This window comes from Equus quagga, chromosome 12 (assembly GCF_021613505.1).
Source record: "Equus quagga isolate Etosha38 chromosome 12, UCLA_HA_Equagga_1.0, whole genome shotgun sequence".
NCBI classification, from domain to species: Eukaryota; Metazoa; Chordata; class Mammalia; order Perissodactyla; family Equidae; genus Equus; species Equus quagga.
The window spans coordinates 43,945,014-44,017,102 of record NC_060278.1 but is presented as its reverse complement, the minus strand read 5'-3'; the positions used below and the strand labels follow the sequence as shown (position 1 = coordinate 44,017,102).

The 72,089-nt window shown below is 42.9% G+C and overlaps 1 protein-coding gene across 1 annotated transcript; it reads left to right on the top strand.

Annotated features, from left to right (window-relative positions):
* The first annotated feature begins 18,678 nt into the window (after positions 1 to 18,678).
* On the top strand, positions 18,679 to 54,147 carry DUSP10 (dual specificity phosphatase 10). Its single transcript, XM_046679897.1, has 4 exons — positions 18,679 to 18,833; positions 20,997 to 21,850; positions 49,336 to 49,707; positions 52,950 to 54,147. The coding sequence occupies exons 2-4, from the start codon at positions 21,040 to 21,042 to the stop codon at positions 53,213 to 53,215; spliced, it is 1,449 nt and encodes a 482-aa protein (XP_046535853.1). The 5' UTR covers positions 18,679 to 18,833; positions 20,997 to 21,039; the 3' UTR covers positions 53,216 to 54,147.
* Positions 54,148 to 72,089: the final 17,942 nt, after the last annotated feature.

Sequence of the window (72,089 nt, the reverse complement as noted above, 5' to 3'; positions counted from 1 at the left end):
AATACCTGACAAGATTATTGTGAAGACTGAAAGAGGCTACGCAAGGAGAGTGTTTATTTAACACCATGGCTGGCATACTCAAAATGCTCCAAAATTGTTAGCTATTACTAGTCTTTTTATTGTTAGGAGCAAAGCAACACATAGTCCTAGGAGAGAACTGGGAGTTGACAGAGCAAGGACTCAGAGATCAGTGGCTGAAGCCAAAGTCCAGTTATAAGAATGCAGCCTCACAGGGGTGAGAGCTGAAGAGCGAGACCTGGAACCACCTTCTGAGCAGCACAGACAATCCGGAACATGTGCACTGGGGTGCAGTGCCTCCTACCTGAGGTCAGAATTGTGCTGGAAACTGGGTGCACAGCAACACAGCAGATGGCCCAGGAGCTGAGCTGGGGTGGGGCAAGAAGCCAGGCCTCTCAGCCTGCGCTTCGTCTGTCCGGGGAGTCCCCTGATGAGACATCTACCACCTGGCAGACAAAAGAGTGGTTGAGACTTGTAGGACTGGTCAGGGTTTGTCTGGGCCTTCACTGTTTTCTCTCCCTGAGCCAGACCCACAATGGAATGACGAAATGAACAGGAGGCTGACACCCGAAAGGAACTGAAGTTAAGGAGAACCAACATTTAACTTGTATTTCTTTTGTCTTGCTGTGTGTTCATAGCAAGAGCAGCAGTGAAAGGAACTAACTACTCGAACCTCTTCAATAATCATTTTTCATCAATAATTGGAAGCCCAAGCTTGGTGGGAAGAAAGAAAGAGACTCTGGTCTGCCTTGTATGCAGTCAGATATCCAGTCTGGGGGGGATTATGCCAGACATCGGGGTACACCAGGAAGCAAAACAGGCAGAATTGCTACTGTCACAGAGTTTATAGCCCAGTGGTAGAAAATTGTAAAATTACCAAATAAGAGAAAGGCTGTATATTCTCATTGTCCGAGGGCCATACCCTTCTCTGGAGGATGAAGAGAGCTGGTCAGGAAAGTTGCTTAAAACACACAGTCTTCCCCAAAGTTCTCTTTCCTGAGAAGCTTCGAATATACCTTCCTCCTCTTACTCTTTCCTTATCGCCTCTTCTTTCTCCAATTCTTCACTCTCCCTCCCTTCCTCCCTCCAAACCTGTTTAAGCTCCCTCAGTCCTCCCTTAGCAGGCCCCAACCCTAATCTTTCCCCAGAGACTGTTCGCTTCTCCTATGGAGTATCTGACCCTCTTTCAGCTTCCCCCATTTGCATTGCCATCCTCTAAAAATAACTAATCATTTATTTTTTTCCATCTCATACATATAAAAAATTTATTGAGCATTTATAATGTGTACCAGGCATTGAACACATTCTTACGTTTAATTTTTACTTCTACTTTACGAGATAGGTTCTGGTATTTTCCTGATTTTACAAATAAGGAAACTGAGTTGTCGAGAAATTAAGTAACTTGACCAAGTTTACACAGGAAGTAGAAGTTGCCAGACTTGACCTCAGGTCAGTTGATTCCCAAGGCCATGCTGTCAACTATTATGCCATCCCGTCTCCCAGTGATTGCATTACACTCTGTAACCTCTGCGTGACCTTCACAAAGGGAGGGGGCATTTCTGACTTAATGGGGGCCCAGGAAACTAACCTGCATGTGCTCATAAAGAAGGCAGCTCTGTTCCCTGGTGGACAGAGGGCCAGAGGGCCTGCCACCACTGTGCAAGTGGTGCTCATTGGATGGGGATGTTCTCCCCAAGATGAGGGATGGAGAAAACTCCTTCATCCCTTGAGGCAGCCCAAAACAGGGTGGCTTATGGCAGAAAGAACAAAACACACTCTGAGGAGGCCTAAAAGATGGTCCCAGGAGCTGCTATGTAATATAGGAAGCTGAGATCTGACCCACTGGACTGGTGGGCTGGTTGCTCAGTGTCCAGGAGAAGGAGAAGGCAAAGCCAGGCTGATTTGGGTGCCAGGGCAGCAGGGAAGAAACGGTTTGTAGTTGTGAAGCCATACTCCTTACAGGAGGCAGACTCGGGCAGGAGGAGCACCTGTGAAGGTGGACACTGTGACAGAGGTGAGCTGGGCCCGAGATTTCCTTTTTGAAAATCACTTTATTTATTTGGTCATCCAATACTTGCCGTGCACCTCCTGTGTTCCAGGCTGAAGTCTAAGTACTGGGCGTTCAGAACTGAACAAAACAGACTCACACCCCTGCCCTGGGGAGGTTTAATTCATGTACCTCTTGTAACAAAGTGAATTAATCAGTGACGAAAATGCACCAGGTGATGATGGAGATATGGGTATGCCAGCCTTGAAGATAAGCTGTTAGAGCTGTCGAAAGAATTAATCAGGCAGCAAATATTCGCTGTAACAAGCTTCTTTGATTCACAGAAAAAGTTTATTCTGGAGTCCTTTCAAAGATGCACCAGAGAGAGATCCCTGAGTACATGCAAATTGGAATCTAAATCATCAAAAGTGTGTTTATGCCCAACTTTCACAAAATTCACCTCATATAGATGTCCCAGTGAGCAGGTCCTAATAAGGTGGCCTAATTTCTGTGACTGACACATAATACCTGGTGGAGTTACTAGTTCTACAAGTCATCTGATAGTAAGGCTAGTCCAAACATTGAAATTAACAAATGTCTGGTAACAACAGCCAGACATTCTAGTCTCTAATACTAATTTTGTAACTAAGCTTTCTTGTGACCTTGAGCCAGTCTTTCACTTTTGTAAATATCACGTTCCTTTCCTGGAAAAAAAGAAGGTGCGCATTAAGCGATTTCTAAGTTCCCTTCCCATCCAGGCATAGTATTTCTGTGAGGTTCCATGAAGGAAATCATGCCAGGGGATTAGTATGGATGGGACGGGGCTAAAATGATTGCCAGATGCAGAAGAAAAGGCACCAAATCAACCAGCGTCCCAGCTCGGAGACCTGGATCTGGGCATCCTCCTGTATTGGGAACGTTGGACAAGTGATTAGCAGACTCCAGGCATCTCTTGCTCAGCAGTTTTTTGGTATTCCTCCCCGTAGCCTATTGACACGTTGTTCACGACAATGCGTATAAAGGCTTGAGGCACTTTAAGAGCAGCTGCACGTGTACATGGCCCCTTGGAGAATGAGGCATTCTGCATGAGTGAATTCTGGAAAACCCAAGCTTATTTCCGCAGACATCAACACTCCTGTCACTAGTGTCTAACCTATTTTCCTCAGGACCAGTATGAGCAACAAGCACTCTTGTTCTGTGCTGAGCTATGGCGATACGTTGTGGCTTGTTCAAGAGTGTAGGTGCGACCCCCAGATCACTGGATACTTTTTATGTTCAAAGCTTTTATTTGCCTGTTTGCTTGGTTTTGTTCTTCCCTCTGCAATCCACTCTCTCCTCGCCCTTGCTTTTTCATTTTGTTTTACTTTTGTTTGTTTTACACATAACTGCCCAGCTCACACTTTCTCCATGTATATTACCTGAGCTTCGTGATAATCTGTTTCTCAGAATGAGGCTTTTTAAACTATCAGAATGACAGGGCTACCAGGCTGATCTTCACGTGGTTACTTGAATGTGAAAATCTGTGTTTAGAAATCAAGAATCAATTCATGAAATAGACCATTATTTGCTTTAATGACTCTCCTGTTTTAAATAGGGAGGCCACGGGCACCGTGGGTGAGCAGTGAAGGGCAAATCAGATGTTGTCAAGTTAGGACAGGTTCTTGCTCTGTGAAACGTGAAAGCCCGCCGCCCTCCTCGAGCGTCACGCTTTCTTATCTGCAAAATGAGAATAGGAGCTTGCACTGCAGAGCTGCGGTGAAGTTTAAGAGCGATAACGTGTGTGAAAGCACTTTGTAAAGGACGACTTGGGATACAATTGTAATCATTATTATGACACAGCGTTGCGCGGGAGTTATTGGCGGGCCTATCTTACCCTCTAAACTGTAAGCTATTTTAGGACAGAAAGTTTGTCTGATATCCAAGGGTGACATTCAAAATATTTAACAACTGGTAGGGCATCAGCCAATCAGGTGGGACCCAGGCCTAATCAAAGTAGATGCTGGCTATAAACAGCCAGAATGCCTGAGCCAATGCTCAGACCAGTCCTGCTCACACCCGTGGGAATCTCCCAAAGGGACTAGTACACGACCTTGCGCATAAGGGATGCTCCGTGTGTGAATTAAAAACATTATCTGTTTTGTGAAGCTTTATTTTACTCACAAAATTTTTAGAGGAACTTCCAATGTAAAAATGAGCTACATCTCTCCCTCGATTTCCCCCAAGAATCTTAGGGGTGTCTGATCTGTTCCTGCCCTACTTGACTCCCCACCTGAAAGGTTTTTTCCAAGCTCAGTTCCAGGTGTTAATCCCTGAACACCTGAAGCCTCTTTTCTTTCACCTGAGTTACAGATTCATTAACCCAGACTTTTTAGAAATGTTATTATTAGAACTTTAATCACCCATGTCCTCCTTTTCAGTTCTTTCTAAAATTACTTTCAGGCAATAATAATTATGTCAATCAGGGGCCAGCCAAATATAGCTGTGGCCCTTGAGCCAAATCAAGATGGGAGTTTCCAGCCATAATCTATTATTTGGCTCCGAACCATTGTGCTAATTTCCCCTCTACCCCAACCTTCCTTCTCTGTCCTACCTATCCTTCTTGTTGGCGCATGGGGCCCTAAAGACCAGAGTAGAATGTCAGAACTGGGTCTGTCTCGCCATCTATTGCTATATTCGAGTCTGCAAGTCATATCTCAAAGGAATGCAAAGACAAAAATGAGATGGTAAGTAAATAGAGTCTAAGTCAAGGGCAGAAGGCAAAATGGTAGTGGTCTTGGTGGGGATCGGGGGGAATAGTGAGTTTCAGGCTGGAAGAGAGAGAAACCGAGGAAGCCTAGAAATGAAGAGTAGCTGACAACTTGCACAGGTGGTAGGGCTCTCATTCTGAAAGACGCTCTCAGCCATGGCTGCTTTTGATGTGATCCAGGAGAGCTTTCATGAATGTACCAGATGCAGCGAGAGAAGCCACAGCCACTGGAAGACTTTCAGTAATGGCCCGCCTGACTTCCAGCCCCCACAGCCCCTCATCTCTATTGCTTGAGTTCTGTGGCTCTATCCACAGGCCTAGCCCGGTCCAGGCACTGAGACCCACTTGACCATAGTCAGACAACATTTCATGACCACACCTTTATTACCTCTGCTCAGTATGAGGTCAGCTAAGCTGTCCCTTTCTGCCTTTACTTCATATATTCATTTAATAAACATGTACTAAGTGCCCACTATTTTCCAGACACTGTGCTAGGTGTTGGTGTTACAAAGATTCAATTCCTAGGAGTAAGGGAATGAGGTGACAGACATAAACCAAAAATCACACGTGAAGGCAGCAACATGGAGGAATACTTAGAGGTCAAGGAAAACACAAATGCCGGTAGTTGAGAATGCCTGGCTTGTGAGGAGGGCTTTGCAAGCTATTCCAGGCTGTTGACATGGACTATGAGGAGATGTTGAAGGTTGACCAGGCGAGTCAAGTGTTTAGATTTGGACTTTGGACAGCTCACTGGGGCAGCAGTGGGGAGGACGGCTTGCCTGGGGCCTGTGGCAATATCCAAGCAAGACTTTGGTAGGCTAGACTAGATTGGGGATAATGAGGATGGAGAGAAGAGAGTGGACTTGAGAGCTAGGTAAGAGAGAGTATCAATTAGGCTGGTCAAGGAAGGGGAAGGAGGTGTATAGGATGACCTACCTTCCCGCATGTTTCTGGCTCAGAGACCTGGTCAGAGCAGGAACCAACTCACTGAAGAAGACAGTCAAGGAGCAACAGCAGGTTTAGGAGGGAAGGTGATGAGCTCAGTTTGATGAGAGATATCTATGGGGTATTGAGGTTGAACTGTCATGAGATTGCATGTATCAGTGGTACCCCAAAGTACCTGCTCTGTGCACTGTGATGAGAAAGGGGTTCCTTCCAGAAGGCAGATTAGTGCTCTGCTTCTTTCAGAGAGAGGAGAAAATGCAGCTTAACTAAACAGTGTGCTTGTAATGTTTATTTGCATTCTGACACAAACTCCTTCTCTAAATTTAGACCAGCAACAAACAGTGTGTGGTCCCGCACTGGTCCACAGACCACACTTCGAGAAGCCTGGGTCTAGGTTAGGAGTTCAGGAGGGTCTGGGCTGGAAGCAGGGGTGGAACATCAGCATATGATGCCCTCCATACTCTCCCTAGATTGTCCTGCCTCTTTCTTCACTTCTTAAACTCTGCTTCTTGCCCCTCAACATATAATTGAATGTTTATCCACACTTCCTTTCCATTTTGGAAGCAAAGATGACCACTCACTTTCCAAGGCTAATAGTTGCTCCTGTCCCATCCATGCTCCCTCCTCCAGGACCTGGTGCTGACAACTGCCCTCTTCCTCTCTCATACCTTCCATGGCTCGTTTCAACCAGAAACCCAGCTCAGCCTGCAAAGGGACCAAACCCTCCGTTCTAAAACAAAACGAAACAAGCAGAAAGTCCTCTGACACTGGTGGTTCCTCCACATAGTTCTTCAGCTCTCTCCTTTTCTTAATCACAAAACTTCCTGAAAGAGGAGTCCTTGACACTGTCACCTCCACTGACACTTGGCTCCCACCCCCTCCTTGTCTGCAACCTGCTCCCAGCTGTTCTGCCCAAGTCTCTTCTCTGACCTCAACCTGCTAAAATCCACCATCAAATCTGACACTTTGTCACTGTCTCTCCTTGAAACTCGGGGCTTTCTAAGGTCCCCTTTCCCCTCATCCTCCCTCACTCCTCTGACTGATCCGCACATCCTCTCCTTCCACGAGCCCCTAGCAGATAAGACCAGTGTATTCTTTTCTAGAACTATTGTGTAAAGTGTACTCCTGGGGAAGTCACTTCAACTCTGGCTTCTATTTTCTTCTGCAATTGAGGAGGTTGGTACCAGGATACTTGCAATCTCTATTCCAGGTATAGTGTGATTCAAAAAACATTTATTAAATGCTTCTTACTTGCAAAGGATAGGTTTAGGAAATATACTCAAGAAGCTTGAATGACATTGGGAGTCAAAGTTGACCTGCTATCTATAATATGGCAACCACCTAACCAGCTATCACAACAGCCTGTGGAATGAGGCAGTGTGCTAGTCAGGATTCTCCAGAGAAATAGAACCAATGAGATGTATATGGACATATATACAAAAAATATATATCTTATATAGGTGTATATAGATATATATAAGAGGAGATTTACTATATGACTGGCTTATAGAGCTATGGAGGACCAGAAGTCCCATTGTCTGCCATCTGCAAGCTGGAGACAAAGAAGAGCCAATGGTGTAATTCAGTCCAAGTCTAAAGGCCTGAGAACCAGGGGAACTGATGGTGTAACTCTGTTCAAGGCTGAACTTCTAAGGTATAAGTCCTGGAGTCTGAAGGTCAGAGATCCAGGAACTCTGATATCCAAGGGCAGGAGAAGAGAGAGAGAGTTCATCCTTCTTTCACCTTTTTGTTCTCTTTGGCCCCCCAAAGGATTGGATCATGCCCAGCCACATTGAGGAGGGCATCTTTTTGAGTGTCTGCTGATTCAAATGCTAATCTCTCACAGACACACCCAGAAATAATGTTTGACCAGCTCTCTGGGCATCCCTGCGCCCAGTCAAGTTGACACATAAACTTAACCATCACAGGCAGTATATAAACTAGCAAACAAATAAATATGATCAGGGTTGTTCATTGTTATTTAGCCAGCCAAGAACTATCATTTGAGTACCTACTTTATGTCAGACATTATGCTAACAACACAAATATACTCACTATTTCTAATCCTCACAAAACCCTGGGAGGAGGTGTTATTATTCCCATTCCAAACATTAAACTGAGGCTCAGAAAGGGTAAGGAATATTCACAGAAGAAAAAAAGAGTCCAGGATTGTATTTTGTCATCTGTTTATTCCTAGGCTTTCTAGTTTAATATCTACTTTCTCTTCTAAAACTCTAAGTTCTTTAGGGTAGGTAAAACGTTAATTCTGTTCACCACTGAATATCTAGCACCTAAAAGATAGGCACAGAGTAGGTTATTGGATTAACTAATTAATAAATTCATCAAATTAAACTCTAGGGTCTTTTAATTCTAGAGCCCATTCCATTTGCTAGAGACTTGGTCCTTTGTAAATGCTATATATGTGCCACAAACTTTTTAGGGAACACAAAGGAGAGTCCTGGGGCTGGCCCCGTGGCTGAGTGGTTAAGTTTGCACGCTCTGCTGCAGGCGGCCCAGTGTTTCGTTGGTTCGAATCCTGGGCGCAGACATGGCACTGCTCGTCAAACCACGCTGAGGCAGCGTCCCACATGCCACAACTAGAAGGACCCACATGAAGAATATACAACTATGTACCGGGGGGCTTTGGGGAGAAAAAGGGAAAAAAATAAAATCTTAAAAAAAAAAAAGAGAGAGAGTCCTGTTAATGAATTTTTGAGAGAGTTTCCAGGTCATTTTTGGCTAGGCCTTTCTAAAGAGGATACACCCTGACTGACAAGGCCCTAGATGGCCAAGGAGTGCTGGGAGCCACTGTGTAAGGGGTGGGGATAGGGAGGTGGCGGCAAACACTGAAGCATGAGTTCTAAGGAGATGGAGTAAAAGAGGGATTCAGTGCCTGGTGAAAAGTGACTGAAGGAGTAGAGAACTCACTCTCCTTCACAAATACGTCCAGGACCAGCTCTGTTGATCTGGAGCAGCACCGTCCAACAGAAATATAATGCAAGCCACAAATGCCAACAAGATACGTAATTTCCAATTTTCTAGTAACTCCATTTAAAAAAGTAACAAGAAACAGGTGAAAGTAACCATACTAGTATGTTTTCTTTAACCCCATATTTCTAAAATGTTATTCCAACACGAAATCAATATGAAATCATTAATGAGATACTTTGTCCCTTTTTCCTACTGAATCTTCAAAATCTGGTATGCATTTTATACTTAGAGTACACGTTAATTCAGACTAGCCACAGTTCAGGTGCCCAAATAGCCATGTGTGGCTAGTGGCTACTGTATTTGATGCTGTGGGTCTAGATAGCACAGTGTGGTCTGTGGAACAGCTGCATCAAAATCATGGGAAAACACGTTAGGAAATGCAGACTCTCCAGTCCACCTATGACCTTCTGAATCAGAATCAGCATTTTAACAAGATGCCCTGGTGATCTGTGTGTACGTAGAGTTGGAGAAGCTCTGGTCTAGGTAAAAGGCAGGGAGCTTCCTGTCTGCTAGAAATCAGGGAGAATGAAGCGGAGAGTTGTATGTTCATGGTCAAGCACTTCACACATTCCTGATAAAGAGCCAGGAAAACCGAAAACATTAGGCAGCTGCAAAAATAGAGTAGATTTTTGTCTCCAAGGTGGTTTTGTGAACTGTGACCTCTTCATTTTGAGAAATCTACTTCTTAGGCCCTTATTCCGAGAGCTTATAAAAATTGACCCAAATGTTGATGAGCTTGGGAAAGCAAAAGTAACAAGAAATTAATAACTGCAATGAGATGTCAACATTAATTCTGGGATTTAAAATGGTTTTCTGAACACATGATGGAAAATTGAGAAAGCAATCTGTACTTACTATGGAAACTCCTGACAGTGCTCAAAATTCAGGATGTTTAGATAAAGATTAAATATTCATTTTTGAGGAAAGCAAAAATATTCATATCTTTCTTTCTTCAGGCTGAATGGACACAAATCAAAGGCTCAGAAATGTATCTCAGGTTTATTTTTATCTTTCCAATCTCTAGATTGCTTTGTAATCCCAAAGGCAGGATTTTATACTTTCTCCTAATAAATTGTGGTGTGTGTGTGTTGGGGGCAGGGTAGTTGTTTTCCTTCTTTATCAATGATCCTATCTTAATTTTTTCTTTTTTTGAGGAAAACTAGCCCTGAGCTAACATCTGCTGCCAATCCTCCTCTTTTGCTGAGGAAGACTGGACCTGAGCTAACATCTGTGCCCATCTTCCTCTACTTTATATGTGGGACACCTGCCACAGCATGGCTGGACAAGTGGTGCCATGTCCGGACCTTGGATCCCAACTGGCGAACCCTGGGCCACTGAAGCGGAATGTGCGAACTTAACCGCTCTGCCACCGGGGCAGCCCCCTATCTTAGAGTGTTTTTTAAATTAAAGTTTCTCTTTCTTAGATTTATTAAGTGTATCCTCATCACCCTTTCAAGGCAGTTTTAAACTCTTGGAAATTAAGGCACTCAAAGATGCAGATGCCCTCAATTCAGTGTGTCTTTAGTAACACAGGATGGGAACTGAGATGTGTTGATGCTTGATAAATGCTCATCTCCCAGGCTTTGCTCTGCTCTGTCTGCACAGGAAAAGAAGGATGTATTAGTCAAGGTTCTCCAGAGAAAAAGGACCAATAGAATAGAGAGAGAAAGAGAGAAAGAGACAGAGAGACAGAGATTTTAAGGAAATGGCTCATGCGATTATGAAGGCTGACAAGTCCAAAATCTGCAGGATGGGCCAATAAGCTGGAGACCCATGAAGAGCCAATGTTGCAGTTGAAGTCCAAAGGCCATCTGCTGGTAGAATTCCTTCTTGCTCTAGGGAGATTATTCTTTGTTCTATTGAGGCCTTCAACTGATTGGATAAGGCCCATCCACATTGTGGAGAGCAATCTGCTTTACTGAATGTCCACTGATTTAAACAGTGGTCTCATCCAAAAATAAAACACCCTCATGGAAACATCCAGAATAATGTTTGACCCACCATCTGGGTCAAACCAGTTTGATGCAGCCAAGTTGAGACATGAAATTCACCATCACTGATGCTGAAACGCACAAGGGGAGAAGCTCTGTATCCTCACAGGAGAGAGGCACAATCTGCTCTTGTACTATAGGATCAGAGAAATTGGTTTTGGGGGTTCTCCTAGATTTGAATAGAGTGTCTCTGGGCATGCACTTGAACATCTCTAAATGCCGTCTCACTCAGCTTTCCCAGAGGGCTGGTGCTGGCTTCTCGCATTTTGGAGGCCCCCCGGCCTGGCACAGAAGTGCTCAGTTGCTGCCTGAGTGAGAGCTTCTTGTCACAGAGACACACCAGTACTGATAGCCTTGCCACTTCATTCCCATCCCAGTAGTGTGGGCCCAGTGTCTACTGAGGACCACCAGACGGAGCTTCAGGGCTACCACATTTTTTGGCTACAAAGCATTCAACAACCCCTTTCTGTGGCCAGACTCTGCTCTAGCCTATTTAGCTCGTGAAAAACAAAAAGATCTGGAACGGGCAACACTTCCTCTATTTGTCTACTCCTTGTCCTTCTCTGCTCAAACATACCCTTCCCAACCCATAGTCAAAAATACAAGCAAAAAGTTGATAAACAAAGCAAAAAAATCCTAATAACCATCTCAGTCTTCCTTTTGCCTGCCTTCCTTCCTTCTTTCCATACTCCCTTCTTCCTTCCACAAACAATTTCTATTCTGTGAAAAATATAGATAAATCACTTCATTGGAATACTTGCTGTCCTTAATCCAATTTAAAGTTCAGAATAGCAGTTTTATCAAGTAGCATCAGTTTTCCTGGTTCCTAGGAATAGAAATTGCAAACTGAAGCATGACAGTGGCTAAGAATTCCCTGTGCATCTTAGTGTGTTCCTTTAGAAGGGTGAAACAGTTGCTCAGTCACTCACACCTGGCACGTCCTAGGCTCTGCATCAGCAGATGAATGAAAAGCAGGTCCAGCACTCCATTTGGCCACTTTCTGATCCAATCTATTTATCCTCATTAAATTCTAAATTTTTGTGAGCTGGAAGTTTATAGCATCAATATCATTTCTTCCTTCTCTAAGATTTCTACTTGAACTAACAGTTTAGCCAGTTCCAACAGGGTTTTTTTTATTACCTGTTGTATAACTGGATTCAACCTGACTTGGCTTGAATTCATTTGAGCACCTACTATGTGCCACCGGTGGTACTGTGGGCTCAGTACCCATCACACAGTGGACACTTCAATTCACCTGGAACGGGACTCATCCACCACATTTGTGCACTTGTGGCCCTTACAGGTCAAGAGTGTAATTTTAAAGTAGTTGCTTTATTCACCACATAAATCAGGGGTCAAAACTGAACACTCTGCCTGGTGGGGAGTCTATGGGACGTGGACCACCTCCACAGAACACTAGAAACAGTAATTCTCAGGTCTCTGCTCCCTGTCTAGGCCAGAATGGGGAGCGGCATTGCCTTTCAGAGCACAAGATCCACCTCCCAGGAACAAGAAGAACTTCCTGACTTCCAGGCACAGGTCCTTGATGAAATGCCTCTTTCTAAAAAAGCCGTTTATCAGCATCAGTCACATGATAGACCACGAACACTGGCCAGGCCCTCCGTCAGGGAGATAAACACAAGGAAATGGCTGCTTTTGACTGCTATAAAAGGGAAGATGTTGAAAGAGAAAAGGAAGAAAATTTTATTCTGCTGAAACTCCGTGAACAAGAAGGGGGAAATATCCTAAGCATGGAAGATGATGAAGCATGGAAGAGCAATGACACAAACGAAAGTACAAATATTGTATGGATTATAATGAGAAAGATATTGATATCTCCACAGATACTAGGGGAAAAAAAAGAAATTGGAGTTAAACTATAAATGGGAGAATATAGTAAAAAAAAACAAATAAGTGATGTGTAAACAAAGGGGTTCCCCAAAGATAGACATTTGGCTAATATCTGCACAAATAATTCAGAAGAGCATTGAATTTAGGGACTTCAGAGGTCCCAAAATTTCCAGCTATTGCAGAAGGCCAAATAAGTAGGTAGAAAGGTGTCAGATGAGCCAATGTATGCGTCTAAAGAAAAAGCACTTCAGGGATGTATATAAGAAAAATGCTATTCATTCATTCATTCCCTCATTCATTCATTCCACAGAAACTTATTGAGCTCACACCATATGCTGGCTCCTGTGCCAGGTCTTAGGGAGTAGATGGCAAACAAGACGTGGTCTGGGTAACAGAGGTGACACAAGCTCTTCCTTGAATATGTCCGTCCAGCTTGCAGCAGAATGCAAACACTGACAAAGTTTAGAGCACTATTTTGGAGGATTCTGGAAACAAAGTGGAGGTTTGATCCAGTCCCAAACATGGAGGAGGCAGCAGTGAGAGAAACCTCACAAAAACATAATGGACTCAGAGAAGTTCAAGAGAAAGCAGAGGCAAAAACAGCAAAGTCTTATGGAGAGGCAATTAAAAATATCCTGGGAGTCTGAAGGCTCAGGGGAATATGATAGAAGTTTATAAAATCGCAAAGAGAATGAATTAAATAACACGTAATGGTTAAAAGCAGATGCTGTGGCACCACACTGTCTGATTACAGATGTTGCCTCTGCTGCTTTCTAGCTGTGTGACCTGGGGCAGATTACTTAACACGTTCGTATTTCTGTGTCCTCATCTTTAAATTAAGGCTAATAAAAGCAACTCCTTATAGCATCAATGTGGATGTGGAGATTTAAATGAGTGGATGTTTGTAGATTACTTACAGCAGTACTCCGCAGAAAGCAAAACAGTCAATCGATGTTACCTATTATTATTACTTTCCCAAATGCTAGATCTTTAGAATCAGCTCAATGTTTAATTGTAAAGATAAACAAAGCCCATTATGGCACACTTGGTCATTTAAGGACCTCATTATATCCAGAAGCGGTGCAGTCTTAACCTACTAGGAGATGCTGGGAAGATGGATTAATTCCTTCGTGTTAGACCTGAAGCAAGTCCTAACGGGGTTTAGGAACACCTAGGGTGCATGTTTCCCTTTTGTCTTTGCATTCTCCAACATTGCTCCACAGCACCATCAGACACAGCCTCCTGGGGTTGACGGGCTGTGGGCCTGATGGCATTTCCTAATGAGAAACTGATCGCTCAGCTTGGCAAAGGGGAAAATATTACCAGTCTTTGATGTAGCAACACATAATAACAAGAGGTCATCCACTGCAGAGCAAGGCGTTACTGGAGACCTGTGGCTAGTGATTTAGTTTTTTGTTATTTTTATAAAGAAAATAAGTTTGTGTCAATGCTCAGGCCCAGACAGAATTCTCTTTGGATAAAGAGCAGTAGGCGTCCGTGAGGTCACAAGTGTAGGGTGAGCGGAAGGAGAGGAAAAGCTCACTGGCTTGAAGGGGGATCTGCTTGCCTTGGTTGAGACTGCGAGTTTATTAATTCCTCCAACCAGTCAGTCACCTCCTCTCCTGCCAGGCTAGACTTGGAAATGAGGTCTGAGGTTAAGTCCTGAGGCCAAGCATGACATTGGCCATGCCATCTCCATTCTCTGGGACTCAAATTGCCTTACAAATAAAATGATGGGCCAGAATTCAAAAACAAAACAGAACGAAAAATGAACCAGAATCCTTTCTTCAAATGAAATCTCTCTTCGGAGTCTCAGGAGTCAACTGCTTCTATCTCGAGTGTGGAAGGGTGGGGATGAGACTGTGGTCTGAGAGCTCCACCAGCTCAAGGCTGCTCCCACCTCAATCACCCCCACTTGCACTGGCGTCCCTTCTCCCTGTGACTCATCCTAACACAGTTTGAAAACCACTGGCCTAGATAAGCTCTAAATTCCCTCCCAGGTCTAACATTCTGTGGTTCTGGTGCCTTTGGCACCAAAGTGATCTCAAACCAAAGGAGCCATTACAGGGTTAGAACAGCACTGTCCAACAGAAAGATGCAAGCTGCTCATGTCATTTAAAACTTTCTAATAGTCATATTCTGAGAAGTAAAAAGAAACAGGCAAAATTAATTCTCCTAACATATTTTATTTAACTCTACATCTCCAAAATAGAAATAATTCAATACGTAATTGATATAAAAGTAGTTCAGACATTCTACACTTTTATATGAAGTTTTCAAAATCCAGAGTGTATTTTAACCTCACAGCACATCTCAATTCAGATTTGCCACCTTGCAAGTTGAATAGTTTAATAGTCACATGTGGCAAGTGGCTACCACACTGGGAAACAGAGATAGAGAACCTTCCATGGCTCAGAGCCTTTCCCTGACTCACAAGTGCATCCTTTCCATGAATCCAAAAGGAAAAAGATCTGCTGTCCTCCTGCGTCCAAACTCACGGATGGCAAGATAAGCCGGTGGGCCTGCTTCTATTTCCATCACCCCACCAAACATGGCAGCTGCCAGCTCTTTCAGGAGATCTTCCCGTCAGCACTTCTCTAGGCTTAGAAGTTGTCCCAGGATGTTTCAGGCTGGTCTCGATGACCTCTGCTGCTCACCACCTCACTTTCCCATCCCTCAGCTCATTCCCCATTTCTTCTTCATTTAATACCACCTCTATCCTGGGATTTATTATTTCTGTTTTCTTTAAGCCTTTCTCTGCCTTAATTCCTGTACCTCCAGGAATCCACCTTGACCGTGCTTGAGGATTGTCTTGAAAACCTGCCTCTTACCTGGTCCCCACCTTCTGCCACCATCCCACACACTTAACCACCTGAGTGCACATAAAGGAAGTCATTTAATTCATACATTTGTTCAACATTATCCATATTATATCTTACATGTTGGCCTAAGTTCTCTTCATCTTTTGGCTTTAATATACAGCACTTTGCACTGAAAGAAATAATATTTTTCTTACGATGTTTGCTCATAGGAACAAAGATATGGCTCAGTACAATCATGTTAGAACACTCAAACACAGTGAAGACGCTTTGCCATTTCTTTGGGACTAAAATTGAACATTAAAGCTTTGCTGAGTTATTTGTATACAGATCAGGTTCATAGCCATTGGCTGGCCAGTATTATAAATTTAAATCTAAGGACAGTACTTCTGACAGTATTTTCACATTTATGACTCAAAAAATAGAAACAACATCATCTCTTTTTGTACAAAAGCAGCTTAGAAGAGTAGTGTTTTGAAACAAATATCCATCTGGAATCTGATTTTTTTCTACCACTCTATAATTTGAATTAAACTATACACTTAGAGATGCTTAATTTAGAAAATAATTACATCTTTGTATATGTTAATGACATGTTTATTCCATGTTTCAGGTTTGATAAATGATGAGGCATTTTGCCATCTTTCCCAATTTTTCAGCTTCGATGGTTCAGATTCTTAGTCAACTAAATTACAGCAATTCACTAGTTTGAAACTATAATAAAATAATCATCTCATTAAATGAGTTACATTTCTTTTAGAGTTACTTTCCCCTTCTGGGCCATGTAGGAAAAGCTGTTAAGAACTCTTCTACAATTGTATAAATCCCTACTTTGTTTGGGCTTAGAAATTGAGGTATTAACAATGAATTCATAATTTATGGATCATAAGTACCTTTAAATAAAGACACCTCATTTCCTGAAGCAAGGACAATGTTTTCTTTACTGAATGTCTTGTATCAGCAGGGAATCTTTTTTCCCCTGAGCACTTGTACCAGAACTTTCCCCTTTTTCTTCTGTAAAATAACCATTTGACGGATAAGTAAATGAACACAGTGCCTCTGGATGAACAGACACAACAGATGAGAGTCAGAATCAGGATCTATATCCAGAACTCTCCAACCCTGAGTTAACGAATATTTTTCCAGTAATTATCTATGGTTAAGGAAAGGCAAGCTTGCAACCTTTCAGCTCCAAATAGATCCAGGGTAGACCCTCTGGGAAGTTCTTTCCTGATTTTTATGGAAATTACCCAGAGCCCATCTTTCTTGGCTAGGACCTGGGGATCCACAAGGGTGTAAAGATCAAATGGTGTGCCCTAATCACTCATTAGTTATCATTAAAGGGATGCACGTGTATGTGTGTTGGTGTGTGAGCGCAGAGGAGGCTACACAAAGCCCTGTTCTGTTTAAGATGATTGTATGTATTTACCGCATGTTGAAACACTGACGTGAAAGTTGGACTGTGTATGTGTATGCACATATGTGAAAATTATTTTAAAAAATTATATGTATATATTTCTTTTTCCTGAGAGGTACCCAAGGGGGTTTCTCCTAATAGCGTATTGAGCATAGCGGGCCTGTCGGCCATGGTTTGGCATCTTCTGATTTCAGATCAGCACTTAGAGCAATTACACGAATATGTCGCTGTCGCTTAGCTGACTTATTAGGCCTGGAGCCTGAAGTGTGTCTCTAAACACCTTCAATCTGGTAAGAGAGAAAAATCATAGCCAAATATTCTATAGTGCTCGTTATGTATTACCCCACTGGAATGATTGCCCTCTTTCGCCCCTGTCTCTCTGAGACAGGAGAGGGGGAAAAGGGAAAAGCTCTACTGTGTTTCCTTAGGGTTCTTGGATGCGCACTGTCCGAAGTTCATCTCGGCTTCTCCACTCCCTTTCGTACCCCAAGACAACTTTCCCGCAGTCCCGAAGTTTTCCTGACCAAGCGCAGGCCGGCTGGCCTCGCCCCGCACTCTCCTCGATGCGCGCCCCGCCAGCGACTCGGCAGACAGCGCGAGGCTGGAGAACCCAGAGGGGCGGGGCCGCCCCCTCCACGCTCCGCCGGCCACACTCCTGGTTATTTACGCTCAGCTCGGCTCCTTCCTGCAGCCGCGGCTGTTCCAGAAGCGCGGGGCTGACCGTCCTCGCTCGCCGGGGGCCCTGCGGGGTGGCGGGCCACTGCCCGGGCGCGCAGCTCTACGTGGAACAGCGGATGCGGCGCCGGGACCCTGCGCGCCAGATGGGAGCTGGGGCGCGGGCTGGCAGAGGCCGGGCCCCGGGGCGTGGCGAGCGCGCAGCAAACCCCAGGACGTCCCGCCCCGTGGGCTGGAGCCCTTGCGGCCGCTCGGGGTGCGCCCCCTGTAGCTTCAGGCCTGGGCCCCGACCGCCGCCTCCGAGCAGCCCTCCGCGGCAGCGCTGCCTTCGTGCTCCAGGTCGAGCCCCGGGAAGCCGGCGGGGAAAGCGGGGGCGTGACCGGGGCGCAGATGTAGGAGAGCCAGAGGGCGCCGCGCCGGGTAGCAGCAAGGCAGCCAGAGGGGCAGCGACATCTGCGGGCGGGCGGCCGCCGCTTCCCGGCGGCGCGGGGCCGAGCAGGGCGGTCCCGAGGACGCGGGCCGCGGCGGGGCTGGGAGAGCCTCCCCGCCCAGGGACCGCCAGCGCGCTCGCCAGCTGCGCCGGAGCCCGGACCCCCTGCGCGTGGCCCGGGGCCGCGGGCCGGAGAAGAAGCGACGCCCCTGGCTGTGCGCTCACGTCTGTCCCAGCGCAGGCGGCTCACCGACGTCCGCGAATCTTGGGTTACAGTTTGTCACCTCGAGCGACTCGGAGAACCCAGTTTTCCTACTGGGGACAATGATTATTCTCGTCGTGTCCTGCCTTTAGAAAGTTACCCCGACACTTTTGATCATCCGTCCAGAGTAAGAAGGAAAAATAAAGAGTAGCGTGGTCTGTCCCCGGGGGAGGGAAGGTAGGAGGGTCCCGTCAAGTGGGCAAAGCCATTTTCAGCCAGAGCGGCGAGTCCAGCCCATTGACAATTCAGCCCCGGAAAGGGTTAACTGCATCCTGCCGGTTCGGTTTACATGTAAATAGAGAGCAGCTGCTCCGCGCGGGCCCCGGCTGGCCCTTTTAAGTTTTTGATTGGTTGCCAATGACATCACCTCCCGTGTTATAACACTGAGGATCCAAAGCGGCGTCGGATAAACCCTCCTTAAAGAGACGAGGCCACGCCCCCGGCTCCTCCCCCTCCTGCTGCCCATTGGCCGTGGGCTGCTGTGAGGTAGCGGTCAGCTTTCTCCGGATTCCCATTGGTCCAGCGCACCGTCGGTCGGCAGCCGGCCCGCCCCCTCAGAACCTTACATTTACAGTGTAGCAAAAGAGAAAGTAACTATGTTGCTGCTGGAGATCAATGAAGCCAAGTGAATGGGGGCTGAATGCGCGAATCCATAGCTGAAGCGGAGCGCCAAATGGTGGAGGGCTACACTTATTTATGAAGTAAGTAGAAGTCACTGCGACTACTTTTGAGAGTCGGAGAGTGTAAGGCGGAGTGACTGTGAGTGTGTGTGTGTGTGTGTGTGTTGCGATGCTTACGGGGGAGCCACAGCAGGTGAGGTTACAGGGTTCAGACTGTTGGCTCACGCTGCCCTGTGCGTGTACTTTCTCTGCAGTCTATTTGGATTTGGGACGAAGAAAAATGAGGTTCGTTGGGATCCTTTGCGGCAGTTTTAAATGCCTGGGGCTTGTTAGTGCGCTATGTTGCGAAGGGGGATGTTAAGTGCCCCAGGAGTGGGGAAGGAGCATTCTCTAACCACTTAATTTTCTTTCCAGCCCCTGTCTGGAGGTGGAAGGAGGACTACTGAGGGGTGGGATAGCTCAGTATTTCTCTGAAAGGTTTCCTGGGCCAGTCTGGATGGTTTCACGGGCAATATATACGCCCGACCCTCTACTGCAGGGATGCAGATCTCGTTACACACTCCGTGCGTGTGTGTGTGTCTGTGTGTGAGCCGCGCACGCCGTGTGGAAGTGGGGGTCCCAGCTTGTGTCTCCGTGAACACGCTTTTGCGTCCCTCTCCAAGGAAAACGACTGTTGATCCTGGGACGTACCCTACCAGGTAACACAATAGCAAAGACTTCACCGCTTGGTCCAGCTGGGAAACAGTTATAGCTTCTGGAATAGTACTTGCTCTTCAAAAAATACTACGCAAGGGAAGGAGGAAAGGAGGAAGGGAAGGAGGGAAGGGATTGGACCCTTCGCTCCCATCTAAAGGTGGGTGAGAGAAACCTGAGTCGGTGGGGATCTGGGGACGCGATGGGTGCGTGCCCCTCTGGGTGTGCGTGTGTGCGCGCGCCTGTGTGTGGATTCTGCCCGTGACACTTTGGCTCTATGTCAGACAATGGTGACGGTCGCGTGTAGACGGGTGATAGATGACATTTTTCCAGACATCTCTTAAAGTTCTTTTAGGTGAGCGACTCTTGCATGGGGTTTGGTTTCTTTTCTGTGTGCATGTCTAATAGGACAGGAGCCAGGGGGCGGGTTGTAGAGTGCCCCTGTGCCTACAGGGAGGAAGGAATTGTCTCTTTGCAGGCGCTCTCTCATGAGGCAGGAGGTAGACCCTGTGGGCAACGCTTCCCTGCCCCCTTTAACAGGGACGGGCTAATTGAGAAGTCTTCTTTATGGAACCCATCCGCTTGTAAGAGGGGGGATATCTGTGTGGGATTGAAATATTATGCACGGTGGCTGCTTCCCGTTGTGAGAAGCTCTAGGCTGCATAGTCTATGCCACTAGAGAAATGGAGAAGGGGGGAGAGTCGAAGTGGTCCTTTCCTTAAAGGCAGGAGGTGGGGGGGGGGGGGGGGGGGGGGGGGCGAGAAGAGCCAGGGAACTAAGGGTGATGGATCTGCCAGGGTTGGGGTTTCCAGACCTGGCTCCTTGACTTGAGGCTTTGTTTTAGGACACCAGTTTGTAATGAAAGGGGAACTGTAGATTAATTTATAAGAGCCTAATAGGAAACATGGGAGGTTTTAATATGACTATGCTTTTCAAAGGAGTCGGTAGAATGGAAAACAAGAATAGCTCCTAGTTAAAGAGATTCGCTTAGGGGATACTTTCATTCTGATTTGCAGAAAGTTGACATCCACCCCTGATGTATATTTAGCTGCTGTGTATTTCTGTGAGCCATGCCAGCACTCTTGGTCATTCCTCTGCCTTTGCAGTGGGTGAAGGAGTTAAACGGAGAGTATGCAAGGGTGGACAAATGGGTCTTTCTCAGATGGTTGCAGTATACTTCTGCCCAGGAGATGAGGCCCAGAACAGATGCCTCTTAAGAGCCTTCCGTATTGTCTTCAGCTTTTCTAATTCTTTGTGTTTTTAGCTTCTCTAAGGCTGAACTTTGATGTAGGTCCATGAAACGTTGTTCGTCAATATTTGCATAGACTATGCATTTAACCTTGGACTTAGCAACCACATAGATGGGTGGCCTCAGGTTTACATCCTCTTTGAATCTGGAAAAATGAGCTTCAGGCTTTGCACACGTCATGAGAAAGGGCACTTAGGACGACTTTGCTCAGAGGGATGCAAAGGCCTTTCCTAGGGATTGGATTAGACTGCCTTTTGTGTCACGTGACTTTATTCTTTCTTTCCCCCTCCCCTTCTTTACAGACTGTCTTGAGTTCTTCTTGAATTGCCAGTTTTCAGCCTCCTCATGCCTCCGTCTCCCTTAGACGACAGGGTAGTAGTGGCACTGTCTAGGCCCGTCCGACCTCAGGATCTCAACCTTTGTTTAGACTCTAGCTACCTTGGCTCTGCCGCCCCAGGCAGTAACAGCCACTCTCCTGTCATCGCCACCACCGTTGTGTCCCTAAAGGCTGCGAATCTGACGTATATGCCCTCATCCAGCGGCTCTGCCCGCTCCCTGAATTGTGGATGCAGCAGTGCCAGCTGCTGCACTGTGGCAACCTACGACAAGGACAATCAGACCCAAACCCAAGCCATTGCCGCTGGCACCGCCACCACCGCCATCGGAACCTCTACCACCTGCCCTGCCAACCAGATGGTCAACAACAATGAGAATGCAGGCTCTTTAAGTCCATCAGGTGGGGTGGGCAGCCCTGTGTCAGGAACCCCCAAGCAGCTAGCCAGCATCAAAATAATCTACCCCAATGACTTGGCGAAGAAGATGACCAAATGCAGCAAGAGTCACCTGCCAAGCCAGGGCCCTGTCATCATTGACTGCAGGCCCTTCATGGAGTACAACAAGAGTCACATCCAAGGAGCTGTCCACATTAACTGTGCAGATAAGATCAGCCGGCGGAGACTGCAACAGGGCAAGATCACTGTCTTAGACTTGATTTCCTGTAGGGAAGGCAAGGACTCTTTCAAGAGGATCTTTTCCAAAGAAATTATAGTTTATGATGAGAATACCAATGAGCCGAGCCGAGTGATGCCCTCCCAGCCACTTCACATAGTCCTCGAGTCCCTGAAGAGAGAAGGCAAAGAACCTCTGGTGTTGAAAGGTAATGCCCCTGCTCCCTTCCCAAGCACAGTCCTGACTAGCCTGGGGTCGCTTTGGGTTTTCTCTTAGAAGTACCAGCATTCTCCTTATCCTGGCTACAAAAGACTAAAGTAGACTTTCCTCTTTTTGTCTTTCCTTCCATGCCCTTACTTAATTATTTTGGTATAGTGAGAGAAACCCAGCAACCTTGAACTGGAAGCCAGAAGATTTGGGTTCTAGTCTTGATGCACCTTCTAATTTGCATTGTGCAAGTCATTTCACCTCTCTGAAACTATTTTCTCATCTTTCTAAAAAGGGGCTTTATAACACCAGCTGGTATCTCATGTCATGCTTGGTCTAGTAGCTCTACTCCATTCAATAGCTAGTTGGAAAGTTACTGTCTCTCAGACTTAACCAAAGTTGATGGAACAGAGGAAGCGGCAACTGTGGTGAACTACGAGTAAGCCTCCAGGTACCAGTTCTTTTTGTGGGAAATTCTTCCTCTTTCTCACTTCTCTCATCAGCTTGGATTTTAAATGGTTTATAAAGTGAACTTCACGAAGGTCAGAGATCCATATTGTAAGGCCCCACAGAAAGTGTAAATTCACCAAAAACATCCATCCTTTGCCAAAGCTCCAAGGGGACAGAGTCATTTTTATGAAATACTTCCCAATGCATTGTTCCTTCTGGCCTCACCTGACAACCTTTGGCAACGTAGATCCCCCCAAGATAGGGTGGTGGGTCACTTACCCCAGAATATTGGGTACAGAATGACTCTTAGATAAGTGTTGCTGAGCCCTGGGAGGAAGAATTAATTACCCACACGTTGTTGCCTAACCTAGCAGGGGGGCCCTCATCTCATGTCCATCAGTTGTACCTCTTTGCTCTCAGATACTGCTCTCTGGGGGCACGGTACATCACTCTTCTTCTTTGGTGTCTTCTGTCCGGTGGTGGTGGCAGTGAGAGATTGTCATCTTCTTTCTTCTTTTGCATTTTGAGCCAAGGTACACATTCTGGGCCACATCACCAGCCATTCTCCTGAAGTGTGTTGACCAAAGGTGTCGCTGGGTTCCTTTGAACACCTTGCACATTTAAATTGCAACAGGCCATTGGGGTGAGCAGACATCTCTGCCATTCTCCTTCTTGTCTTCCCAGTGATGCATTCTGCCTTTTGTTAGGTTGTATTCTTGGAAATGTGGTTCTAAATTCCTTTAATATAATTCCCCTTCCCATCCTCCACGTCTCTTCTCAAGCCTGTTTTCACTGGACTTAACTACCACAAAGGCACCACTTTCCCTAAGGTCACTGGGCTCCGTTGGGAAGGAGGACATCATGGAGGTCGTATTCAGAGAGTTCTAGCAGCTCCCAGGCATTTTTTGTTGTTGTTGATGGGTTTTCTTGGGGTTACAGATATGTTCAGAGTTCTGTGTAGCTCTGTATTTGATTGCTTTATATTCTTGTGTGGTTGACTTTGAGTGATTCCCAGTAGGTTTACCTAGCTAGTGTTCTCTCACTGTGATCTTGGCTTATCTCATCTTTTTTGGCTGAGACAATACAATCTACAAATTTCCCATTTGTAGTATTTGTCTTAGGAGCAAACAGAGGCAGCAGCCAGTGGTCTTGATGGTTATCTCTTTGCTCATATAGAGATATTGTTGAGAAAAAGGGGGCCTTTTGTGTCTGCATGATATGAGGACAGGCATCAAACAATGCAAATTAAGATGACCCTGGACTTGAACATGAGGGTGGTTAGGAAGAGCAGTAGATCCTACCCTCTATTTTGCAGTGGGCATTGTTGTGTATGGGAGCGGCCTGTCAATCACTGAGAAATGAATCTCCTGGATCCTACTGAAGAAAGTGGGGTTCCTCTCCCCCTTTCCTGTGGATGCAGCTGAGAGTCTGGGCAGCCTGGGCTTGTTCCTCAGTGTCAGTGAGTAAGATTGCCTCAATGGGGCGGGGCTGGACATGCTGCTGACCTCACCACTGGGCGCCCTGGGAGGCCACCGTGAGGGCTCGTCATTTTCGTGTTGGTGAGACACAGCGGCGGTCGACCTGGAAGACGCGCTCGTGGTAGAGGTTGGATTGTTTGTAGCTTTTGGGGCTTTTTCTTCAAATATCTGGGAATTTGGTTGAAAATATGTAGTTGAGGAGCAAAAGGGTCTGTAATCTACCTTCTTGATTATTATCGTGCTTATTATTTTGGTCCTTTTGGGGAAATGGCCTAAAATTGGGACCAAGATGGGAAAGAGATCGGTATTAGAATGCCCCTAGCTACCCTTTCATCTGCGTAAACTATTATTCACCAAAGAGGTGAATAATGGGGTGGGGATCTCTCAGAAGGCATGACCAGAAACTTCTCCCAGGTTCTTGAGTGGGTCAAGCAGACCATTTTGGTCTGGCTTCTCTGCTGGGGTTTATTTTAGTAAATCCCTCCCTTGGTGATGTAAGGTTTTATTTTAGCAAGAGTGGTAGTGGTACCATTTTGGAGTGAATGATTTTTGCAGGGAAGATATGGTGGTGGGGATAGTTAGAATTGAAGGCAGAAACTTCTAAGGCCTCATTAATGTATTTTCAGAGATTTCAGTACAATCTCAGGTAATTTATGGCTGGCCCATCTGATTCTGTGGTTTATGTTTGTAAACACTGGTTGCTACCCTCCTTGTCCAAGTTGTAAGTCCCCCTGTTTCAATGCCACGTTCTCCATTTTTGGTGCTGCCTGTCAAGTAGAGCGGCTGCTCAGTTACTGTTTTAGTAATGCTGTGTCAGGTTGGGAAGAAACTGATCAGAGGCGCAGAGGCCCCTGGGATTAAGTTACTGTTCTAATTTACAGTCCCCTCGCTGTTGTGACCTATGTCTGAATCCATATTCTATTCTCATCTTCTGCAGAATAAATGGCATCAGACGTTCGCTTCTACTCAACCTGACAAAAATGATTCAAATACATAAATATCTAGGGATTTGCAAAGTCGTTGAAAGAATTAAAATCTGTTTTACCCAAAGTTGATTTTTAACCAAAATTGACTCCTGACCAAACTAAATAAGAAGGCTAGACAATTCTGGGCCTTCTATGATGACAGCTACCATCTTTACTATGATGTTTATAAGGCTCCCTTTCTTTTCAGCAAGGCTGGGTTCAGGGAAATAATTTGTCATTTACCTATCTAGGAAAGGAAAGTCTCCTGCTGTCTCCTCCTTAAAGATCATCTACGCCTTTAAAAATTTTATTCTAAAAATTTTCAAATATCTAGAAAAGTAGAAAAGACTATAATGGGCACCCATATACCTATCACCCAGATTAAACAATAAGATAATAATATTAAACAATTACTAATATTTTCCCTATGTGCTTTCTCTTCCTTTTTTGCTTGTTGAAATATTTTATAGTATAGATGACGTTTCAATTTATTTAAATGTTTCATGTTAGACAGTGTTTTAAAGTTAATAAGGCTGGTAATATTTTAGAGTATAGTAGAGACAACATTTTCATTCCTAAATGCTTCAGTTGTCAATTACTCATTTTTGAGAGTTTTTCAAACTTAGGATTCTACTTTGACTAGCTAGCTATCAGGTCTATGGAGAAGGATCTCGCCCTCCAAGTGGGAGGGCTCTAGGTGCCTTCTTAGGGGTCCATAACTCCCCCTTCCATGTGAATATGTCATGGCGCATGCCTGTACTCACTCTGTGCTGTCATAAAAGAAAGACTGGCTGACTGCTTCAGTCTCTCACGGGCTGGCCTCTGTTACCAGAGGCACTTACTGAGGAGCAGGGGGAGGAGAGAGAATCGCTTCAGGAGGCTGACACATAGGGAAAATTTGATAACATAGGGAGTTGAGTTTTTATACTATCAAACTTTCCATCACAACTCCTGAGAAATAAGCACCACACACTGCACATTTTTCCGTCATCAAAAGGGATCCTGAAGTAAACACATGTAGGCCATATTGAGTTTGATGACAAAGTGAATGACTATGCTCAGAAATCAGAGACCCTGTGAAAACGTTCTTTCTGTTTCTGCTTTGTTTTGTGGGGGGAAACACAAGTTTTCTCTTTTCTCTCAGGGATGTTATGAGATTTTTTAAGATATGTGAAACAAAGCCATGTCTATATTCACAAACTTACTGTTGTTCTTCTGGGCCACTGTTCAAACATGGCAAACGTTAACCTTGTAGAAAATGGTGGAGAAATTCAGGCAGGACTTTGGATCCAGTCTGTCTGAGTTCTGGTCTCTGTTCTCCTCTTACTAACTATGTGCCCTTGGGCAAATTGCTTAATCCCTTACTTCCTTAATATCCTCATTTACAAAAAGAGGATGCAACAGTAGCTAGCTCATAGTGTTAGTTTAGGAATTAAATGAAGCAATGTGTGCAAAGTGTCTAGAACAGTTCCTCATATGTATCTGGTAACTACTCAAGGTAGCTTAATATTATTATTGCTGTTGGTTCAACAGAAATGATGGTACCAATAAAAAGGCAATTTTGGCTCCTCTACCGAAGGAGTACAAATAACAAGCAGGTTAGAGTGAGTGAGTGTGTGTGTGTGTGTGAGTTGCTATGGCCTAAAAATAACTTGGTGACTGTTACCTAATTTAAGTAGCGTACAGTTGGAGTGCCAAGTAATTACAAAAACGTGTTGGGTCAAGAGGCCAGAGTAATTTGGGCATATCCTAGAATTATTTATTTGCAGGGGAATTTGTAAAAACGTGATAATAAATCTGTCCAACTAAGGTCCCATAACTAAATAATGAAAGGATAAAACTATTAAGCTTTCCTTTTTCTGGCCTCTCATCAGGCTGATTTATTTTTGGAATAAGGATTGTAGTCTGACTATAAAAGGGTAGGTGGAAGGAGGGGGCAGTGTGCTTTATTTTGCAAAGTTCTCCAAGCTTTGAGTTGTGATGAGATGGAGTGTGAAGGAAAAAGGAGGGGATTCACTGAAAGGCCTGCTCCTTTCTTTAAGTGAGTCCTGGACCTTTTCCCTGAACTGGGTCACAGTTGCCTGTACTCTCTCTGAGCCTCTGGATATCCTGTTCTGCTTCCTCATTAAAATGTAAGTGGAAAGATATAAGTGAGCTCTCTCGCCACCTCTGTCCTTGCTCCATCTGCTCCTCATTCACTGTGCACTCAGCAGAGTGGAGTTTAGCTCACTTACACCTGGCTCAGATTTAGGCTTTTCCACTGACTGACCAGAGGTGCCTTAGGTAACTCAGGTCACCTCTTGGAATCCCAGTTTTCCTCCATTGTAAAATTCCAACATTATAGGATGAAGGGAGACAATGTAAATAAAATGCCTGGCACATAGACAGCTCTCAATAAATCGGGCCCCTGGGCCCTGCTCTCCACCCCCATGCCCTTTCAGAGCCTCTTACATTAGACGTGGTGGGGAAGGGATGGCAGGTTGTTCGAAGCACAGTACCATGAGAGCATGTTAAGTATGATCCCCTTGTCCTTACCAATTCAGATCAGTTAAGTTAACCATCCGGTTTGTCAAGGGCAAGTTCAAGAAGCTCCTTTCATGGCAGCGGTAGATAATGACTTTAGATTAGAAAGAGGAGGGTAGGGGAAGGGAGGTTTGGCAAAATCACAGGAACAGAACAACTCTGCCACAGCCTTGTGGCACACACACCCTTGGGAGTGAGGTGTGAGCCTCTGACCAGAAGCCAAGTCTGTGTCCTTTTACTCAGTGTTATGAGCAGCCAGTCTCCCCGCCCTGGCATTTCTGGGGAGCAGTTTGGGCATAAAAATGTGCTGATTTTCAGTGCCTAGGCAATTTAGTTCAAGTAGGTCGATAAGGATACACTACACATGAGGGATAGAAATTTTAATCCCAGGAGAGGGTCATCTCACCTTTTTCGATCTCAAGATTCCCAATTTCTAGAACAGGAAGGAACCCTTGAGGTCCCCTAGCCCAGTAGTTGTCACTGAAGGCTGCTCACTGGAATTACCTGGGGTGATTTAGAACCTATGAAACTCAGTCCCACCTTCAGAGATTCTGATGAAATTGGTCTGGGGTGCAGCCAGCCCATCAAGAGTTTTAAAAACTCCCCAGTTGATTCTAATGTGCAGCAAAGTTTGAGAACCATTGATCTAGTCCAGCCTTCTCATTATGCATTTAACGGAAATGGGGCCTAGAGAGGTTTATCATTTGTCCAAGGTCACATGCATGATTAATTTTAGAGCCTTAATTCTTAGTGCTAAAATAGGTCTTGCCAGGTCGATAGATTGATGTGTGTGTGTATATGTGTGAGTGTGTGTGTGATTATCTAACGATAACGGTATCTAATGTATAGCATACAAATATAAAATAACATATTTAATCAATCATTTTGGGTCTTGATACCTTTTTGTTGAATTTTGAGATTTCAGTCCAGAACTTTTAGGACCTAAGTCTAAGATCTTTTGAAACCTGCAGCTGATGGTCCTGATATTTACCTGAGTCCTAGAAATATGGGACAAATATTAACGTTGATTTAATCCCATCTTCTAGGGAATTTAATGCTTTAAGAAAGAGCTAGAAAACATGGATCAAAATGCACCCCATACCCAAGTGTCTCAGGTTTCTAGGGACTTTTCAGTAGGTTGGTCTCCACGGATGTACACCCTTGTGTGTAGGGAGATTCATTCACTAGTTCAGCAAATGTTACTGAATGCCTTCTATATTCTAGGCTCTAGTCTTAGGCCAGCGTATCTGTCAGCGTAACCCTTATAGTCTGAATGCTAGAATGAGAGCATATACGGAAGAGGCCAGTATTCCACGTCCTTTCCACCTTGAAAGTCATGTATCTGTTTGTATTCTTCATCCTCTTGTGCCACACAATCTTGTTTGGGGAGCAGTTCATCTTCAGGAAATGTCATTATCCTGCGAAGTACATGTTTGTTTGGCATTTGGCATTTTTCTCCTTTCTTTTTCCCTTTCAAAATAGAGCCTAGCCTTTTCTAAGCACATCTTCACGGACCAACAGAATTTATTTCCCAATTCTTGGTTCGAAAAGAAATGATTTTTTTTTTATTTGTTGGTTTTTAATGGAAAAGGCAATATACATTCTCTCTCTGCCTTGGAAGCTCAGGGCTGACAGGCCTCCTCCGTGCAGTAGAGTGGAACTTTGTGATTTGGACCTCACTAATTTTGGGCATGTTGCTGATAGGAACAAGGCCTGTGTTGGCTTTTTTTCCTGCATGCTCTCTATGAGAAGAGGACTTTTGGTAGGCAAACAAGCATTGTGAACAATATTTCAAAGACAAGGTTTTGGCCTGCCCAAAAACAAAGTTTGCAAGGATGATTAAAAAACACTCTAGAGGACAGGGCTGGGATGAAAGCACAGATCTCTGTCATTTCAAAGCCTGCGTTATTTCCCCTAAACCATGTAGGCAAATTTTTATTGGCTGTATTTCCATATACTGTATGCTCTATATTCATATCATATAACCTTACTAATTCAGAAAAATTGAGGGAAGAGAAAAGGATGAATATGAACCACAGTCTGAATTTGGTTGTAGAACATTTAAAAATATACATTTTATATTCAAGTTGATGTCGTGTCCTTTCTAATTATGAAGCGTTGGACTCTTGAGATGTTTGCATCCGTAAACCGAGAGGAAGATCCCATTTTTTTTCCAGCTTATGTCTGTATCATCTATTATTACTTAAAAGTTGAGGAGAAAATATCTATATATATTCTGCTGCCCCAGCCCAGCAAGACCCGTATTTTATGTAACTTAAAGAAAAAGGAAGCTTGAGGCTATGCTTTTGGATAAGGAAATGAGCTGTGTGCAGCCTGGTACTTTCATATAAGCTAAAGGCGATTGCCCCATGCTCCGCCTCTGGCAAAGAAGTGTCTGAAGAAAAAGTCTCTAGTAGGTTATCATTATCCTTTCGGAAAGTTAATTCTCTGGGATAAGTGAACAGGGGTCTTTTCAACCTATTTAGTATTCCTTGCTTTTTTCTTCTTCTTTCCTTGCCTTTTTTCTTTCTTCCTCCCTTCTACAATCTACGCCTACAAATACAGCTCAGGTCATCTGGGAGTGTGGCAGGGACAGACCCTGGAAAAAGCATAATTGACACCCTTGAAGGATAACAGAATGGACTCCATGGAATCCTGTGTTAGAAGCAGCATTCACTCAGGCAGAATTATTGAGCGTTTGTTCCAACTGTCCCATTTTGCAGATGTAGAAACTGATTATTTACCCAAGAACATATAAGTAGCTGGTAGCAGAACTGCCATTGGATCCATTTTTCCTAACTCTCAGTTCACAATTTCTTTTTAATCCCAGTGGGAGTATAATTGTTTGCTTTATATCTGAGTTATTATTAACTAAGCAAATCTTGTGGGTCCAAGTGTTTGGCCAGGTCACTCTACGTTTTCTTTCTGTTTCCTTTTGTAATGAGCTTCTTAAGTGACTTCCCAATGAATCCGTCTGCTGACTTGTATTTCTATCCAGACTTCCTACTAGGAATTTATATCTTTTCTGGCAGAGGGAGTATAGTATGGAGGTTAACAGCACAGATTCTAGAGCCCAGACTGCTGAGTCTGAATTCTGACTTTGCCACTTATTAGAAGCATGAACTTGAGCAAATTAAATTTAGTGTGCCTCAGTTTTCTTATCTGTAAAATGAGGAGAGTGATGACACTCTTCTCATGGGATTGAGGATTAAATTAGATAATATAGGTACAAGTGCTTTGAACAATGCCAGACACATAATAAAGAACATTTATTAATAATTTACCATAACTATAATACTAAGTATCTACAATAATAATTCATCATTATCTACTTATATCCAAGGGATACATAAGTGATATACTTCAGTAAAATGAATTGACATCACCACTAATACTAAGTATAGATACTAGTGTACTAAGTATAGATACTAGTATACTAAGTATCGATACTAGTATAGACACTAGTATACTAAGTATCTACAATAATAATTCATCATTATCTACTTATATCCAAGGGATGTATAAGTGATGTAGTTCAGTAAAATGAATTGACATCACCACTGGTGCAATATAAGTAGGAACGACCCTCCCATGCTTGTTAGACCTTTTTATTTAAAGGTTTGGGAAAAAAAACTGTTTCTGGTGGGGTGGATAGGTAACTACATCAGGACTTTTTTCTGAATCAGTGCCATTCTGGAAAATTAGATACTATTTCTATGTAAGGAAACCTTATAAAATTAAGTCTTCGCAAAGACTCAACTATATACCCATTGTTGGAATATTAAGAAAATTTTAGAAAGAAAAAAATGGATGATATACTAATCTTCCTGACTGGCCCAGTTTCACTTTTACATATTCTCTTCATTCTTTACCCATATATGTGCATATTTTGCAGAGCTTCTCATATAGAAACTGAAATTCATTTTTGCTTTACATTGCGTGTACTTTTGCATCCTGTAGAGTCATCACAAATTTTCTTTTAATGTCATGACATGTCTTATTTTATGGATGTATCATATTTTACTTAACTAATTTGTCTATTCGTGAAGTTAAGATTGTTTCCCAGTTTTTGATATTATAAGAAAAACCTCTTGAGGGAATCCCTCGTTTGGAATCTTCTCCACCCCTCATGGAGGAATGGAAGCTCAGGGCCAGCCACCTTGGGTTTATCTTTCTTTTCATCCTAATTCCCTTCACTTTTTCACTCCTGCTTTTCTCTTCTGAATACGAGGGCCAACTACCCCACAGTTATCGGTTTTTAGGGAAGTCTTTATCCTTGATCACAGGTCTTTGCACAAATTTTGATTGTGTGTACAGCACATGTAACCTGATGAGACACCTGTTATAAATCTTGGGTTTCTACTTTGGTGGGCAGAGTGAGGAAGTGTGGAGGCGCCACTCAGCACTATTAAAAACCAGAAGCCATTGTGGAAATGAATGATCTGCCAGGACCAACAACACCTCGTTTCATAAATATGAGTCACTCCCAGTTTCATGCTGCTGATAAGACACTTCGAAAGGGACATCGTTACAATAACAGCAGAAAGAGTTAGACTTTGTGAGATGCTGAGTAATATGCGTTTGTGTTTCCCACCCTCCTCCTTTTTTTTAAACCTTGACATTTTAGGGCAGTGCTGAAGTCTTCTGAGTGCTTAAGTAAACGCAGTGAAAAGAATATATCAGAATGGAAAGACAACTCCCATTAGTTCTTTTTAGCCAAATTGAGGTAAAATGCCCTTAAAATAGGAGCTACTTCTCTGATAGATAATTAGCTTGTCTTCCTTGATAAAGTATGTGAATTGGGTTGAATTTATTATAATTAATCTTGCATATTATGTAAAAATGCATTCGTCTGCCCTTATTACATGAATCTCTTCATTCCTACCTTGAGGGTGACTAGGAGCCCCCACCCCTACTCCACTGAGAAGTGAATGAATTGGATGAATGTCAGAGTGATGGGCAGCCCTCTGTTACAAGAGTTGGGAGAAGCTGAATGTGGGGTGCCATCATTAAAAGAGACAGAGCTTTCATAATAATATCTGCATCTTTTAAAAACACTTTGAGAATGCTTTAGGGCTTGAGAATTAGATGCTACAAAGCTGCCTAAATAATTACCTTGAAATCAATCTCCTGCCGGTGACATTCTTCTGGATTTACAATGCAGAGCTTTTTCCATGGAGTAGAGAGTGGGGTGATTGGCTGGCTACACCTAGCTGGTGGCCGGGCAGTGACTCTGGGAGTTGGACTGAGAGGGAGAGGAGTGTCTGCTCCGTGACTCAATGAGCCAAAGCTCCTTCCTGCAGTTTTTCTTCCTCCCCACTCCCCAACCATTCAGAGCTCCTTGAGGCTGCCCCATCCAGCTGCATGGTGCTTTGGGAGCATCTTTCCCCATTGAAAGCTATTGTCCATGGTCACTTGATTTTGCCAGTATTAAAATGTGTGTTGGGGAGATATGGGATTATCGGAATAAAAGAGTATGCTATGGATAACGAATCCAAGAGCCTCTCTACTCCAAGTTGAAAGTTTTCTTTTCCTGAGAAGAGAGCAGCTATTTCAGCTCTGGGGAGCTGACTGACACAGTGTAGCTTATTGCATCTTAGATTTCAGTCATCTCCTCTGTATGTGTGTGCATGCATGCTCACACGCATTTTAGTTAACATTTGTAAAATTGGGCATGATAATGGCACTGAGCATTAACTCATTTTGTGGTGATAACAACAGTTGTTATCTCTATGTTCACTGTCCAATATGGTAGCCACAAGTCACATTTGGCTACTGAGCACTTGAAATGGGGCTCATCCAAGCTGAGATGTGCTCCATGTGTAATATACATACTGGATTTCAAAGACTTTGTATAAAAAAAGGCTGTAAAATATTTTATTAATAATTGTTTATAACAATTACATGTTGAAATGATACAAGGCTTGGACATGTTGAACACAACATGTAAAATATATTATTAATGTTAATTTTACCAGTTTATTTTTATTTTTTTATATTCAGCTACTAGAAAAAAGTTTGTTACATAGTAGCTAGTGTTACATTTCCATTGAATGGTGCTGATCTCTATGTAGTGATAACAGTATTATTATCCCTGCTTTTTAGATGAGGAAACTGAGGCTGAGAGAGGTTAAGTAAATTGCCCAAAGTCACACAGCAGAAGGCCAAACTCAGGCCTATCTAACTATGGAGTCCACCCTACTTGCTACTACAGAATTGTTCTGTAATAGAGAATTTAACTGTCTTTTGTCCTTGGTTCCTGGGAGGTAACCTTTAATCACACCTGAGCTTATACTGATGAGATGATTCAGAAAAGGTGTGGGTCATGCGAAAGACCAACAATGTGATTGATTAGAGGGTAGGGGCTTTGTATTAGCCTGACCTCTTCCTAGGAAGAAAGGGGGCCTGGAGATTGAATTTAGTCACATGACCAATGGTTCAATCATTTATGCCTGTATAATGAAACCCCAATAAAAACTTTGGACACCAAAGCTCAGTTCAGCTTCTTGATAAATGAGCACATTGATGTGCTGGAAGGGTGATGAATCCTCAGGGCACGGAAGCTCCGTGTTTGGGACCCTCCCAGACCTTGCCTGTGTGTCTCCTCTTTTGGCTGGTCCTGATTTGTATCCTTTATAATAAAGGATAGTAAATAATAAAACTCACTTTCCTGAGTTTTGTGAGTCGTTCTAGTGAATTATCCAACCTGAGGGGGTGTGGGAATCCAAGAATTTTTAGCCCATTGGTCAGAAGTGTGGGTGGCCTGGGAACCCCTGAACTTGTGGCTGGTGTCTGAATTGAGGACGGTCTTGTTGGGGACTGGGCCCTTCACTTGTGGAGTCTGTGCTGATTCTGTGTCATTAGTGTCAGAACTGCACTGCAGTTTTGCAAGAATAGACTGCCTTTCATCTGGATATATGTTTTAGGGGCACAGTGATTGGGAAAGTTAAGTACTGTAGCTTAACTTGCTTGTCTCTCCTACCCCATATCATGGGTGGCAATGGCCAGTTACATTCTAGGCTTGTAAAACTATTGTCTTTGAGCAACTGTTTTTGACAACGAGGCTCAACCTGGAGACAAGGAAGCCTCTGACACCACCATGCCCAGGAACTTCCAGCCTGCAACTCTTGGGGTCCCCTCTATATCATCTCCTGTACAGTACCACATGAGTAGTGATGACATACATATGTGCTGGCCCTTTGATAATAGAGATTCTTAAATGTTGATATTGAGATTGAGTTCCATATACAAAACTGATGTAGGTTGATAGTATGAGTAAGGAGTATTTTGTGACTTTTTAAAAAAATGCTTTGCATTGTCTAGAATCATACTTTTGTAGTGTGTGTCCTGTTACATCTCATAAACACAGGTTTGAACTAATTGTTCTCTTTGGGGGCCTTCATTTGGATTTTTAAACTATGATCTCACCATGTTTTCTTTTTCTTTTTTGATTTGGTTTCTCCTTCCCTGCTTAAAATAGACACTGTCTCTTGCCTGTGGTCCTGCTAACCATTCTGTCTGTGCTCGGGCCTGGCCCTCATCCTGCAAGGCCCTCTTAGGTCACCAGCTCCTAGAAAGTGGCCTCCTATGAGGGCATCTTGGGGCCACCCTGGAAGGCACGTTTCTAAGAAAAGACAAAGTCTGTAGTTATTGCAAGGGAAGATTCCTTCACCAATGAAAACTAGGAATGAAACAAAAAGTGTTCTAGAATTATAAAAGAGGTCTCTTGAAATGCCCAGGATGACATGATTTCTGTCTAACTTGGGCCAGCCCTGGGCACTTTTCACACTGCAACTATGCCAGGCTTGCTCTTCAGAGCCGTTCAGTTTTCAGGTTGGGGACACTTAACTCTTAGAGGCAGCTCTCCCTGCCACTCTCAGTAACTATAAGAGTGTCAGTCCCAGTTTCTAAGAGGGATAGAGTGGGCTCATCAGAACTAACTAAAGAGGTACAGAAAACTAGGCATTCTCTTTTCATGCTGTGTTCCTGAGCATCTCACCTTTCAGAAGACCAGAGGCTCTGAGGCCCCTTGTCTATCTTTCGAGAGCGGCAATAATGTTACCCCTGTGAGAAAGCTAGGGCTGTAGCAGCCCTTTTGTAGAGAAGAACAAACTTCTGTGTTTGAAGAAAAAGCTCTTGTGACATGGTCGTGTTTTAAAATGGCCTTAAGGTTAAGTGAGCTACCCAAAGGTTCATGGTTAATGAGAGGGATAAGAAGAACCCAGAGTTCCTGACTTTTTAGATCCATCATTGTGTCCCTTCAAGAGGAGGCAGAAGAAATGGTTCCCAGGGGTGGTGAAGACAGTCTGTCTGAGTCATCTGCATCTAAGTGGTCAGGCCAGCTAGCCTGGAGAGGACAGAGCCAGGTCTTGTTGAGTTGAGTACACTTGGTACTGTGCCCCCAGCCCATATCTAGTGCTTAATAAATATCTGTTGAACTGAACCGGGGTGCCCCTCCCACTGTTCCCTGACATCCCGCAGGCTGGATGCTTCCTCTTAAGCCCTCTTTTCTCTTTCATGTCTGCTTTCCATCTATCTCCACCATTCATCGCTTATAGAGAATGTCTAAGGAGGCAGCATAGGGAGGGGAGAAAGGGTTGAAGGCCACACAGGTGTGAATCATCGTGGCTCTCAGCCCTCCACAGGCATGGTTATTTGTCACATTTAAGGCTTGGCACTCCTGTTGGCTGCTGCTTCTCCATGAGCCTTCTTGGCCCTCCTTCCTGGCCAGGGGAGTGGCAGGATTTCTAAGTCCTCTTGCTGAATTCACCTGGCTGGCCCTGCACTGCCTTGCATGAGTCACAGCCTGATGGCATCATCTTCAGTGTGTTCTTAAAACATCTCCTCTCTCAGTCCTTTTGCTAAGTTTCTTCTAATGTTCCTTCATCCCTCCTTCTTTCTCCTATTACATTTATCTTCAGGGACTATATATTTAAAAAAAATTTTTAATCTCCCAAATCCCTAGCAATATACTGAACAGCACATAATAAGTGCTTTATAATTACCTGGCCCTTTCTCATCTTGTTCCAAAGTTTATTTAATCCAGAAATATTTAATGAGCCCCTACTATACAAATCAGGTATTGCTCTAGGTGCTAAATGGCTAATACTTACAATTTCTATTAATAACTACAGTATTAGTTCATTAAGTTCTTGCAATAACTATATTGTTGCCTGTGGGTACTATTTTTAGTCCCATTTTACAAACGAGGAAACTAGGGTACAAAAAGGTAAAGCAACTTAGCCAAGATCATACTACTGGAAGGTTGTGGAGGCAGCTGGGGCTCCATGCGGTGAGCTTTCATGCTCTACTTCCTCTGAGACAAACAACCGTCTACATTTTAATAATTACAATAAACAATTGAAGAGATAAACAAGTAATTTCAGATAGTGGTAAGTGCTTTGAAGACCATAGGGAAGGTAGCTATTCATTGAATGTCAGGGAAGACCTTTATGAGGAGGTCACATTTGATCTGAGGTCTGAATCACCTACGTGAGGGACTAAGGAGAGAGAGTTCCAGGAAGCAGGAACAGGAAGTGCAAAGGCCCTGAGGTGGGAATCAGATCACCCATGCCTCACACACCCTACGGCAGCTGCTTTCATGCTTGCCATTGTTCATCAATATCCCACTTATCAAAGCTGTGTTATAGTTATAGAATGCTGGAATTGGGAGAAACTTGCAGATTATCCAAACTCCTGATTTTATAGAAGTGGCAACAGAAGTCGCAGAGCTAGAAGCCAGTATCACTTCAATGTGGAAAGATGGGTTGTGTCCTGAGTCCTTGCTGTCAGGATGTCTGTCACCCTGAGCAACATTAGGCATCACTTCAAGGGGATGTGGCTGGGAAGTCTGACGATGCCAGATGTGGGTGCATTCCAGGTCAGCTCACCATTCCACATGTCCCAGGTTGAACTGACCATTACTTGGCTGGCCCTCCACTTAGCCTTAAGTCCATGTTGACAGTATATCATCCCAGCCCAACTCCCCAGAGATATACTGGCCTTTTGGTTGCTTTATTTTCCCCTTAATCTCAGAACGTGGTCCACTAGGTGGGTACACGCTAGCTTTTGACCTGACGCAACCTTGTGTGTGTATCTCAGTGCACAGAGGCCTCACCTGGCTTCAGATCTTTCCAAGCTCAGCCCTCATGGGGTGGTCTGACTGTTGGGCAACACTGGCTGGCTGAATCCATATGTAAGGGCAGCTGACTCCCTGCTCTTTGTGGTGGTTGATTGTTAATGCTCAGGGTTGCTTAGTATTCTTGCCAAATATAGAATTCATCTCAGTGACTAGAGGAAGTTGTTGCTATGCTTTTTGTGAACTGAAAACATTGGTGCAGTAAAACAATTCAAATTTTGATGTTGACATTCTATCCTTTCCCCTGCCACTTCCTGAATTCCCTAAGCCACAGCCCTTTGACTTCCAGATCATATTAAAACACATCTTTGTAAAAGCTGTTTTTTGAACAGGTTCGGGGGTTGGGGGTCATTCAAAGCAAGCTAAGATGCACATTGCATTTTTGGCTAGGTGCTTCCACGCACCATCCTGGCTATGGAACCTGCCCAGGCTTCACTTGTGTAACCTTGTCTTGCTTCCCGTCTCTCTTCCCCTCCTCTTGTCATGGATGTTTCCAGATGACCTTTCCTGAATGTAATTTCCAATGGGAATGTTTCACAGTAGAAATATGCTCTCCCTTGAGGGCTCTCTCTTGATATTTCTAGAGATTTATTTAATTGGGCTCTACTTAAATCCCACTGGGAAACATACTTCTGCCGTGAAGTTGTGATGTGTTAAATTTGGGGTCTAAGATAAATGTCAGTCCTCGGGGGAGGTGGATGTTAAGCAAGAGTTTTCCTTTTGTACAATGGGCTAGTTTAATAGCTTTACTGGGCTTTCCTCTGTTTGTTTGTTTAGCAGTGCTTCATTATTTAAACTTCTGCACTGAAAAGCAAAGAATGTTTTCCCTCTCTTCAGAGAATTAAACTATAATGGAGAGTATCTGGTTGAGCTCTTGGGGAAAATATGGCTTTGTGTTTCATAGCACTCTCCTCCTGTTAACATTCTTCTCTCTGCAGCCTTCCAGTATGATCTCATGGATTTTTTTCCCCTCCCTTAATCCGTCTTGATGGATTAACCAGTATTGAGCTTTTTAGTGAACAAAGAAGGTGGAGTCCTAACATGGTATTGAGTTGCCTTCCAAATACACAGAAAGTCTGCAGCTAAAAGATTCTTTAGCCCCAAGAGATGCTTCCGGGAAGGCATGGGTCAATGCTGATCCAGAAGGAGGGTATAACTAATGAGGAAGTATGTGTCTTTGAGAAAGGAGTGGACTTCTCTGCTTGCAGCTGGCTCATGGAACTAAGGTTCTGGAAGATTCCATGGGCTTGCCTCTTCTAGGCATGCTGATCGTTTAGGCAGCATCCCCATTCAGACTGTGGACCATTTCTGACTTGACTTTAAGATATGGTACCATCTAGGGTTGGCTCCCAGGAGCCAGGTTCTCAGGCAGTTCATAGGGTTTGGTGTGGTTCTTTGAAAGTAAGAATTATAATTTATATTTTTAAAAAATAAGCTCTCCCTGGGAATTAAAAGTGGTACTGCATTAGACTGCTTGGGCTGCCATAACAAAATACCATAGACTGGGGCACTTAAACAACAGAAGTTTATTTTCTCACAATTCTGGAGGCTAGAAGTCCAAGATCAGGGTGCCAGGATGGTTGGGTTCTGGTGAGGTCTCTCTTCCTGGTTTGCAGATGGCCACTTTCTTGTTCTGTCCTGGATGACAGAGATACCAAGCTCTCTGGTGTCTCTTCTTACAAGGGCACTAATCTCATCAGGAGGACCCCACCCCATGACCTCATCTAAACCTCATTATCTCTCAAAGGCCCCATCTCTATATCATTACATTGGGGATTACGGCCTCAACATGTGAACTGGGCTTGGGGGTGGGGGGTAAGACACAATTCAGTCTGCAGCAGGAACAAACATATACTAGGAAAGAAAGAGTATGAGTTTTTCCCAGGTTTTGGAGTGTAGGTAAATTGCACAATCTGGTAAATTAACTTCTTTCTCCCTCTCTCTCTCTCTTCATTTCAAACACCTACTGATCACCTATTACAGACTTCTGAATGTTCAGGAGCTTCCCACTGAATGTAGAATAAAATCCCAATAGCTTAATGTCCCTAAGTGGGCCTCTGCAGACTTCTGTGACCTCCTGTGGTCACTTTCTCCCCCTGCCTGTTCCTTATGCTTCACCACATTAGGCCCTTTGAGTCCCTTCTGGCCTCAGGAGTGTCTGGGCCTGTATCCTAGTGTGGTTCTCTCTGCCTCCACTGTTCTCCTGGGCTCCCTCCCCTCCGCCCTTTTCCTAAACCAGTGAATCCCTTCTCATCCCCAGGGAGGCCTTCTCTGAACTCCTATCTAATTAGTCCCCTCCCACAGCACCCAGGAACTGAAGGGCACCTCATGGCCCTTGTCATTATTAATCATTACCTTGTTATTTGTGTGTTTATATGTTTATCATCCATCTCCTCCCATTGGACCCTGATCCCTGGGGAGGGAGTCAGGAGGGGAGAGGAAAAGGACATCTTCAGCATGTCACTCAAGTCCCAAAATGTTCTCAGGAGTGCTTGCTCTGAGATAGAAGAGATTATAAACGTGAAAAATATGTTCATATAACTGGTATGTCTGTTAAGAAAACCCAGACACTTGAGCTGGGGTTTATGATGTGTGTTTCTCCCTGGGAACGCGTTGGTCTAACACAGTTAGGTGAAGTTTAGACGTGGAGGGCTAGAGAAACCAGAAGGAAATCTGAACTTGTAGGTTTTCAGGAACACGATGGGGGAAGAAGGGAGCAACTGGACCCACCAGAACCAGTCTGTTCCGACCAGGCCGGGCTGAGCATAAGGAAGAGCAGAAGGCTTCGCTCTGCCCCTCAGGCAGAGTGACTCAGAGAAGTCCATTCTGCCCACCCACCGCCTTCCAGGTGGTTCTTATTGAAACCTTTTGGAGACAGAATGGCGAGGATGGGTGTAAAAATGCGGCTCTCTGCACTAAACAGGTCTCACTGTGCCTGTGTGAAGACGGGGCCTGACCACTCTTCCCACCGCTACCCTCGACACTAAAAATAAGTTTAAAAAATATTCTGTGGATTTATTGGAAATTCGAGCATCAAAGGTATTCCAGGGAGAATCTCCCTTCTCTTGCTTTCTTCCCTGATCCTCCTGAAGGGTTTGGGGGGGGGGGGGGGGCAAAGGGTGCTCTCCTTAAAGTCTCAGGGACTTCTGCATAACCTAGTCATTGTAACTCAGGTATCTCACTTATTTTTGTTTCCCTCAGATTATGGGTCACCCCTGCCATCCCAACAATCCGGTAGATTATCAAATCTACCTGGCTGTGGGAACTCTTGAGATCCTACAGTTCGAATCCTGCTCATGTAAAAGTCATCTGCTCATTAAAAGAACACAGAGCTGTTTAATTGTTGTCTTTGTGGAAAATTACATGACTGTCATCAGCTGTTGCTTCTGGCAGTGCTTTCTGTTCTAATGTAAATAAATGAGGTAACAGATTTAAAGGAACAGGCTGTATTTACATACTTGCGAAGTATCTTCTCAAACAATCTGCCTGTGTTATTCAAATACACACAAATTAAACTTGTGGTATCCTAAACACTGGTCGCTCAATAAAGCCTTAGAGTAGTCCTAATAGGAAGGGGTGCTAAAAGTACACCTCCCTTCCTGGGGCGGTAACCAGAAGCTGCCTTTTTTGTGCAACTGAGCTACTTCAGCGGGTTGAAATTTAATCCCCAGCCCTTTTCTGCCCCAATTCTGTGAAGGGACTTATATGCACCAGAGGGAACTTCTGAGCTGGGAGAGTGGGGGTGGGGTGGGGGCTGAGGGAAGTCTTTTAAACTCAAACAGAAACATGCCGTGCTCAGCGTTTCTTGGAAGGCGTACAGTTAAAGCTTCATTTTCAATTTTTGTAAATCACAGTTCCTAAGTCATTGGATCTTTCTGACTCATTTTGCTTTTTTTGAGGTAAATATTTAGGCAGGAATTTTTTAGAAATTCTATTGAGGGCATCACAAAGATTTTATCTGTCAAAATGGGAAGCAATGTATTTTAAAACAGAACAAAGAGGAGCCCCACAACAATTAATGATTGAAAACAGTTGTAGAGTTCTATAGAACCAAAAAATTTAGCTGAAAATGCATTGCAGCTTATACAAAGGTTAGGAAGGAGCCAAAGTTAGTGTTTTTAGTTCTTGGTATATAATATAGTCAAGCGTTAGCTTATTTCCAGTATGTTAAATAATAATCTAGCAAACTGTTGGGTTGGCAGGGATGGCACATAATCTGAGAGAAGCAAAAATAAGTCAGATACCTGGGTTACAATGAGTATAAAACCAATGTCTATTTTGGGTAAGCATCAATAGTCTAAATTACGATTTTTGTCCAGCAGCAAATCCAATGAAAGGACTGTATTATTAACTGAAAATTCAAGAAAATTCTGGAATAAACTTTTCAGGAATTTTCTTTTTTTCTCTCAAAACATTACTAAGTGCCACTTGATTAGATTAACTAATATGAAATATAAGAACAAGAGTCATCTTTATTATGGAAAGACAGTTTTGTGAGGGGCATCCTCGAGGTAATTTCTATCTACGATTTGTCACTAGGTAAAGTAGACACCAGGGAGATTCTTTTACTTTATCTTTTAATTTCTGTAAATTATTTACCAAAAGAGATCCATCACCTATCTCAATATCTCTTCCCTCCAGCTGTTGCTATCAAACGTATCAACAAATCCTCTGTCTTCCTGTGACATATGGCTAAGTCCTGTGTGCAGAGGGATGCAAATAAGACCGGTCCTGCTCTCCAGGAACCGAAGTTGTGCTAAGGCCATGAATTTGGATGTACATGGGAAGGAAACACACAGGAAAGAAAAAGTGAATAACTATTAAAAGCAGTTTTATTTGTAGAGTGAGCCTGTGTGTATACCTATCTATATGTGTTGAAACTAAGCTTTTATCTAATGATCCTGAGAAAAATTTTGAACACCTCAACTAACTGATGTATAGAAAAGTTATACACACACACACACACTATATGTGTATATATATATATGTAAATGTAAATATACGTGTAATTTTTCTATATCTGTATTTCTAAAATTTCTAGGAATACGTACATAATACATGCATATACATATGTATACATACATATATATATATTCCTAGATATATACATAAATATATTTATATTTCCAGAAAATTCACCACAAATGCATTTATGCCTATTTGGTAAGCCTAGATATATATTTTTTTCAATTCCATTGAACTCTTAGGACACAAATAACTAATTGTAATGAGGTTTCCAAAGGGGAACACCAAACACGAGAGCCAGCCCCGTTGTGCGTGCCACGTCTTCCTGCATTTGTGGAGTCTAAACTGGGACCCAACAGCACTGAATATGACCTTTCCAAGGGCAGGGCTGCAGGCGAGGTGCCCTGTGGCCTCTGCTTTGGCATCCTTTCCCTTGCCTGGGCCTGGCTGTGGCAGATGGTCACCTTTTCCCCACTTCTCTGAACCAAATGAGCCGCCCTTCAAGGTCTCACCTCTAGCCAAACCTACTTGGATACCCTAGTCCACAGTAATCCCCCTGCATCTGACCAGCTGGAGTGCTTATCTTTGCTGCACCATTGACACTTATTATCCAGGCAGCTACAGTGTGCGAAGGCCTTCTTAAAGATACCAGGATGGTTGCTTTACACACCGTCTCATCGAGTCATTACAATAGACCTGAGTGGTAGTACCCCGTTTTATAGTTAAGGAAAGCAAGTCCGGAAAGACTTCATAGCTTTCACAAAGCCACGCAGCTGGCATGAGGCAGAGCCCCTATTCTAAATCCAAGGCGAAACTCTTTGCCTGCTGCCTTATCTATCAGACTGCCTTTGAGAGTTGTCTTTTTAACTATATCTGTAAGTTAACGTCTATCTCCTAACAGACAGCAGACAGTAAAAAACCTCTGAGGTGAGGGGCAAACATATGTGTAGTATATCTTCTTGGAGCGCTTAACAATATTTGCCCAAGTAAACAAGATGTGCTCAATTGGATTCAACATCCTGGTTTTGTTAGGAATGTTAAGCTAGATGGTACCTTCTTGCTTATGTCTTTTCACACATTGGCTATTTCACATGTAAGCAATGAACTGACATGCTCAGAGGGATTCTTCTCTTTGACCCTTGGTCCCCACTGGCAGAACTGCTGGACCGAGCTTTCAAAGTCTCTCTCTTCCCTGGGTAACAAAAATGTTTCTTTATCCCTTTGTTTCTTACTTAACACCTAGTGACACAGCGCTCTTACTGGATTCATTCTCATTAATGTAGCCTCCCTCTGTTCTCCTTAGGAAAGAATACACGTCCTCTGGGGACAGGATCGTAAGTCAGTTTAGGTGACACTACCTGGTATTAAACTTGAAATCATTCCTATTATAAAATAACCAATATTGTCTATGGACTATAAAGACAATTTCAGAGAAAACAAAAGGTAGAAGTAATCTTTGTCGATCTAGCTGGTATCCCAAGTATTTCTCCTATTAAAGTGGGTGATTTTCTGCCCTGAAAAGTACGAAGCAACTCTGACTCTGTCTTGGAGAGTTTCAGATCTGAAAGCCTGACGTCAGCTCCAATTTATCCAGGCTTTGTTGCTTCCACGAGGATCCTCATGCAAATAGAATCTTGTGACTCTGCTTTGATGTACTCCTGTTTCCATGGAGGACCCTGAAAATAGTATCCATTAGGGCCTATTTTACACCAATATCTTGCCCATTAGAGTAGTAATATTTAACTCCTGTGGCATTTTATTCATATTAAGAACCCTTTGACATAGATACTACTGTTAACTCTATAACATGGACATGGAGACTGAAATGCAGAGATGTTAAGTAACTTACCCAAGTTAACACAGCTAGTTAGTGATGGGAGCCAGGATTTTAAACTCAAACAGTCTGCCTCCAGCCTAGATTCTTAAATACTATCAGCAAAGTGCCATTTTATTTGAAAAGACTACTCACCCAGTAAGAAAAACTAGACAACACAAAGGGATAATCAATATGCTTGCAGCAAGCTTGTAGAAGATTTCAGTCCCCCTTTACCTTTCTTTGGGTGTTAAATCCATTTGCTGACCTTCAGTGAGAGTTTTTCTTAAATTTCTGGAAAGTGCTCACTTTCCACCTTAGCATGAAACCAAAAAGCTTGTGTGCCAAAGTGCTCTCCATCTTTAGAATATGGAATTCTCTTTCTTATTGATTCTGCGTTTGGCTCTGGTTTCTTTAATTTGCCACCCAGAGACTGCTTCGGAATCCCATGACAGAGGGCTCTTCTGTTTCTGGGACTGCAGTAGCCAAAACAGTGACAAGAGCTGAAACGCATCAACAAAGAGAGCTTTCCCACTAAAACTAGAGTCCACTGCTTCAGCGGGACTGTCACCTGACTGACCTGCTGTTGGAAGGAACTGGCGAGTTGTATGTCTATGTATTTTTCTTTAGGGGTCCTGGGTATTCTTTGTTGTTGCCGTTCAGGATCAACGTGCTGACCATACTCATTTTGGCAGAGAACCTAGTTTTGAGATAAGGTTTGGAAATGTTTGCCTCCAGCATGGTTGCTCATGTCTGGAAAATATTTACACTGATAACTACAAGCAGTTATGCGCCTAAGGAGATCACTCAGCCTGGTGGGGACGGGGGGATAGGGAGGAGGGGGAGGGGGGGTAAACTGTTATTTAAAAACTCAATCCTCTAGAAAAACCAGGAATCCAAAGACCATGCAGTCTTTACTGGGAAAGCTAGAACAAGCAAAATAAAATCAGATATATTTGTTTAGGAAGGATGAGGAGCTGTTACTTTCTTTATGATAAAAGTGCATTATTTAAACTTTAAATCTGCTCAGATACCTCGGTTCCTAGTTCTTTTTAAAGAAAACTTTGGAAGTTAACTCTAGAACAGTAGTTTACTTATCATTTGCAGTCTTTATATTAAGCAGAGTTTTTCTTTTAGATCTTTAAAATGGTAGTTTCCCAAAGTAATAAAAAAAATGCCTAATATGTGCTAGATATTGTTTTCAAAGCACTTTGTTTTAGTTGACCAGTTTAATCCTCATCGCAGTGGTGGGAGGTGAGTCCTATGATGATTCTTATTTTACATATGGAGAAACTAGCAACCGAGAGGTCAACTTGCTCAGGGTCTCATAGCAAGGGTCTGGCAGTGCCGGAATTCAGACCCGAGGAGTCGGGCCTCAGGATCTCTGCACTGCGTTTAGGGTTCTCACACACTGCAGCGTGCAAGGATCACCTGGGGGCGAGGACAGTGACAGTGATGAGATTGGGGTAATAAGACATTGTTTATCAAACTCCTGGGTACATATCAGAACATTTGCATAGGCTTCCCGTACCACAACTTTATGGGTAGGTGATATTACGTCCACTTGACAGATCAGTAAACTGAGGCTTAATAAGGAAAAGTGATTTGCACCCAGTCTCACAGTTCTTGTGAGTCAGAATCCCAGTTACAGCCTGGACCTGTCTGGCTCTAGCTTTGCTCTTAACCACATGCTGCACTGCCTCGACTTGAGTTGCTAGTTGTCACATTGCAATGTTCTTATATAATAATCACAAATATGAAAAATCAAGGCTCCTCATTAAGTGATCAGTCAATTTGGCCTCTAATGGAGTATGGTGGGGTAGGGTGGAAGGAAAGTAGTTGGAGGAGAAAATTCTATTAACCCTACTCCTTCCCTGCCCTTCTTCCAACCTTCCAATTCCAAACCCCTGAGAGAAGAAAATAATCCTCCCTATAGACCTCTAAAAAATCGCACTGTGAGATTCTACTGCTTCCTTTTGCTTTAAGCAAAAGAACTCTCCAGAGAGAGAGTTCTTGGACTGCAGTACGTGGATACGCATAACCCTTAATGAGGACCAATGCCTCAGTTGATGAGCAGACTGGCGATTGAACAGGAGACTGTATCTTAGTACCCCTCAGTGAGAATTTCCTCCTCCAGCTCATATGTTTGAATTATAGTATTTCCTTTTCTATCCACTCGGTCTCCAAATTTTCTACGAGCAGAGTTCCCACATGACTGAAACATACAATATACACATCATTTTGCACATGAGCACCCCCTGTGATCCGAAGCATTCTGTGTCTGTCTCAGATTCCCTCCCGCCCCCACCCCCATGGGCTTTTTCCCCCCATTAGGCAAATGGAAGGCCCATGCCACCTGTTAGGATTACATCATTGGCTCCCCAGAACACAGTTGCACCAAAGGCCTTAAACAAAGTAGTTCTTCTTGTATTGTTTGCACTCAAAGAGCTGATATCATGCCAACTGATGTCATTGTATGTCTTTGTGTAACTGCTATGGCAACTGGGCAGGTGGGGAGCCTCCAGCTGACGTCATTTGGAAAGGAGGTGTAGCGACAGAATTTTAAAAAGCTGTATGCTGCTTTTTTCTGTGTGTGAGGTTTTCTGGCATGCATTTTTTTTCAAACTAGCTGCTTTTAAGACAAATTACAGCTTGAGCACCCTAAATAAGAACAGAGAGAAGTTTTTCTTTCCCTTCTCCCTCCCGCTACTTAGAGACTTCTTTTGAGTCTGTTTTGTTCTCTCCTCTCATCTTATATGGAAAAGTGTAGCAACTGCCTTTTTAAGAAAAAAAGTGAATTAGGTTCCCATCACAGGATCAGTGTGGAACTGTTTACTTGAATTTTATGGAGGCAAAGCTGAGCAGCTTTTAAAATAACTCTTCAGAGTCCCTTCTGAGGAGCCTGCGATGGTGGCAGTGGGTAATTCAAATTAACTTTTTTACTATTCACTGGTAAAGTTTTGCTAGTTTCTCATTTCTTCTGTCTACTTTAGAAATGATGTCTTTGGGCCCAGACAAACTTTATTACCATGATTTCATATCAGAATAAACTAATGATATGTAAGAGCAGAGTTTAATTCTAGAAATCAATGAAAATAAATTTAGAGCTCTTGTTTTTCTTTTGAAAAAGCATAGGTAGGTTTTGACCCTTACAGATGAGGAAAGTGATCGTAATTTAACACCCTTAGAATGATCTTTGACTCATTGATGGACCTTAATGAAAATGTGCCTTCCCTGCTGTACATGGCTCGCTCTGTGTGTACTGGTCGTGGACAGTGCTGAGACTCAGTCTAGGTGACGATATGGGGCTTCCTGCTGTGGTTGCCAAAGATGAGCCTTGAAATGGAGAAGGACATATGTTGGGTTCAGAAACTAGTGGACAGATAGGCTTCCTGTCCTTATTTCAACACACCCATATCCTGTTCACACTTCATGTTTTCTGCCTTATCTCCTGAAACTATCAAGACAGACGGAAGCCAACTCTCCATGGGGGTAAATGTTGTGTTCTGGTGGCTTTGAGCTTCTAGGAGATCTCCAACCTCCTCCTCTTTTCAAAGGGAAGGCCAGAGTATATCTAGTTCTGTTTAATTAGAGTTGGAGCTCATTTAGTGGTAATAATTTCAACTCGGATTTCATAGCCCTTACATATATGTTGTATAATTTAACACTTGTATTAATCCTTTGGGCTTATCCACATGTGTGATGCATCAAAAAAATATTAAAGAAAAAATTTAAGCAATAAACTATGATCCACACCCTTCCTAATTTAAACAAGTGTTCTTTTTTGCATGTTCCTTCAGCTTTTGGTCACATATATGGTGGATGTTTCTGAATGGGCTTTTATCATTTAATATTAAGCAGAAACATTTTCTTTGTTTTCATATTACTTTTACAACTTTTAATGGCTATGTTATATTCTATTGGATGAATATAATAACTTTTTCCATTTTTTAAATGTTTGTTTCTCGCTTGGCTTTTTCTATAATGCTGTCGTGAACATCCTTACGTATCTAGTTGAGTATTTTTTATTTCCTTAAGATGTATTCCCATAAGGGACATGCACTTGTGGAGGGGGAGGTTTGCATTTTAAAACTGAGGAAAGTGGTGTAGTTTTAGGCTTTTTATACTAGATGCGTAATTCTTAGGAGGCAGAGCAGGACCTTAAGTTCAAAGGTGCATATTCGCAGATCCGTAGAGGTTCCCTGATGAGTTTATGTTCACACAAGCCTCGGAAAGGAGGGTACAAGGAACTGGGCTGCTCTCAATCAGAAGTCAGGTTGACAAAGTCAATCTATATGGCAAAGTCAGGAACCTACATGGAGAATATCAAAAAAGAGATCATAAGGTCAGCTTACCTCACCCCTCCCTGTATTTTTCTCTTTTCCAAGCACTTCTCTACTGCTTCCACCTGTGGGCAACATATAGATAATATTAATAAAAATACCTAATCTTTGTCGACTGATACTGTGTGCTAGGCAAAGAGCTAAGCACCTTACATATATTCATTTATTCCTGACTCCCAATCACACCAAGAGGTAGATGCCATTAGCCTCATTTTACAGATGGGGGAACTGAGGCACAGAGAGAGAAACTAACTTGCCCAAGTCACAGAGCCAGGAGGTGGTAGAACTGGGCTTATAGCCAAGGTCACCTGGTTCTTCCAAAGCCCCTGCTTGTAACCACTCTGCTGTATCAGGAGCAGACTTGTCATTCTGAGTGAGGTGAGCTTATGAAGGGTGCAAGACACACGCCTACAGTGCCAAGATACTGGTAGAAGCTCTCTGCCCAAGGAAGTGATCCATGCCTTTCTCGGCTCCCAAAGTGCAAGGTTCTATATAGGCCACTGAGCATGTGGCTCTTTGAGGCAGATCAAATTTGCTGCTGATGAAATCGCCTGATGCTGCGTGGAACTCTTTCCAGAGGAACATGCCCCAGTTTGTATAAAGAGCACATTTCCCAAGTCTTGCATGCAGTCCATATCCTCTGAAGCTTGTCCTGGGTCTCCAAGTGGACTTTCATTTTCATTTTGATTTTATGAAAAAACGAATGTACATAAGCAACAACACACACTCATTCCTATGGGGAAAGTGGCATTTTCAGCTAACTCTGAAGTTCTAGGAAGAGTCATTCTCACTTTCTGTGTTTTGGTTCCAGGTGGACTTAGCAGTTTTAAGCAGAACCATGAAAACCTCTGTGACAACTCCCTCCAGCTCCAAGAGTGCCGGGAGGTGGGGGGCGGCGCGTCTGCGGCCTCGAGCATGCTACCTCAGTCCATCCCCACCACCCCTGACATCGAGAATGCCGAGCTCACGCCCATCTTGCCCTTCCTGTTCCTTGGCAATGAGCAGGATGCTCAGGACCTGGACACGATGCAGCGGCTGAACATCGGCTATGTCATCAACGTCACCACTCACCTGCCCCTCTACCACTACGAGAAAGGCCTGTTCAACTACAAGCGGCTGCCGGCCACCGATAGCAACAAGCAGAACCTGCGGCAGTACTTTGAAGAGGCTTTTGAGTTCATTGGTAACTATCTCCCTTGAGGAATCCACATCTTCTGCCTTCCTTTCCCCTCCCGCTTTTGCTTTGACATCAAATCCAAAAGTTTACACGCCTGTGTTGCAGAAAAGCTTCTCTGAGGTGTTTTTGGGCTCTGCCACCTGGTGCGGCCAAAGTAGTCTCCTCACTCATAACCCATCAAGTGCATTGGTGCCGTCAGGATGCATATGAAAGAACAGGAATTCAATTTGGTTGGAATCGATTCAACTAGAAATCTTGGTCCCTCAGGTTCTCAATGAAAAAGTGGTAGGGGTTAGCATTAATATGTTCTATAATATAATTTCAGACGAATTGATGGAAAGGAAGAAACTGGAGGTCAGAGTCTGTGACTATCTGGTCTACTAGCGTCTCTCAACACCTTATAGGAAATAAACTATAGTGAATATGACACCACCTTCAAACTCAGCCACACCTCCCTATCACCATACTAAGCCTTACTCATCCAGCACAGGAGGTGACTTCATTTCCTTATCTTGAGTTCCATTAATTTGTAGTTGGTATAGCCTCTTTACATGAGGTTGAGGAGAAAGTAGCATTTGTTGAAGGTTGCTCCTGAAGGACATTTTTCAGTGAAACAGTGCTGTAGTGAACATCTTTATGCATCACGTCAGTTCAGAGGAGAGAGAGAAGAGTGGGGTGGGGGTGAGTTTTTTTCCCTTTCACCTGCTTTGTCTCAGACCTTCAACACTGGGGAGCAAAAGACTGTGAGTCCTAGTGAGATGGTACTTGATTCCCTTAAACAGTTCATCCCAGACTCACTGAAGGAGGAAAGATCAAATTGCCTAGCCTGAGTGGTTCCCAGGGAGGAATATTCTAGCAACAGCATGCTTTCATCTCCAGGAGGAGGGAACTGCCAGCCTAAGCCTAATCCACCTTTCACTTTTGCTGTTTCTGTAGCCTTGAGCTGTTGTAAGGGTCAAATGATCATTTTGGGCACAGCTGGCACCTAGCAGATATTCAGCAATTTTTTTCAAGCAACTCCATTTACTACCACAAAGATGGGACCCAGTCCTTTTCCTAAATATGGTGGCAGGTTGTTACTGCCTCTGTCCCGGGAAGAATGCACTCATGTTTGGTGCTCCTTTGTCAGAAAACAAAGACTTGGGGTTAACAGCCATTGGGTTTGGTGGATTTCCTGTAGAGTTGGCAGCTCTGGTCACTTTGTCTAGCTGTTTTCCTTGCTAATTTTGCCGTCCATGCAAGACCATCAAATATTTAGTTTGACAGGAAATTCTGAGTGGTCCTGAGCTGAGAAAAGTGAAGTGACTTATCCAAGGTCCTAGGAACTTAGTGTCAGAGACAGGACCAGAACCCAGTGCTCTTGTCTCCCAGGCCACCACCGTTCTATAACATGCTGGGACAGGGTCTCTGAAGCTCTGTTAGTTCCTGATTGGCCACACTTGTGGCTGCAAAGATACCTTAGATTCTTTACTGGTAATATCTGAACCAAACCTTGAGCCCCCGAGGAAGAAATATTTGTCACCAAGTAGATGAGGAACTTCCTGGTGGATATTATGACTGCAATTTTATCTGACTTCATTCCAGTTGGGAGGAGTGAGGAAATCACTTTCCATTTAATGAGTAGCATAAGATAGGCTTGTTCTAAGAGGATTTCAATCAAAGCACCTACATTCCTTATAGGTTATTCAGGCTTACCTGCTCTTTTAGAAGGAAAACAAAACAAATAAGAAACAGCATTTAACCTGAAAAACCATTCAGCATCACAGCTTGCACAATTTTATTTTCATTGTTATCTCATTGGATAGACTGAAATCTTAGAGTCTGGCTTTAGGGAAAGCACAGCAAGTTTTATAAACATAATAACATTCACTAAGAGTCTAATATAAACCAAGCAGAGTCTTGGTTTAGGGTTTACCTATGCAGGTTTATTTATTCCCGAATCAGGTGATATTATTCTTGTTTTCCCTGAGGCTAGTTAGTTAGTATTCTTCCAAGTTTTCACACAGGGAGCTTGAGGATCTGAGAATAACATGACTCACACAGACTCACACAAGTTTACTGGTCTAGTGTGTAGTGGAACCAGAGGTCAAACCTAGCACTTGGCAGCTCATTTTCTTACTACCATGCTTCCCAGTCTTGGTGTGGAGGTCAATAAACATGTGCTGAAGAGAAGAAATTGAAAAAGGGAGATACTTTCTTAAAATACAATTATCTATGAGAAGTAGGCTGAAGCTACAGATCTTTAAGATGGAAATTTGCATGATACTTCCTTTCTTGGTCCACTGGTGGGTAGTCAATAGAAGTAATTTAAGTTAAATCGTTACTCTTCTTACTCTCTCTCCTTCCCTCCCCTTCATCTAATTGGTATTCCTTCAAGGATGCTTTCTTTGGGATGCCTTTTAGTCTAGAAGTGTCATTAAGAATCCATTCAGGTAGTGCCCACAAGCTATTCATCTCAGCTTTTAATATATCTGCAAACTTAGAAAGTATTACTTCTCAGTTGCTTGGGATTCTGAGCCCTTGCTAGAACTCCTGCATCTCTTGCTTCATTGCCTTGTTGGAACAGCATACATGGGTGGAGAAAGGGTTGAACAGTTCAGATGTACGTGATGCCCTATGTCTGAGTACCACAGGTCCTTAGCTAACTTTGCAACACTAGGGTTTTCTGATGAGAAGCTGAACATAGTAACTTTCTAGTTGAGTTTTTTTCCTTTAACCTTGGTCAGATATTAGTTTAGAAACTCTTACCCATTTAATACCAGTTCCTGTACAGAGCACTTGTACAGCAGAAAGGTTTTTTTCTTTATCACAGGTGGGGGAGACTGTTACAACACTAATTTTGCTAAGCCGCACAACCTGGCAATTGGAATTACAATCCTTAATAAGAGGGATCTACTTAATCAGTAGCTTGCTTAACATGTAAGTTAATTGCGTTATAGGTCTAGCTTCAGTCAGCTGCCATCACCTGGGAAGTAAACTATTACTATGAATGATTTCTTCATCTAGTCTTCTCTTTAAATGCAGAAATATGGCTTCTTATTCATGCTGCATTTTACTAATATTGCTTTTAGCCAGTTCTGGAGGTTACAACATAAACATTCACAATTAACTAGTAAATTATACTTGAGTGTAAAACCATTTTAATTTATTCTTTTTCTACAAAATATGGCATTGTCAAGTGTAGATAAAAGTTAATCTCTCTCCTTCCATCTCTCTCCCTTGCCCCTTGCCTTTCTCCCTTTTTTCAGAGGAAGCTCACCAGTGTGGGAAGGGACTTCTCATCCATTGCCAGGCTGGAGTGTCCCGCTCTGCTACCATCGTCATCGCTTACTTGATGAAGCACACTCGGATGACCATGACTGATGCTTATAAATTTGTCAAAGGCAAACGACCAATTATTTCCCCAAACCTTAACTTCATGGGGCAGTTGCTGGAGTTCGAGGAAGACTTAAACAACGGGGTGACACCGCGAATCCTTACACCAAAGCTGATGGGCGTGGAAACGGTTGTGTGACAATAGTCTGGATGGAAAGGATTATTGTTCTCCATTTGGAGATGAAGAGGAAGGATGGATTCTTTCTTTTCGTTTTTCCTTTTTTAGATGGGGGGTAAAGTTTGTGAACGGAAACAAACTTGTTTAAAAACTTTTTATTTTTAACAAGTGTGAGAAGAATTTAACTTTTGATGCCATTGAGATTTACTTCCCAAGAACTGATAAAGCAGGGAGGCTAAAGAAGTAATTTTTTTAAGCCAACAATAAAAATATAATAAAACTTGTTTCTTCCCCTTTTCCTTTTAAGCTATTTGTAGAGTTTATGATTAAATAGTCTGTGCAGGTTCATAGACCAACGATACTACACTTTAAACCAATTAAAAAGAACCAAAAGTAAGTAGAAAAGACACTGAATCATGAAGGCCTGGGATCTGCCTGGTCTATCCATACAGAAAACAGAAACCCAACCAAACCAGCCCTGTTTTGCTCACTGGTGCAAACAGAAGATCAGGGCAGCTTAAATGGTCTAAGAACCCTTCACGTCCTTTAAAGAGAGATGAAGAATACTGTTGATTTTGTGTGTTTCGTACTCTGGATTACTTTTTCCCCCTTCCCTGGGTTTAAGAGATTTTCTGAAACAGCAAGGACTGACCATTATACCATATGCCTTCACTGGCTTCTTGTGCAATAATATGGTGTTTTGAGTGTGCAAATGAGTGTGAGCTGGCAGCTGGATGATAGACAAATAGTGCAAATTTGCCAGCTTGGAGATAGAAAGGAATTAAACAAAACCAATTTCTTTCCTTCCCACCTTTTTCCTTTGTTTAATTTTTCTTTTTATTTTTGGATTTGATTCTGGTTACAGTGCCATACACCTTGTTACATGTATATATCAGAATGTAAAAAAAAAAGACAAAAATTTATTTAAAAATATTTTTCGCAAAAAAAAATAACTTGGTGTGTTTTTGTTGATTGTGTAAAAATTTATTTTCATTATATAAATGAAACTTATTTTGGGATGTGTCTTTTTTCCTCCTCTTTTTCTCAACTCAGGTTCATGCATCTCTTACCTCTGGTAACTTGGACATGTAACATCATTGGAAATAGACACACATTTTTATGTGGGGAAAGAGAGATGAGGAAGGGAACACATTCTCTGTTCTCCGTGTGAAACAGAGAATTAGCAAGGAAGCAAAAGAGCTCCAGTATCCACCTGCGCAGTCATCACCCCCTGTCTTCTCATAACCCGTCTCACAGCCCCTCTGTCCTCTTTGGCGAAGGCAATCCCTCTTATGTTGGGTGAGCCTCAGGGAAAGTCACCTTAAAGGTATGAGGAGTTCTTTACCAGCCTTTGAGCTTTGGTGATCAGGTCACTGTCAGATTGATGGGTTAGAATTCCGTGATCTCACCAGTAGCTATTTGATAAATATTTGTGACAATCTGCCATTTATGGGTCTTGACAATCTCCCTCCCCATTGTCACTTGCTCAATTAATGTCTTTGGTAACATTAACCGTGTAGTGTGCACTGCAGCAAATTGCTATTTCCTACTCTTTTGCCAGCAAGCTGAACTTAGCTTCTCTATCACACTTGGTTAATACATAGCTGGTATTGCATGGGTTCCCAATCCACAGATGAGTGGGGTGGGTAGCTGGGGAGAACACATTCCAAATGTATCTACGTTTTATTAAAATAGATGTCTAGAGGGACTTGGCCATAGGGAAGGCTCAGAACAAACTGAAATTTGCCTGGGGTGAGTAAAAGAGTTGAAGAATTCTGGCATGTCCAATTCTATATGACTACATTTCACATAAATATTTTTGCAAACATTTGCTTACAGGTGTTAATAATGAAATATTTTTGACATTTTTTAAAATAGCTTTTCTACTAGGAGTGATTTCAGGAATTCACTGGAAGCTGTTTTGAATTATTTTAGTTTACTACTAAATGTTAATCAGGTAAAAATGTAAATCTCTCGTATGGTGCTCTTTAGTCTTCAGACTAATAATTTTCTTGGTGCTACAGCATATTTAAGGAGTTGCACTGATATGTAATTAGTGATTTGAAATACATGGTGATTTACTAGACAGCTTTGTTGTTTATTCTAAGTATAAATGTTAAATTTTTGATAGAGTATAAGGCTTATTACCTTTTTTTTTTTAACAAAACGAGAAGAATCAAGACAATTTCTTTTCTTTAGCTACATAGAAATGATTTCTGTTTTCAAACTTCATGATTTTAAAAGAAAGACTGTCCTGGGGCAGAAGGGAATCCTGCCAACCAGCATACCAAGAATTCTGAGACAGACTCAGGTCTTTTTTGCTAATCTGGTTTGAGTCACTTAGCCTCCAATTCTTCATGAGGAGTGTCAACCACTTCATGAAAATAACATGGATTAACCAAGCCATTGCTCTAGAAACCAGAGTCCCAGGTGTCTGGGCCTCACAAGGTACTTAGGCTGAGCTGGGAAATAACTGAGTGCTGTCTTCCTGAGACAGAAAGTGTCTGACTGACCAATGCATGCATCTTTCTCGGAGGCTAGCAAGGCTTGTATGATGCTAAATGAATTTAATGATTTAATAGGCTGAATCCATAATATATGTAATTAAAAAAATGGATACAGAGGGCACTGTTACCTTAAGTTGAACAGAAGAACAGCTCTGGCTCCTCTATATACATTCATTTCAACAATTAATGCTTTTCCAATCAATGCAGATTAACCAGGATGTAGAGTCCACATTTCATGGTGCTAGCTAGCTTTTGGGTAAAGACTGGCAGGGCAAGAGGTGGGGCAGGGGAGGCAACAAATGGAGGACATGTATAAGGGGAAATACGAAGCAGAAATGTGATTGCAACCCAGCAGTCACATGTTGACAGTAAATAGGAAAGACGACCTTCTAAAAGGTAATAAAATATGGGAAACAGAAAACTGGAGGTTATAGTAAAACAAAAATGAAAAATCATCAGTAGTCCTTATCTGTGGGAGATATGTTCCAAGACCCCCAAAGGATGCCTTGAAACGCGGATAGTACCCAACTCTATATATACTATGGCTTTTCCTATACATACATATCTATGATACAGTTCAATTTATAAATTAGGCAGAGTAAGTGATTAACAACAATAATAATGCAACTGTTATACTGTAATAAAAGTTACTGTAGATTTTAGCAGTCTCAGCATGAGATGTTTTTTCTTTCCTTAGTGAGTCTAGAACTTTCACCTTTTCACTTAAAGGAAGCACTTTATGTCTTCTCTTTGGCATATCCAAATCACCAGCGTCACAACTTTTGCGCTATGGGGCTATTATTAAGTAAAATAAGAGTTACTTGAACACAAGCACTGTGACATTGCCACAGTCGATCTGATAACTGAGAGGGCTACTAAGTGACTAATGGGCAGATAGCATACATAACGTGGACCTGCTGGACAAAGGGATGATTCATGTTCTGGGTCGGAGGGCATGAGATTTCATCACGCTACTGAGAATGGCGTGTAACTTAAAACTTATGAGTTGTTTATTTCTGGAATTTTCCATTTAATATTTTCAGACCTTGGTCACTTGGAGATAACTGAAACCACAGACAGTAAAACCACAGATAAGAGGAGACTACTGTATCAGAATAAAGAACCGAGACCTGAATTACACTTCAGAAATTGACTAAGATAGAATGTTAATAAATTGCTCTAACTAGATCTTCTGGAAGGTAAGAAGTCTGGCAAGCCAAATTGAATAGAGATCAAGGAAAGTGACTATCACCTTATTTGTGAACAGGCTGTTGTAAATAAGCCGCAACACATTTATGTTTTATTCCCCCAAAATGTGACATCCAATCTTAGGAAATGTGGGTTGGTGCTTGGTCCCAAACTCTAATTGGAAACAGTCATTATTTATGAATAAGTGTGGAAGAGGAGGCCAAAAATGACAAGTAAGCACTGACCCCCAGAAGGATGGGCAATAATAAAGTATTTAGAAAAATACCATCCAAAATTAAAACTGTCTATAGGAGACTTTCCACCTTTATGGAGGTGGTAGACTGAATGCCAGTGCTTTCCATGGTTCCTGATTTTCTCCTCTGTGGAAACCTTTGTCAATGTTTGGGGAAAGATACACGCATCAGGGTTTGATCAGAAGCAGAAACACTGGGTGATATACAATGAGGAGTTTATTCTAGGGATCAGACAACTGTGGGATCTAGTGAAGAAATCAGTGGGAGTGTGTTGCCTCTGTGTTTGATGACGGGCTGAGTTCTCTGGTGGTCAGCAGAGCTACCAGGGAGAAAAGCTGGGCACGAAGTGTAGGAGAGCAAGGAAGAACCGCAATTAGGAGGAAAAAGTAGAACACACATTTCCCTCTTCTGACTTCCATGATGTGGCTGGCTTTGAAGAAAGATCTAGTGCCCTTTGCCATGGAGCTGAACATGTACCTGGCCCAGGACTTGCAAAGCTGAAGGAGGAGACCTGGAGAGAGCTTCAGGAGCTGCAGTCACAGCTGCTGCCCTAAGTTAAGGTGAGCTACCAGGTCAGTGACAATGTGTGCTCGCTGCAATAGTGCTCAGTGCCCTCTTCAGAGTATAATGGTGGCTGCTTCACTTCTGCCTTCCAAACCTTATGTAAATTTTTCTTCAGGCTAACCTTAACCCCGTGTAAAACAGGAACAGGAAAGGGAATTCTATGAAATATAGTTTCTGATTTAGCTAATTTGATACGGGACAAAACCACCATAGGCTACCATTGCCAACTTGACATCCATCTACACTTCTTTTAACCATACATAACTTACAGACAAAGACATTAGAAAATGACGTTTCCACCTAATAAGATGCAACTATCACTTCTATAGTTGAAAATACACTAACTTTCCATGTGCTACTTTATCTATTCTGGGGTGATGTTCACTCCTCTTCTGGTTAAGATCCACTCTCCCTTTCATATCCTATTCTTTAAATACTGAGATATGAGGACGCTGTAGATTGAACTGTGTTTGCCAAAAAGCTATATTTTCAAAGTTTTAAACCCCAGACCTTGTGAAAGTGATCTTATTTGGAAATAGGGTCTTTGCAGATGTAATCAAGGTTTTAAAAGGTCATATTGGATTAGAGTGGGCCCTAAACCAATTACTGGTGTCCTTAAAGGAATGAATGCCCTATGATGATAGAGGCAGAGATTGGAGTGATGCATCTACAAGCCAAGGAACACCAAAGCTTGCTGGATATCACCAGAAGCTAGGAGAGAGGAATGGAACAGATTCTCCCTCAGAGGCTTCAAAAGGAACTAACCATGATGACACCTTGATTTTGGATTTCTAGCCTCTAGACTGTAAGATAAATTTCTGTAGTTTTAAGCCATGCAGTTTGTGGGACTTTGATATGGCAGCCCAAGCAAATGAATGCAAAGGATAACTACCTTAACCATATTTTATATTAGATGGTAGAGAGAGGAGAAAAAAAGAATTGGTTGATATATCACCAAATATATTTATATCAAAGTATGGAATATTCATAACTCTTACCGTCCTAATTCCTACAACTGATTATGTGGTCACAGCAGATGTTTTTAACTTCTTTCTCTCACTATCCATTCCATATACCCTTTGTCCTCAGCAAGCACTTCACCTGGCTATTGTTCCTTGCCTGTTGAGGTGACCTAAGTCTTCATTTTTGAAGGATCTGAACCTTTGGCAGTCTGCCTACATTGGGTTGTTTTCCATTTACTTTTGTTATAAGACATGAGAGTTTCAGAGGTGCCCTTTGTCTCCTTACTCGTATAGTCTAGTAATAATCCAGTTTCCCCTTGATAGTCACAGTCATCCCAGCCAGTATAGTAACCCCATTCTTTGCCTGTTGGTTCTTTAGCATGAGGAGCCCAAAGTGGCCAGTAGGCAGCATCACCTTCCAGTTTAATGGAGCCATTGTTGGATCTCCTAGCAGAGCACCTCTCCCTTGGGAACTAAGCCTTCTAGGCCAGCAGAATCCAAAGTTGCAGGGTAGGAAGAACAAATTTTGCAAGGGGATCACGAGGGGTAACAGTGACAGGACATTTTCCCATTTCAACTCCTTGATTTCTGGACCTGTGAATCCTGGATAAAGGAGAAACAGTAACATATATTGGTTAATGATTTAGAGAATTTACTGCATTTTGAAAGACATTACCCTAGCCCTGCAAAGTGTTTCCATTCATCTAGCACAGTGACTGAATTGTCAAAAGAACCATTCCACTGCTTCAGAGTGATGGATAACATGGTAAAACTAGTGAATTACGTGATCATGATCCCGTTGCTACACTTCATTTGTCGCAAAATAAGTTTCTTGGTTAGAAGCAAAGCATTGTGGAATACCATGATGGGGAATAAGACATAAGAATTCTATAAGTCTGCCAATACTTATTTTGGAAAAAGTATTGCAGACAGGGAAGGCAAATCCACATGAAGCGTAAGTTTCTATGGAGTGAGAACAAAACATTGCCCTTTCCGTGATAGAAGTGGCCTAATGTAATTAACTTACCATCAGATAGGTGGCTGATTCTCTGGGAATGGTGCTATTTCAGGGGCTCAGTGTTGGGCTCTGCTTTCGTTGGGTTGGACACTAAGCGGTGGCTACAGCCAGATTAGACATGGTGAGCGAAAATTCACATTGCTGAGCCCATGTATACGCTCCATCTCTGCCACCACAGCTACTTGGTTCATGATCCCATTGGTCAAGAATACGAGTGACTGGAGAAAGAGACCTGACGGAGGTGTCATCTTGACAATTATTAAGATCCTTCTTTGCTGAGGTGGAGCTTTGTCGAGCATTCACGTGGGACATTGTGTATCCATTCAGGGAGTTCTGTCCATTTACTTCTTCCCCAGACTTTCTTGTCACCAATTTTCCAATCATGTTTCTTCTAAGTCTCCAGTGTAGAATATGATATTCAGAATTATCATCCCAAGGAGTAGGGGGTCTAGGGAATTTATTCATCAACTCCCGCTAGTCATTCGATGAAGGCTAATTGAGTGCAGGAGGGACCATCATCCCTGACACTCCTAGTCTTAGAGGGCAGGTAGAGTGGCCAGAGAAAGTTCTCAGGCAAAGAATCACAGTTCCTGGCACTTCAAGACAGGTTGGCTTGTTTTGGAAATGGTAAATAACACGGCATAAGGCAGAGCACTATAGGCTTCATAACTGGTGGAGCAGACCAATGGTTCCTTGGGGTCCTTTGCCCTTTTGACCAACTACTCAGTCCCAGTGAAAATAGACATATTCAGAGAAGAACAGAAAGACTTCCGACATTAGGTCAGAAATCCAGAATGTCTACTTGTTTTCTGTCCTGTTCCATTCCTTGACATTATTTTACTAATTAGACTCTACATCCTTCATTCTTCTATTTCTTGTCTCATTTTCTGTCAGGCAAAGAGACATTTAGTTTGCCCTATAGCATCCAGTTCTATGTCTTCACTATAGTAAGAACTCAATATTTTATTCCTGACTGATCAGAATATTTTTATCCCATTGGTTTTTGCCATCTAAAACAGTTGTCAGCTCACAAAATTCCAGAATATTCAAAAATAAGCTTTCATGAACTGGGTGAGCCATTGTATTTACGTGAGATGATATTAAAAAGCTATCCTCTATCTCATGAAGTTGTCGTGGCAGACAGTACCCCAAAGATCTATTTTTCTGTCTTTAGCTAACTTAAACCTCTCTTTCCTTGTTTTGGATGGTAGGGAGAAAATTGCCGGTTGGAAGTGATAGGAAGAACAATGTCAGGATCAATGATAGCATCACAGCAAAATAATTATTGTTATAATTGTAATGCTTTGCATTTAAATTGCACTTTTATCCAAAAGTCTCACAACACTTTTCTGAATATCTCTTTTGAATTCAAAAGCATTTACTGAAGAAGGCAGAGCAAAATATAATTATATTACAATTTTACTCTGAAATGTAATTCAATTCATACAAAGTGGATTTTGGAAATTGAATTATTGACATACACATGAAAAATTTTGTGGTGTATTTTTGACAAAGGAAGTCCCAGCGTATAGGTCTTTGAGGAGAGGATGAAAAATAGGTGCTAACACGTTTCCAAGCAATGGACAGCGAAATAGAATAAAACTGTCAGGAAGCAGATTGAGATGAAAAACAAAAACCAAAGTCTCCCTACTCCTGGCCCAAAACTCTTGCTAGAGGGCTTTTAAATGACATGGCCCCAGGACTCCAATAAAAGATGAAATCTTTTCTTCCTGGAATAGCAAGACATTTCTTAGAAGACGGCAGGCAGACAGAAAGAATTAGACTCAAAGTATCTAAGATAGAGAGCAGGCAAGAGGTGAGCAGGAGGGGAAGGAACAGCTTACAGAGGTTCTGTCCTTCAGCCTTTGGACCCCTGTGGAGATACAAATGGACTTTGGGGTGTCTGTGAACCCTTAGAAACCACACGTAGATTGTGTATGTGTTTGAACACATGCATTGTGATGAGGGTGTCTCTACCTTACATGAGATTTTCCAACAGTCTCTTAACTATGAGTTATAACCTCGTATAACCTCTCTCTGCCAGCCTAGAGAGAGGCCCTGAGGACATGGATCTGACATTGCTCTTAAAAGTAACCCCCAAATTTCACTAGCTTATGCACTGTTTGGACCTTGCCTGCTTCTCCAGCCTCAGCTGAAAGGCAGCAGAAAGTAGTGATAACAAGGCAGATTCTAGAGAAAGATTGCCTAGATTCAGCTCTATACTTACCAGCTGACAGTTATATGACCTGGAGCAAGTTACTTGGGACTTATCCCATCTGCAGCTCTGATTCCTCATGTTTAGAATGGGGGTAATAATAATAGCATATAACTTGGCTGGTTTGGGAGCACACTAACCTCCACCACATTTATCTTCTCCCATTTCTTCAAACACCATGTTCCTTCTCACCTCAGGGGCTTTGCACAAGCTTTTCCTTCTGCCTGGAAAGTTTTGCTTTTTGTGTGTGTGTGTGAGGAAGATTGGCCCTGAGCTAACATCTGTGCCTATTTTCCTCTATTTTATATGTGGGACGCCACCACAGCATGGCTTGATGAGCGGTGTCTAGGTCCACATCTGGGATCCGAACCTGCGAACCCTGAGCCACCGAAGCAGAGTGCGTGAACTCTACCACTACACCACCAGGCCAGCCCCAACCTGGAAAGCATTTTTGCCCCATTTCTTTCCCTAGCTGATCTCACAGGTCTCAGCTTAAACTTCACTTCATAAGGCAATTTCTGACCACCATAACTTGGTTCAGCCCCTCTCTGTTATGTTCTATATGACCCAGTGGAGTGCTGGAATTGGCTCACACTGGCTGATGGGAGCTGACTATTAAATTTTATGGAATTTTCTAAGCTGGCAACTGCTGCCAGCTTGAAGTCAACCATGGTGGAAGTATTTACTCCATGGAAATAGGCAAATTTTACATATCAGGACTTTTTTTTTCCTAAGCTGGTTTAACAATAACTACTGTATGTAAGATCCTGTACATTTTCTTTGTCACAATTTTAATTATGCAATGATTTCTCTGATTGTGTGTTTACAGTCAGCCTCCCTCACTCAGCTGTAGGCTCCATGAGGCAGGAACTATGTCTGTATGTTCAATGCTATCCTTACACTACCTAATAAAAAATGTGGCCCCAGCCCTTAACTCCTTTAAAGAAGCAGATCAACAAAGGCAATCTGGCAAATGGTTCCCATTCTGCTTCCTTAGGGAAGAAAAGAATTACTCAGGAATTAAGGAAGAAGAACCAATGTTGACATTCCTCTTCCAATACTCCCCTCCATGTGTCATGGGATAGCTGGAGTGTCATACCTAATGTAGTTCTTGGTACGGGGCCATGAGAAGCTCCTGACAATGGCAGGACTTTAGTGACCATGTAGGGTGAAAAGTAGCACATGTCCACCACTCAGGTTTGGAGAAATGCAGCCTCTCAGTTATTATAACCATCCTTCTTGGTAATCTGGATAGCCTTAGAACTCTCAGAGATGCCTCTATGTGTGTGCCTCTTTGCTGCCCACCCCAGTGGTTTCAGGTGGAGCTAAGGGGTTGCAAATTGCCTGTGGAATAGTGCTCCAGGATGGTGCTGTGTCTGCTACCTCTTGGTGGTTTACAGCTAAAAGAGGGTGTCACATGGGTGGTTTTGATTGCCTGAAGACTATGAATTGGGAAACTCTAAAGAACTCAAAAAAGATAGTGCAACTAGCTTATCAGAGATGGAGAAATTGGGCCAGACTCACCAGATGGGCTGCTGTAGCCTAATCCTCTCCTATTTGAGGCAGTTGACCTCTGCTGAGACCAGCTTCCACCAAAAATTGACTCCTGTGGATCTGCACAGGATGGAGTGTTGCTCGCTACCAGGCAGAGGATTCACAGGGCTTTGGCCAACTTGTCAGGAAGGAGAATGGGTTCAGTGGAGACAAGGTATACAGCTGGGGGAACACACCAAGCCATTTCTCCATCTTGAGGATGTCAGTCACTGAGCTGTAGATAAGTAGAGAATGAGCCCCTATAATATCTAGTAACCACCAACACAACTGAGCATCCTGAATCAGTTAGGAGAGTGGTGCTCCCAATCTAGAATCACTGAACCCTCATGCCTTATCAGGCTTGATGGATGGACAGGACTCGGCCCAGAACCTTAGGACCATCAAAGGCATGTGATTCAAGGCAATGCCCAGAGGTCAAGTTGTAGACAATCAAGGGCTTCCAGACTGGATGTCTCATGAGCTGAGTTTACCCAGATACCATCCAGAGAAGGTGTAAAATTTTCTGATTGTCAGGTATTAGGAGATACAAACAAACAAACAAACACATAGGCATTGCAGCAGTCAAATGACCTCAGAGCCTCCTCAACTGGTTGAGCTTATCTGGAAAGCCCACTTGTATCCTCTCCCCTCCCAGATACAAGGCAGTAAGTCTCCTGGAGTTCATTGCTCAAGCTTTAACGTGCATACCAGTGTTCTGGGTACCCTGTTAAAAAGCAGGATCTGGTTCGCTAGAGGAGAGATGAAGCCCAAGACTCTGCATTTCCATCACACTTTCAGAGGTTCCAAAGCTGCTGATCCAAAGACCATACTTTGAGGAGCAGGCCTCAGAGGACACCTTCCGCAAAGAGGTAATTACGAGGGAGGTGAGTGCCACAGGTGCTCAGGATGGGTCTCTCTGGGACCTATCGTGCGCTCTGCCAATGTGTCTGATTTTTACTCTCCACCTTCCAATTTTTAGAAAATAGAGATGACAATAAAATCTGTGAAATGGAGATAATAGTAATTTTTCTCTTTCAGCCCCTCAGCAATATCATGAGAAAATAACTTAATGGCTGCTAAGTATTTTCAAATCCGGAGTGCTGTTAGCTTCTTGCTTAAGAGTACATTTTCACAAGGACAGAAAAGTGCTTCATAATGACCCAGCGTCCACACAACTGTTGGGAGTGGGAGGGTGTTGCAATCACATGTCATGGCATCCTTCCTCACCGCCCCCTCCACATTTTTTTTTTGAGTTGTTCTTGTAATATAAGGTTTATGGATGTGCTGCACTCCATCCACGCCCTCAGTCCTAAGCTGAACTGTCCTTTCTAATGGGCTGGTGGCAAACCTGTGGCTCAGCTAATCAGGGCCCATGAATGTCAGGATGCTTTACTGGGGCTGATGTGGTTTTTCACTCCTGAATTGTATCTGACAGCCCGTGTGGGGCTGAAAGGCCAGGGCATTTTTAGCTTTAGTTAAGCAACACCAAAATCTTCCAGGTTGAAGCAAATCCCTTTTTTACTGCTCTTGGAGTGCTAGCTGAGGGCACAGTGTATCCTCAGCGCCAAGGCGCCGGCACAGATGGGGCTGCTCTGGGCTGATCCTCCTATATTTAACACGGCCCTAATTACCCACAGGTCTCTGAGCGAAGAGGGCTGATGAGCAGTTCAAGTTGCCTGCATAGAGATAGCCCCAGAATAGTTCCAGTGTTGTTTCTAATTGCAATAGATGAGCAGACTGTCTCATTAATCCTCTCCTATCAGCGTGCAAACTGGCTGCCCCAGAATAGCCCTGATCTCAGCCAGCCCCGAGCCAGCTTTGGGGCTGGTGGTTTTGTACATATTTGGAGAGGGAAGGATCTCCTCCCCAGAGATGGCTGTGTGCGTTTGGGGGTGAGGAACAGTCTATGGATTCTGGAATCTTAGGTATACATGGGAACTGGATTCAGAAGAACAAATAATACCACATGAGTCTGGGCAGGATTGGTTCAAAACAGCAGTGAAGTAGCTGAAATATGTCCTTCAAATGACCCCAGCATGTTCTTGTGCCCTTTTACCTCTCCGTGTGAATATTTCACTCTGTTCATTTCTCTTTGCTCTGACTTTTTTGTCTCTGCTCAGTGTAGGATCTATCAGTCATGTGCATCTTAGTATGAATGTGCCACTAGGAGGTTTGCACATGTTTACAGCTTTAAAATTTACAAAGATTACTTCCCTTTGCACACCCATTCTATTAGACTCTCACAGCAGCCTTATGAAGTTAGCAATGGCAGGCATTGTTCCCATTACACAGAAGAGGAAATTGAGACTCCGCAAGGAACACTTGGTGAGCACCCCAAGATCACACAGTTAGCAAATGACAGATCTTGGATAAGAAACCAGACCTTTTCTCTGATAGTTCTGGGAGAAACTTGATTCCTTGTTAGAGAAATATAATATTTTAGTTATGGTTGGGATGATACCATGGACAAAGAAGACTCTGGAATCAGACAGATTGGGATTTCAATCTCTGACTCTGTGCATGTGCATGTTGTGAGGATTAAATAAGATCCTACACACAAAGGACCTCTAGTTGGCAAAGTGAAAGTAAGAAGGAAAAAAACATTTAATTCCACAATACTGAGCTATTTTGTACTTTCTTTGGGGGAGAAGGAGATTAACCTTTTAGAGCACAGGGTTCAAAAAGTAACGTGTGGGCCAGTCTTCCTCCTTCTTCTCTCTTCCTCCTTTCCTTCCCAACTATTTATGAAGCCCCTTGCATGTGCTAGGCTCTGTGGGAGATACAGTAATTTTGCAAGTCAAGTTTCCCTGAAATATCAGACCATTAAACCCAATCAACTACCACTGAATAGAAGAGAGGAGGATTGTAAGTAAAATTTGTTGAGCAGCTATTAGGCTCCAGGCAATGTTAGATGTTCATATACATATATATTTGTTTATATTTGTGTGTGTATATATGTGTGTGTGTATGTGTCTCTGTGTATGTATATGTGTGTCTGTAAATGTAATTTTCGCAAAAAACCCATGATGTAGTCTTCACATTATAGAGCAAAAAACTTTAGAGGGGATAAATAACTTGACTAAAGAAGAGAGGTTATCGTCTCAACTTCTCATCCCATAGCAGGATGGAAAAAAATAAAAGATGAAAGACGAAAGTAATAAACTTGCCCAAGATCACATACATCAATGCAAGTGAATGGTGACGTGCGATCTACAACCACAGACCTTCGGGGACACCTGCGGTTATTTTCTCGCAGAATGTCAAATCTTTCACAGCCTTCAAGGCCCATCTTTGAAGTCACTGCCTCTTTGAAGCCTGGCCAGACTCTCCACTTCCTCTTCCTGCCCCTTGTCTACATGGACTGGTCTTTTCTACCTCTGCTCCCATAGTGTGTTGTGTGTAGCCATCCTGCACTGTATCGCTGCTCAGTCATGTGCTGCATAACACAGTTTCACTCAACAATGGACCACATATATGATGGTGGTCCCATTAGATTAGTACCATACAGCCTAGGTGTGTAGAGGCTATACTATCTAGATTTGTGTAAGTACACTCTGTGATGTTCACACAATGACAAAATCACCTAAAAACACATTTCTTAGAACATATCCCCATTGTTAAGTGACACATGACTGTATTGTAATTTAACAGTCTATGTGTCATAGCTATCTTTTGTGAACTGCTTCAGAGGATGACACCTGCCATGTCTAAAAAATCAACTAAGAAATAAATGGAAAGGGTCCACTTCTAGATGAGAGGAGGCACTCTATAGCAAGAGCTGGAAGTTCTCAGTATTCATTATGCCCACACACTGTCTCCAATCCTTTACATATATCTTCTCATCCAGTTTTCATAGCCTCTCCAGAAGGTAGGCATTATTAACCCTATTTTTTTTTTTTTTTTTTGATAAATGGAGGCTTTACAAAGCCTAGTACCTAACTCGGTCAGGGTCATGTAAAAGTAGTAGGAAGACAGGATTGGAAGCCCAGTCTGTGTCACCCAAAGCCCTCGCTCTTTAATCTCACTGCTCAACTTTCTCCCATAAACAGATGTTGGCTTCCTTTGCTGCTTGGATGGCTGGATGAATGAGTGAAAGAAGAAAGAAGGGGTTAGAGGATGAGTGAATAGCTGAATAACTGTGTAGACGGAGGACTTATCAGTTACTCTCAACTCTTCCATTCTCTCAGCTTAACATCCTGAATTCTATCAACTATGATTGGTATTGATCTCCTGAGGTTGTGAATAGCCTCCCCAGCAAAGTGGGCCTTCTGTAACACTGGTGATGTAAATTCCAGTACTTCCTGAATGTTGCCTTTCTCAAAACATGACCCTCCTTGACCAGACCCATCTGTGGCTTCCTGTGATGCCGAAGATTTTATTGTCAGGACATTTCAACAGGGACCTATTAAAGTGAAAATTCCCATGGGAGGAGCTGTATATTTATTCATTTTTGGTCATTGATCTCCTCAGCATTTCGCCTCCACAAATACTGAAGGAGTGTATTAGTGTCCTGTGGCTGCTGCAACAATCTTGCTGGCTTAAAGCAACAGAAATGTGTTCTCTCACAGTTCTGGAGGCTAGAAATCCAAAGTCAAGGTCTCAACGGGGCCTCACAACCTTGAAAGTCTCTTAGAGAAAATCCATCCTCTGCCTCTTCCAGGTTCTGGTGGCTGCCAGCATTCCTTGGCTTGTGGCTCTCTCACTCCTTGGTCTTCTCATCACCTTCTCCTCTGTGTGTCCCTAATCTCCCTCTACCTCTCTCTTATAAAAACACTTGTGATGGCATTTAGACCCACCTGGACAATCCAGAATAATCTCTTCATCTCAAGAGCCTTAATTTAAACACATCTGCAAACACTTTAGTCTTGGGAGATTAGGGCCTAAGATTTTTGAGTGGAGAGGGGCACCCTTCAACTCCCTATAAGGAGCAACCTCTGAGAAGAGACAACCACACAGTTCCCCTCCAGGAGTTTAGTCCCAGAATTTCTGAAGAGAATGAACAATTCAGTGCTTTGGAAATTACATCCTAGGTTTACCAAAGCTCCAGAAAGAATGTGGTATGGGAAATAAAGCCAGGAGTTAGACGGACTTGACAGGATAGAATTAGTGCTTCCAGGATATCTCATTGGACTATAGATTAGAAGGTATGCTGCAAAAATCGTAAATACTGATGAAAGTTAAGGAATCTTTGGGCAAATTTCAGGCCCTAGGTATCTCTGAGCTGTGGATGGGAAGTAGCCCACCAGAGGCAACCTAAAGGCCCTGAGTAGAGGATGACACTCCACATTGTGACTGAAAGGGTGTGTGGGGCTGTATGGGGCTGATTAAGCAAAAGAAAATTACCTGTGTTGATTGAATTACCTCAAAGTTTAAATTGGTCTGTTTACCAAGGTGATTATGAGCTGTAATATCAGGTAAGATAGACCAGAATTCAAATCCTATCAGTTTGCGTGACTCGGGTTTTCTGACTCCAATACTACCAAGTTACTACTTTGGACTTACTACAGAGACTAAGGTGATGTGTGTAACATAGCTTGTAGAGTGCAAAATATTATGTGATAGACATACAACAGATGTTGCTTTCCCCTGACTTTGAATATTGTGTCTCCATAAAGACCCTTATACGTGTGAGTCTAAATTGTGGTATTAGGAAATTTGATCTAGTCATGCTGAGGTATACCTTTCAAAATTGCATTTTAGGAGGTCTTATGCTGACCAATAAGAAAAAAACTCACTTTACCCATATGCCTCCTGATATGATGTATTGAGAAGGACACAACATCTACTGTGTTTTACCTGCTAAAAATGTATAATATATGAAAATATCAAACGAACCCAAATTGCAGGATGTTTTCCAAAATAGTCATCCTATATGTTTCAAATATATTAAGTCATAAAGACAAAGAAAAGCTGAGAAACTCTTTCTGATTCAAGCCAACTAAAGAAATATGATAACTAAATGCACTGTGTAATCCTGGATTAGATTCTTTACTTGGAAAAAATAGCAATAAGAGACATTTTTGGGACAGTTGACAGATTTGAATATGGACTATGTACAAGATAACAGTTTTTTAACAATGTTAATTTTAAAAAATGTTGATAATTGCACTGTGATTATGTGTGAATGTTCTGAGGAAATGCACATGGACATATTTAGGGGTAAAGGGGCATGATATATGAAGTTGACTCTCAAATGGTTCATAAAATAATACATGTGTATATAATGTGTATAACTATATAATGTATATATTATTGCACAAGATTATGTTAGGAGTTGTGGAGGGTGGTGTCTTGTCCTGTGATTCTCTTGGTCTTCATCCCCTTGGCACACCCTAATTGACAGTCTTCACCTGGACCTCCTCCTTTTGAGCTTAGGAAACATGCTCCTTCTAGGCCTGTGGCTTCACTCTAAGCCTTAGCTGAGAGGTCTTATACCTCCATTCCACTCTCCTAAGAAGAGAAAGAGAATACATAGAGAATAGTGTTATCTCATCACACTTGGGCTGTACTGATTGCCTCTAAAAGGAAGAGTACTCCTGGGAAAGGCTCGGGGCCATGCCTGCAACTTAGCTGGGTATGCAGGTGCACGTACCAGACTCTAGGTCAGGATTTGATAAGTTTCCAAAAGGATGATCATTGCTGGGGACCCTGATACCAGTATTCATGGTCTGGTCCCTGATTTTCCCTCCTTTCCTGATTCATCTCTTGTCCTCACCCCCTTGGGTCCTTTTCTGCTCCATTCATACTCATCAGAGTCCACCTCTTACTGGCATGGAGTTCTTTGGCTTTATCCAAGCCTCTCCCTTCAGTTGGAACATTCCTCTCTAGTCTCTCCTTGCCTTTCAGCTTTCAATTTAGATGTCTCTTTCTCCTGGAAGTCTTCTCTGATATTCCAAAATCTGTATTATATGTACCTCTAATAGCTCCTCATTGCATTCTGTACTTCTCCTGTCATAGCCTTATCACTCTGCTTTGTAATCACCTCTTTGCTTGTCTATATCCCCAACCAACTACAATATCTGTGAGGCTTGTTCGTGGGTTATCCCTTGTGCTAGGCACATTTCCTTACATGTAGTACATTGTCCCTAAATATTTGTTGAATAAATTCAATAATTAGACTAGACTACTGTAACCCTGAAGATAAGGGTTTCTTTTTGTTGTTGTTTGTTTATCCTCCTTAAAGTCACCAGTCACTACCAACAGAGATTTTATCACTTATCTTCAGGAGATTTGGGGGTTATTCATCCAAAAAAGATGCATTAACAGGGTGCTATAAAATCAAGACCAAGAAGAGCCTGATTCTAAGCCCACTTGTCTCCAAATGCTGGTCCGTAATTGGAGCCAGGATCTTCTGGATAGACTTTTAATTACATATATCACAGAGTCCATCTCTAGAAATTCTGATTGAGTTAAGTTGGATGGGGCCCAGGACCCTGCATTTAAAAGGTTCCACAGGTGATCCTGCTGCACAGCTAGAGTTAAAAAATCACTAGAGAAACCCTCCATCTCACTCATAAGACACCCCAGGTGAAGTGACACGCTCAAGGCCACACAGCTGGAAGTGCCAGTGAGAAGCAGTATTCAGGATTCTAATCCTCATCTAATCCCCAGAAGGTCTTTCCATTGCCTCATTTCCTCTGCTAGAAATTCCTCCCTCAAATGGAGCGGGCTTGTTTTTCACGTCTCATCTGACCACACAGGTGCGTGTTTGAATATAGGTGATTTTATTCCTTGCTGAAATTGTTGCATTTCATTGCTGAGTGATAGGATATCTCAGGGTCATTTTTATTAAAAATGTAAATACATGTCCCCATTCATTCATGGTAATTCTCTCAAATCAGCAGTTGACTTATTTGGCACTTTTTCCACCTTACAAAAGTCATGGGTTATAGTAATACCAGATTCCTTTTACAGAGTGCATCTTATTCTAAAATGCATTAAAATTACCCTGAGCCTCTCAAATGTTAAATTACAGATGAGGAAACTGAAGCCTAGAAAAGGAAATGACTAGCTTAAGGTTATGGAACCAACACTAAGTCTTTTCATTACCAAGCCAATATTCTTGCAGAAAAAAATGGTAATTACTTGCTGCACCTATTATGGCCCTCATCCAAGGAACTGAAGGTATTTCAAACCCTTAAGTTACAAATATGACAAATTCCTTACAAGGAAGCTCAGGAAAGAGCAGTGAGTTATCAACTTTGTATTCCAGATCCCCATGGATTATACAACCAACGCTTCCTCCTTCCTATGACTTCAGATCTACATTGAGAGTTGTAGCAAGTAATCAACACTGTAGTCTCAGCATGCTTATTTCCCCCCAATCATGTATTTATTCAGCTTTTATCAGGATCTTACCATGGGCTATATACTATTCTAGTCTTTGGGGAAAAGCAGCAGCAGTATCCATTTTACTGCTGAGTATATGATCTGGTTTCTTCATATAGGCAGCTATCAATTGTCTCAATGAAATTTGGATGTGTTTGTAGGATTGTGCTTTAAAATAACTCCTGACTCCTCACCATAACTTGGAAGCCCCACAATAATTAAAGAACATAAGAAAATGTTTGATAATGGAGTCTGCTGAATATTTCATGATAAAACTCTTTGTAGATGAGGTCCAAGGTAGCATATTCCTCTACCAGAAATACCAT

Excerpts from the sequence above, each read along its gene's own strand:
- DUSP10 (XM_046679897.1), top strand. The coding sequence starts at position 21,040 with ATGCCTCCGTCTCCCTTAGACGACAGGGTAGTAGTGGCACTGTCTAGG. Across the intron at positions 21,851-49,335 it reads AGAACCTCTGGTGTTGAAAG|GTGGACTTAGCAGTTTTAAG; the intron begins GTAATGCCCCTG and ends TTTTGGTTCCAG. Across the intron at positions 49,708-52,949 it reads AGAGGCTTTTGAGTTCATTG|AGGAAGCTCACCAGTGTGGG; the intron begins GTAACTATCTCC and ends CCCTTTTTTCAG.